The sequence below is a fragment of the Bos indicus x Bos taurus genome, chromosome 14 (genome assembly GCF_003369695.1).
Source record: "Bos indicus x Bos taurus breed Angus x Brahman F1 hybrid chromosome 14, Bos_hybrid_MaternalHap_v2.0, whole genome shotgun sequence".
Taxonomy (NCBI): domain Eukaryota; kingdom Metazoa; phylum Chordata; class Mammalia; order Artiodactyla; family Bovidae; genus Bos; species Bos indicus x Bos taurus.
The window spans coordinates 61,701,884-61,773,972 of record NC_040089.1 but is presented as its reverse complement, the minus strand read 5'-3'; the positions used below and the strand labels follow the sequence as shown (position 1 = coordinate 61,773,972).

The following is a 72,089-nucleotide window of genomic DNA, read 5'->3' as shown; positions in this document are numbered from 1 at the left end:
ACTGTACACTTAGCAACAGTTGATTGTGTTTATTTCCAGACCAGTTTTTGTGCTTGTTCTTCTAACTGCCTAATTCAGTGAAAAAATTATGAAGCCAATGAAATCTGAGCATGAAAAAAACAGTTATAGTGTCTGTGGAAGACACATTAAAGTGAGTCATTTGAAAAATGTGGTCAAATTAGGTGTGGCCAGGAAATCTGTGAAAGTGAGAAAAAATATATTAAGCAACATGAAAAGGGATGGTTTATGTAAGAAAGAAGCAGAACATGTCTCAAAGGAGACCTACTTGAACAAAAGGACTAGGGTTCACATCAAAAAATTAGTCAACAAATGTGTCTTTGAAGGTTTTTATTAAACATTTAAAGTAGGTATATTTAAATTATGATATCCCCACTTTGACCAACTTTTTAGGTTATCTAACTAATCTCTCACCAGTGTTAATAAAAAGAATTTGACTAAATGTGATTCAGAGTATTAGAGATGACATTAATCATTTAGAGCTGCAAAGATTTGGGAAGAAGTTTTAATTTAAAAATGGGACTTAACACTTTGAAATTTATACAGGATTTGGATAGGTGATTGGGGATGAACAGGTGAAGGCTCATGGGATAAAGCAACATACAACTGCAGGGGTAGAAATGAGTAGGAATGGTAATTTCAAGCCATGAAATAGGATCTTGTTACCCTGAGCCTGGATCTCATTCCAGTGGTGTCAGTAACACCTGGGAGCTGGTTGGAAGCTTGGACTCTCAGGCCTGTCCCCAGATCCACTGGGTCTGAATTTTCAATTTAACAAAATCCCCAGGTAATTTATTTGCACAAGCTCTAATACTTTGGCCACCTGATGCAAAAAGCTGACTCACTGGAAAAGACACTGATGCTGAGAAAGACTGAGGGCAGGAGGAAAAGAGAGTGACAGAGGATGAGATGGTTAGATGGCATCACCAACTCAAGGGACATGAGTTTGAGCAAACTCTGGGAGACAGTGAAGGAAGAGAAGCCTGGCATGCTGCAGTCCATGGGGCTGCAAAAAGTGGGGCACAACTTAGCAACTGAATAACAGCAACCTGTGGGAAGGACTATTTTAAAGAGAGCAGGAATCTTTCTAAACTGCACTGAAGAGTAAATATGGGCCACACAAAAAAGAATGGCAACTGAGTTTATTAAGCACCTGCCGTGAGCAAGGTCATGTACCAAGGGCTTTGCAAGCCCTATCTCACTTAATTCTCAAATGTCCCAGTCTTCTAGAGTTGACCTTTATTCTCATAATGGAACAATCTTCTCTGCTCTCTGTGATCCCTCCAGTTGCAGTTGGTGTAAAGAATACATGTGTCTCAAAATCTTCAAATTATTACTTAAAGAATTCAATGTGTAAAATATTTTGACATAATATTTCTTTGTTCTCTTTATTCCCTGGGCTGCAAACTCTAACAAACTGGGATAATCTCAGACGCCTTGATAATTTCAACCAAGTGAGAAAAGAGAAGCAACTCAAAATGACTCTAGTTAGGATAGAGGTGAAAAAATAAATAAAATTACAAGAAATATATAGTTAAGTGAAATTTGGGAATGATAAAACAGATCGAGACAAATCTTGGGGAGTTGGGGGTGGATTCCGGCTACCCCCACAATGCTGCATCCCTCAGCAGTTTATGCCCAAGGAAGCACTGAGACCGTCTTTCCTTTCCTTCCCAGACTGGAAAAGATGAGGTTCTTGCACCTTCTTGCTCCTCCCTGAGGTCGATGCCCTGCCCACACTGAACAGGGTAGAGGGAATATCAGCAGTAACCCAGGCATTAGATGCCCTGGAGAGCCACAGACATGTGCGAGCTTCGCTCATTGGGTTGGTGTCCAGTGGACGTCCCTTTCTGATTAAACTCCGTTCCATAAGAAAAGATTCAGTGGGTCTCCACCAAGCTGTTCTCTTCCTACAATCCAGGGGTGGCAGACAGAGCATCCCTAAACCCGCCCCAGGTACCAAGAAGCAGGCTGAGTCCCAAGGCTCACTGCCACTGGGCTTAACCCCAGGGCTAACCTCACTGTGATGAGGCTGGAGAGGCACAGTGGGGCCAGGAGGGCGGGCTGTGAGGGGCAGTCCATTCCCGCAGACTTTCTCAGTGTGCCCGTTGTATTCCAAAATCAGAAATCTGAGCATGGAAGAAGTGGGTGAGCCTTGGAGAAAGGGAAATGAGGATCCTGTGTCTCTGCAAAGAGCTGGAAGCTAAGAAAAATCAGGCTGCACATATTTACTGACCATGAGTCAATGGGATCTTTCTTTGCCAGCTACCAATAAAGGCTGAAAATGTCTTAAATCCAAGAAAATTTCCTACAAAGCAGGGGATCTTCCCTGCCTTTACTCACTATCACCTGAATCCCTTCAGGGAATATAGTGTGTATCTAATCAGCCTATTTAAAAATACTTTGAAAGTTCTATATAAGGATTAATATATAGTATTGTTTTTACATTATTTAAAAATTTATGAGACATAAAATTAATGTACAGAAATCGGTTGCACTTCTATTCACTAAAAGCAAACTATCAGAAAGAGATATTAAGAAAATAATTCTATTTATAGCTGCATCAAGAAGAATGAAATACCTAGGAATAAATTTCATCAATGAGGTAAATGACCTATACTAGGAAAACTACAAGACACTGATGAAAGAAATTGAAGATGACACAAACGGATAGAAATATATACACACTTATGGACTGAGAGAATTAATATTGTTACGATGACTATACTATCCAAGGCAATCTATAGAGTCAATGCAATTCCTATCAAAATACCAATGGCAATTTTTATAGAACTAGAACAAATAGGTCTAACATTTTTATGGGAACACAAAGCACCCCAAATAGTCAAAAACAAGCTTGAGAAGGAATAAAGCTGAAGGCATAATACTCCCTGATAAAGTTATATTACAAAGCTACAGTAATCAAAACAATATGATATTGCCACAAAAGAGGCACAGATCAATGAACAGCACAGAAAGCCCAGAAACAGACCCACACTTGTATGGTCAATTAATCTATGACAAAGGAGACAAGAATAAACAATGGGGAAAAGATAGTCTTTTCAATAAACGGTGTTGGAAAACTGGATGGTTACATGCAAAAGAGTCAAACTGGACTACTTTCTCACACCACATACAAAAATAAGCTCAGGATGAATTAAAACTTTAAATGGAACACTTGAAACAATAACATTCCTAAAAGTAAACATAGGTGGTATAGTCCTTGACATTTATCTTGGCACTATGTATATGCATTTGGATCTGTTTCCTCAGGCAAAGGAAACAAAAGCAAAACTAAACAAATGGGACTACATCACACTAAAAAGCTCTTGCACGGTGGAGGAAACTATCAAAAAAATGAAAAGGCAGCCTACTGAATGGAAGAAGATATTTGCAAATGATAGATCTGATAAGATACTAATATCCAAAATTTACAAAAGTCTCATAAAAGTCAACATCAACAAAACAAAAACAGTTTAAAAAATGAGCAGAGGGCCTGAATAGATATTTTCCCCATGAAGACATGTAGACAGCCACAGACACACGAAAGGATGTTCAGCATCACTAATCACTGGGGAAACGCAAATCAGAATCATGAAGAGGTATCACCTTACACCTGTCTGAATGGCTATCATCACAAAGAGAACATATAAAGACTTCCCTGGTGGTGCAGTGGATCAAAATCCACCTGCCAATGCAGGAGACATGGTTTCTATCCCTGGCCTGGGAAGATCCCACATGCCTTGCAGCAACTAAGCCCATGCACCACAACTACTGAGCCTGCGCTCTAGAGTCCGTGAGCCACAACTACTGAGCCTATGTGCCCCAACGACGGAAGCCTATGCACCTAGAGCCCATGCTCCACAACAAGAGAAGCCGCCACGATGAGAAGCCCCAGCCCCACAAGGAAGAGTAGCCCCCACTCGCCGCCACTGGAGAAAGCCCATGTGCAGCAAGGAAGACCCAGGGCAGCCAAGAGAACAAAAAAAAGACAACAAATAACAAACACTGTCGAGGACATAGAGAAAAGGGAGTTCTTGTGCACTGTTGGAGGGAAGGTAAATTGGTGCAGTTACTATGGAAAACAGGATGTCAGTCCCTCAAAAACATAATTTGTATTAATTTATGTATTAATTGTATGGCAGAATTACCATTCAATCCAGCCATTTCACTTCTGGGTACTTACTTGAAGAAAACACAAACACTAATATCAAAAAGTTACATGCACTCCAATTTTTGTCACAGCATTATTTACTATAGCCAAGATACAGAAGCAACCTAAGAGTCTATAGATACATGATATATGAATGGATAAATAAGATGTGAGATATATATATGTATATATATCTCATACATGGTGGCTTCCCTGGCAGCTCAGTCGGTAAAGAATCTGCCTGCACGGCAGGAGTCCTGGATTCAATCCCTGGGTCGGGAAAATCCCCTGGAGAAGAAAATGGCAACCCACTCCAGTATTCTTGCCTGGAAAATTCTAGGGGCAGAGGAGCCTTGCGGGCTACAGTCCATGGGGTTGCAAGAGTTGGACAGAACTTAGCAACTAAACCACCACATCATACATATATGGAATATTAGTCATAAGAAATTAGTCTTGCCATTTGCAACAAAATGGATGGATCTAGAGAATATTATACTTAGTGAAATAAATCAGACAGAGAAAGACAAATACTGCATGAGCTCACTTATATGTGGAATCTAAAAAAGCAAAACAAACAAAAAAACCCCAAAGCTAAAATAGACTCACAGATACAGAGGACAAAAGAGTGATTGCTAGAAAGGAAGGGGTTCAGAGGGTGAGTGAAATTGGTGAAAGAGATTAAAGTATAAACCTTCAGCTAAAAAAGAACACCTTCAGCTATGTAATAAATTAAGTCACAGGGATGTAATATACAGCATAAGGAATATGGTCAATAATCTTGTAATAACTTTGCATGGGAACAGATAATTACTAGACTTATGGTGATCAGTTCATAATATATGCAAATATCAGATCATTATGTTATATACCTGAAATTAACACAATATTGTATATCAATTATATTTCAATATTTTAAAATTTACCTAAGTGATATCATAGTATATATATTCTGAAACTTTCTATTCAGTGATTTGATATTATGGTTGGAGATTTGTATTGAGATCTGGTATATTTTATAAATTATATATTTCATCTGTTTTAATTAACTGTACGGTATTGTAACTATTATTATACCACAGTTTATTTATCCTCTTCTGAGGGACATTTAGTTCCAACTTTTGCTATTTCAATTTTTCACTATTAAAATTCTTTTATTTACATCTTTGTGTTTTCTTCTTGAGCACAAGTGGAAATTTCCTCTGAGATTTATGCCTAGACATTTTGCAGTACATCTTAACTTTTTTTCCCTAAAGAGGGAATTCAAATATCTGCCTAGTGCATGGAACAGCTGTTTGGAACAGGTAACTTCATGAATGGCATTTCCCAGGTGGCACGTGGTAAAGATCTGCCTGCCAATGCAGGAGATGCAGGAGACACGGGTTTGATTCCTGGATTGGGAAGATCGCATGCAGAAGGGCATGTGAACCCACTCCAGTATTGTTGCCTGAAAATTTTCATGGAGAGAGGAGCCTGGCGGGCTGCAGCCCATGGCGTCACAGAGAGTCGGACACACTGAGTGACTAAGGGACTGCATGCACTCATTGCGATGCATGCACGCAACCTCATAAAGATAAAAGTGTTTTGTAAATTGCTCACATTGCACAAATATACAGCATTATCTTTCACAACTTAATACACTGGTCTTTGCAATGTGGGTTACTGGAGATCTTATATTTAGAGGACTATCAGCTTTTTTCCAATGATAATATCTTTACCATCAGAGAATGAAAAATGTTAAATTACTTCTAAAATAAAATTGAGGAAATTCCCTGGTGGTTACAACTCTGTGCTCTCATTGCTGGAGGCCGGGTTCGATTCCTTGTTGGGGAACTAAAATCCTTCAAACCTTAATGTGTGGCCAAAAATAAAGAAAACAAAATTGAAACATGAAGATCACACAATACTTTTAAGTCAACAAGGTCTCCAGATATGAACACATATTGTTGGAGGTCAAGTTCTCCGGAAATTGACAGTGAGATGGAATATGGGGTATAAGATATTTACCAGGGCTTGAAATATAAGCAGAGAAGCAGGACTGGACAGAAGGAGTTGAATTGTGATGTAGCGCCACAAAGCCTTCAACTACGTCAAGAGCCTGGACGTGCATATTGCTCATTAGTGACCTGCGACAGAGTGTCAGGGCTGGGTTTTTATTTGCCTGCCTTACTAGGTCACTAGAGAAAGGTGTGAACTCAGGCAAGGTGTCTCTCTGCAGCTGTGGCAACCCTGACAACTAGAAGCTGTTCACTGACACCTCTCCCTGCAGTGAGGTAACGTGTCCAGCCTTTCTCGAAGGGAGGTCCTGGGTTATGCATCGTCGTGTCTACTGTAGTCCACTCCTTGTGCTATGGGATTCATTCTTCAAGGGTATTTTCTCAATAGTGGCCTCTCTTGTTAAGGCGTATTTTTGAGGGATAAATTCTGCCCCCCATCTCTGGTGTGGGTCTCTAGCTACAACTGACTCACATACCTTCCTTCCTTCACTATCTATTCTCGATCTTCCTTTCCCTTGGTCACCACCTCTTCTGGCCTTGGAGTCTTACCCAGTAGCTTGACCCAAACTCTCGTCATTGAGGGGCCTGAGCCCTGCTCACCAATCCCTTCTCAGGCCAGGCTCTTGTACCTGTCCATTTACAGTCGTGATTAGGCAACGGAATGCTAAGATATATTCAAGGAGGTCATCTGAGTTCTACATCTATTTCTCCTGTCCATTGTGTAATAGTAGCCTGCTATGCTCCTTTGTCCATGGGATTCTCCAGGCAAGAATACTGGAGTGGGTTACCGTTTCCTTCTCCAGGGGATCTTCCCGACCCAGGAATCCAACCTGGGTCTCCTGCATTGCAGGCAGATTCTTTACCGATTGAGCTATGAGGGAAGCCTAATAATAGCCTTACCCGCTCCTGATGACCAGGGTCAATTATCTCTTCCAAAATGGTGTCTTCTTGCCTGATAGTACCTGGACACAAGAAACCCAAATTGCCTGGGCAGCATCTGAAGCTTATGATTCAGTGCACTCCTGCTGGGTCCCCTAGAACAAGCAAGTGGTCTTTGGGGCCAAGGGCTTCTAACCCTGCAAAGTTTAGGGCTGTGGGGACGGGAAACACAAAGTCCCCCAGAAGCAGTCATTGAGAATGATAGTAAGTGAGGTCATCTGGACTTATTTATTTTTCCTATTGGGGTCACATAGCCATCTGAAGACTTCGGTTCAAGGTACACATATTTTTCTCTGGATGCCACATCCTCACAGAGAAAACTCTCAGAGTTGACCCTTCAGCCCTGTCTTCAGCAGGCTGTTCCAGGACCATCAGCCTGGCAGTTTCTGGGTAGTATGATCCATGGAATCCAGTCATGGCCCCTTTCCACACCTGCTTTCCTGTTGAGTCAATTTCCTGGTCTGACCCCATACTATATGGGATCTGGTGCTGGTGAGTCATACACTGTAAGTCCTCAGACAGTGGTGCTGGGTGAGACTCTGCAGGAAGGAAAGGAGAGCTTGTACCCAAACATATGGGAGCAAACTGCCCACCTTTCCAAAATGGAAGGGGCCTAATGTGGCAAACTTGCCGTTCAGGGCCAGTTGGTCTCCATGAGGAACAATGTCACATCAGGGGCTGGTGTCAGTCTCTGTTGCAGGCAAATTGGACATTGGATAGTAGCAGCTAGGTCAGTCATGGTAAGAGTTGGAAGAATAGTTAGTTCTGGCTTTGCACAGTTCCAATATACACAAACTTCCTTATCATGACTTGGTTATATCGTGTCAGTCCCCTAACAACGTGGTTCAAATTTCTTATTACAATGTATTATGTGTGTGGTGCTGTCAATTCAGACGTGTCCGACTCTTTGCGGCCTCATGGACTGTAGCATGCCAGACTCCTCTGTCCATGAGATTCTCCAGGCCAGAATACTCAAGCGGATTGCCATTCCCTCCTCCAGGGGATCTTCCTGACTCAGGGATCGAACCCAGGTCTCCTGCATTGCAGGCAGATTCTTTTCTGTCTGAGCCACCAGGGGAACCCATAACAGTGTATTAATCGCACATAACTGCATAGGGTACAAAGCTCCCTGTTAGCTCTTTGGTTTACGAGTCACTATGTAAATTGATGATGTGAGTCATGATCGGTAATCAATCACATCACTTCTTTCAAAGTTGGTCGGTGACTGGTCACAGCATATCTTTGTTCAGCTCACACAACATAGCCAAGCATCTAGTTGTGTTTCCTGTTTCTTTGTGAATAAATCCATGTGACAGTTTATAAGAATGAACACTAGAAAGAGGAATTGGGCAACAAAGATGAAATTGCAGCCAAAAAATCCAAAAAGGGGTAACAAACTGCAAGTGAAATTTGAATGGAATGAAGGTGTAGAGAAAGCAGTTGACTGTGGGAACTTGGACACACTGCCATTTGGAAGACCTTAGATGGGCAGCAGAGGAACTCAGTGAGGACAGAGCTAGTGACGTAACTGAGAAAGTGGTTGTAGATAAAGACGAAGATGTCACAGAGGAGGTGGACCTCCAAAAATCTCATGTTGAAGCAACTCTTGGAAAATTTTCACAGTATCGAAAGCATAAAGGATCATATATTGGAAACTGATCCAGACTTAGTAAGATACGCAATTCTCCATAGAGGCATAGACAAGACACTCTCTCCATATGAAAAATAACGTACCAAGAACACGAGAACTGTCCAAACTATTTTTTGTTAAGTTTATTTAACAAGAATTTTCAGTGTTTCTAATATTTTAAATTGTAGTGTACGAAGCAAATATTAGTTGCCCCGTTGTTCTTCATTTCCCTATAGTAAATCTGTTTTAATATTCCATCTGCAAACTAATTGAAGAACCCCAAAAAGCTAGAGAATAGGCCTAACAGCATCCATTTCATCTAAGACTGAAAAAAGTCATTTATTCATACATTTTTGGAAAAAAGCCATTCTTCTCTATTACTTAAGATGAATACTTACAAAGAGAATAGACGTTTATGTTTCCTTCTTTTGCAGTCTCCTAGTTAAAAAAAAAATCTTGAATGATTTTTTCCTTTCCAGTGTTGTTGGAAAAGCAGAATCATCCAGTAAGCCCTGTTACTAATATATAGTTAAACTGTACAAAATTAAACACATCCCACATGACTGTCAGGAGTTCCTCTGAAAAGCTGAATCATATATACAAGAGCAATCTACCTCCCCCTGCCCAGAAGAATAACAGAAACATGGAGAAGGAGAGGAAGTCTTGCTGCTAGAGACCCAGCAGGAAGGGAGCTTGGAGGCTAGCCACGACCTAGATTCCTAAGGCGCTGAAATAATAAAATGATTTCAGTCAGCCCACAAATGTTTACTTAGCATCTTCAGTGTTGTCTCTAAGGTTGCACACGGTTCCGAGGGGAAGCTGAGGTATCCATATGGAAACAAGACATAGGAAAATCCGAACTCTACCCTGTTTGCTTTAAAAGGCTTCTTCATTTTCAAGATCACCCTGGCAGATGCTGTCAGTGTGGTTCTGAGGGTGCTTCCCCCCAGCAGCCAGACCTTCTCTGCCATTGCTTTACCTGTAGCTCTTAAGAGAACCAACTTTCCCTGGTGATTCCCCACCCCCTGTGCAACCCCCAAGAGAAGCCCTTAATCAATGACTGACAGACATGGGGATACAAATGTTCCCACCTTTTTCCTCTGATGGAACAACGCTGAGCTGTGACCCAGCCCCTCTTCAAATCACCTCTGCTTTGTGTCACTTCCTTACCTGGTCCTCTTTTCTTTCCTGCCCCACTTCCTAACTCTCCTAGTGATTTTTCCTGAGAACACTCCCTAATGCGTCATTTTCCAATGGATATTCCTTGTCTCAGAATCTGCTTCCAGGGAAAGCAAAAATGGAAAACCACCAATTCTGTAATAATAAGAATGATTATCATTATTTATTATTGCTATTATAATCACACGTTTTTGACCACCTTCTGATGGGCGTCAGGGAAACCACAGTTAAAATCTCGGATGCACTACCAACTCGTTTGATTTCAGACATGTTTATTGAGCCTCTCTTATTTAAATTTCCTCCTTTGTAAAACATGCAAAATAACCTCTCTCTCTCTCTCTCTCCAGGATATGAAGTGCCTCTTTTTATATGGGTGTGGGTTGGGGGCCTGATACTCAGAGAAGCGGGGCAGGTCAGTGCTTTGGTGTCTAGTGAGGCTGCAGTCAAACGACCTGCCCACGTGCTTATCACTGATGCCGGAAACCACAGACTGAAAAAAATTATTCCCAAACCTGGCTGATCGGTGGGACCAGAGAAATGGCATTTTTTTGGTATCTCTCATGGAACTAGGGCCTTGAGAGTTTTGTAAGCACCCGTTAACACCTTGGAGAACACAGCTAGGTCAGCTCCCAGACGGGGTGCGGGTTTTGTAAAGGACACAATGAATGAAGAGGAGAAGAAGGCGAAGGGAAGGGAGTGGAACAGGCACAAAATGGAGCATTTAAGCCTGACAGCGAGGAGGAAAGGCAGCCTGGACCCGTGGCTGAAGATGCCAGAGGAGGATGGGATGGGAGCCGGAAGGCCTGGGGCATAATTGAAATAGATGGAGCTGGATGGGGACGCAACACAGAAACACACCCAAGGTAGAGAAGCTTCCTCCGAATTTCCAATCGCTTCCTAACTGCCAGGCAATATGGTCAGAGACTTATGGCTAAAAAATTCACAACACAGCCTGTCTGTGTAGGAAGAGCCTTCCCTGGCCAGCTGCAATGACTAGAATTGCTATGATTAACCAAGTCATTTGATTAAGGCAAGATTTCTTAACCTGAACCCACATTCCAAGGACCTTGAATTCAGGGAGTGCAAGAACTTGGAGGAGGGGAAAATTGAATTTTTATTTTCACTCTCGTCTAACTGAAATTTTAATTTTGAATATAGAGAACAAAACTTAGCACTACCTAAGACTTGGTCACTGATAAAAATCATAGATCTTTTCATATAATATTACAAATGCTGTGACTATTTCAAAACACTGTGTATACTCAACCTACTTTGAAATTAAGAATACTATTAGGACTTCCTTGATGGCACAGTGGATAAGCATTCGCCTGCCAATGAAGGGAACAGAGTTCAATCTCTGGTCTGAGAAGATTCCACATGCTGTGGAGCAACTGAGCCCGTGCACCAAACTATTGAGCCTGTGCTGGAGAGCTCGTGAGCTGGGCTACTGAGGCCCACTCGCCTAGAGCCTGTGCTCCACAGTAAGAGAAGCCACTGCAACGAGAAACCCAGGCAACAAAGGAAGTGTAACCTCCACTCGCCACAACCAGAGAAAGCCCGCGCAAAGCAACCACAACCCAGGACAGCCAAAAATTAAAGGAAAAAAGAACACGGCTAAACCTGCCTCTAGATCTTTTTTTCTAATGTATTAATAAAGAAGAACATGGATGTTTTATATTTCACATTTTAAAGCACAGTTTGAGAACAGTATTTCAATTGGTTTCCTTTTTATTTTATGTTCTTGAAACCATTACTCTGTTCTGAAAGGGGCTTCCCAGGTGGCGCTAGTGGTAAAGAACCTGCCTGCCAATGCAGGAGAACTAAGAGATGCCGGTTCAAACCCTGGGTGGGGAGGATCCCCTGGAAGAGGAAATGGCAACCCATTCCAGCATTCTTGCCTGGAAAATCCCATGGGTAGAGAAGCCTGGCGGGCTACATACAGTCCATGGGGTTGCAAAGAGTCAGACATGACTAAAGTGACTTACCACACTCTTCTGAAGAGGGGTCCATGGAAGGAAAAAAAAAATTAAGGTACTGCAAGTCACAGATAAAAGCCCTCATGAGTGATGGTTATCATTTCAACATTCATCAGATGAGCTTCATTCCCCAGTAAAGAAATGGTACAAGAGAAAAAGTGAATATTGATGAGCAAAAGAGATGAGACAGAGATGCAGCAGAGGACGGAGCTGGGTGTTGGCCCCACATCCGGCTGTCTTCAGCACCCTGGAAGGAAGTTTTAAGAGAAAGCCAGAGGATCTGTTACCACAACAAACAGACAAATGACAACCAGCTTTCTTGCTGCCAAGTCACTTTGAATTGAGGGATGGGTCAGTCAAAATGTGGGTGTTCATTCAAAATACAGATTCTCAAACCTTGAATTGAGCATGGGGATCTGTACTTTTCTTTAAAAAAAAAAAAGTTTTCTTTATTTATTTGACTCTGCTGGGTGTTTGTTGCTGTGTGGACTTTTCCCTAGTTGCAGAGAGCAGGGGCTACACTCTAACTGCAGTGCACGGGCTTCTCATTGTGGTGGCTCCTCTTGTTGCAGAGCATAGGCTCTAGAGCGTTTGGGCTTCAGTAGCTGCTGTGCACAGGCTTAGTTGCCCTGTAGCATGTGGGATCTTCCTGGACTGGGGATCGAACCCATGTCTCCTGCGTTAGCAGGTGGATTCTTTACCACTGAACCAGCAAGGAAGCCCAGATCTGTACTATTTAATAATCATCCCAGGTGATCTGGGGATAAAACATAAGGTGGGGGTCTTGCCTACATAAAAATGTTGGGACAGAAGAAAATGCTGTGACTTTCCAAGAGTAGCTCATCTGTCCTTGTCATACTAACTTATACTGAATTCCTTGAGAAATGGAGATTGCAATCCCTGTGGCTTATAATCCAGCCCCTTGCTGGGGCAGGCAGTGACTGGGGACCAGGGCTCCATCTATAGGAATTTTAAATCCTGTGTCATTCATAAATGTGTGATGCCATATTTTTCAAAGCACCAGGTCACACTTTACTTGGACGAAATGAGCTGTTTTAAGTAGGTCTGAGTTCTAACTACTCTTCTCATCTCAGTGAAATATTTACTTATTAACAGATACTTATGTAAATTGTAACAGATACTTATGTAAATCATACTTATGTCCTAACCTTAGTGTAACTGAATGCAGTTTGGAGATTTTGAGGGAAGTGCTGAGAAATAAATCCACAGCAGGTTTCAAAGAGAGATTTCCATTGCTGATTTCCCAGAGTTGGAATGTAAGGACTGCAATGGATTCAGCTTGAAAGCCATGTATTTAACATTCCTCTGCAGTAACTGTCTCTTAAATTGCATTTTGGTTTAAGAAGCAGCAAAAACAAATACAGCATGAAGGGGGAATTTTGTTATTTATTTTAAAGGGGATGAAAATGAATGAAGAGCTTCTAAGAGCTTTCTCTCTTTAGTCTCCCACATGATTTTGTACCTCTGGTCACATCGGAAAGTTCTTTTTTTTCCTAATGCTGTCTGAGTTCTGCATTTTGGTGCCCAGAACAAGGAAGTGTGGGATATATAAGACACACACATAATAGATACATAAACAACAAGCGGGCTTCCCTGGTGGCTCGGTGAGTGATAAAGTCAGAGCCTGAACCAGGATAGTGGCTATAAGAACAGAAGAAAGGGGCATGTGTGAGAGAAATTATGCAAGAAGACTTGTTAGGACTTGGAGCAAGGTGAAAATCATAAAGAAAATAAAGAGGATCTCAAGGTCTTCATCTTGATAAAATTATGGTATCATTTCCAGAAAAAGAAGATGGTTTACAGATGTGAACTGGTGGTTCTGACTTGGAACACATTGCTTTTGATTAGAGTGAAATATCTAGGTGAAAGTGTCAGTTGCAGTTGCAACATGGGAGGAGTAAATGGCTTAAACTCAGCTGAATGGAAGAAATGGAGAATGGAGTGTTCATTCTTTGGAAAGACCTGTCTTTTGTGGGTAGAGGAGGGAAGGAGCCATTGAAGGAGAGGGAGGACAAGTTGTATGAGAGAGAAGAAAAGTGATGTAATAAGCAAGTGTCAGGTAAGCCGAAAGAGCAGACAGACTGAAGCCAAGGAATGAGGGATGGTCAAAAAGGGAAAGGACAGGACTTCTCTGGCGGTCCAGTGGTTCCTCTGCACTTCCACTGCAAGAGGTGCAGGTTCAATCCCTGGTCAGGGAAGAGTCCACATGCGGCAGGGTGCGGCAGGAGAAAAAAAAAGAAGAGGACAGTGTTGGCCACCAGATATCTGTGGGGTCCACTTTCATTCTCCTTACCTTCCTGCTTCTCAATGGCTCATAAGGAGGTCATGGGGGCTTAGGAGAAAGAGGGTAGCTCTGTGGAGCGAAGACTGTAGGTCTTACACCTGTATTTTTATTCATAAATCTGATCACGGCCAGTGGCACCATCCTGGAATATAGCAAAGTCCACCATTTTGATTTTTCACATCATTGTCAATATCATCGTGAACTGACATTTTCTGAGCATCAGTGAGGATGCTTTGGCTGCAAGTTCAGAAACACATACTCAAACCAGTGTTAACAATAAATTGGAACACTGAGGTAGACAACCAACAACAAATGCATGGTTGATAGGTGGCTCAACAAAGCAAGGACCCAAGTTTTTTCCATTTCTTTTCCCTGCTATACTCAGTGGAAGCTTTTCCCTCAGGGAAGTAACAAGATAACTGTAGCAGTTCCAGCTATCACAGCAGAAGTCCATGTAACTATTTGGAGGAAAAGAGAGACCCCCCCTTTTCTTGTTGCTTTCTTCTAACAGTGAGGAAACCTCACAGAAGCTTCCAGCCAACTTCCTCTCATGCCTCACTGGCCAGAATTAGATCACATACAAATTCACAACACGGTCATTGGTGAGGGAAATGGCATTGCCTTCAGAGGCAGGAGACCCATTTCTCACCATTTCCACTGAAACCGTTGGCTATATGGTTGGGTCCCTAAACAAAACTGCTGCTGCTGCTAAGTTGCTTCAGTTGTGTCTGATTCTATGGGACCCCATAGATGGCAGCCCACCAGGCTCCCCTGTCCCTGGGATTCTCCAGGCAAGAACACTGGAGCGGGTTGCCATTTCCTTCTCCAATGCATGAAAGTGAAAAGTGAAAGTGAAGTCGCTCAGTCGTGTCCGACTCTTAGCGACTCCATGGATTGCAGCCTACCAGGCTCCTCCGTCCATGGGATTTTCCAGGCAAGAGTACTGGAGTGAGGTGCCACTGCCTTCTCCAAACAAAACTGGATTCTGTTAGAAAAGCAAAAGGAGTTGAATGGGGGTTACGTTATCAGCCTCTAGGAGTACATAGTACAGTGTTGGACTCATAGTAGGAACCTAAGCATATTGGTTACATAAAAATTATATAGTAGTACACCTTAAGTCTTAAATGAGTAATAGAGCCAGGCCATAGAGGTTCAGAAGGACTGCTAATGGGTTCTAGTTCAATGATTTAGTAAATACAGTATTGAAAGTGTTAGTTGCTCAGTCTGCCTGACTCTTTGCCACCACATTGTAGCCTGCCAGGATTTTCCAGTTAAGGATATTGGAGTGGCTTGCCATTTCCTTCTTCAGGGGATCTTCCCGACCCAGGGATCAAACTGGGGTCTCCTGGATTGCAGGCAGATTCCTTACCAATTGAGCTAGAGGTTCTATTAAAATGCAGATACTCAGGCCACAGCACCCAGAATTCATATTCAATGTTTTTCATGGGTCTCAGTTATTTGAATTTTCCACAAGAATCTTAGGAATTTCCAGGACAAGCTCTATTTGTGTTAGGCAGAGTAGCTCTAAGGGTGTGGTTGAGGTAGGTAGGTAAAGTTAAAAAAAAAAATTAATGAATCATCAAATTAAACTAGCAGTTTATTTTCTGATATTGTAAGGTGGTTGCTAGGATCCACAGTTCTTATCAAAGAGTCATATGTACAAAGGGAACTTATGCAACATTTCCCTTCTGGGCCTAAAATTGACTGATGAGGAAAAGGTGAATTATGTCTTAGCAATTAAACAGTGTTTCCAAGTTTGAAGATACCTGTTTACTTTAGAGTATAATCACAAAGAATTATCAGAGTGCATATTAATAATGAATGGAAAACATTGGGTCATGTTTATCCCTCCCCAATCCCAATTTTTCCACCCTAAATTTCTTTATAATTTATCATACCCAGCAAACTTATAGGTCCTGGGAGAGACTATTCTTTCCTCCTTGATTGAAAAATTTATGTTTATGGAAATAAAATATTCGTTGCTCTTATTTAACTGTCTAAAGTGAAGAAATGGAGTCTAAATTTCAACCAACAGCTTCACTCATGCTTGCTTGCATGTTGTCAATGCCATTTTCATTTATATCCCATTAATATTTATCCCTCTCTTTTAATTCACCCTCTTACTTCTGAGGTGTAGTCACTCCCTTTGCTTGGGGTGTACATGTTACATATTTTTTTTTCTTAAAGAATGCACTGGTATTGACACACCATTTTGGATTGGATATTTGTAAAGCTAGTTGGAAAATGTATATAATGATCATAATCATTACAAAATTTATATGTAGCAAGTCTAATTTCAAAATCAGGTTAGGAACTTGATTTTTTTTTTTTTCCGGGATCATGAAGGTAGTGGAATCAGGAAAGAAAAACAAAGATTTGAAATGCCATGGTGGATTTGGTGGTATCATATAAACGGGATTTGATTTTTTTTAGTATTTTTTTTTAACCGGTAAGATCACCTCATATCCCTTCATACAGTATTAGCTATATCTATGTGCTCTGTAAATAAATCGATGCATTGGGTGTATTACTAATGTCAGGGATTGTTTTGATGCAATCTGGTATTTAGTGATATTTTAACTTTTTTTTCTTTTGATACTTTAACTTTTGAAGGTGAAAAGTTTTACAAGTTTTAAGTGTTTGTGTGGGTAGAAAATAGGTTATGATCATTCACTTGCTTCTTAAGACCCAGCTTGTGTTCAGCTTCTTCTTAAAGAGGGTTTTTAATGTGGACCATTTTAAAAGTCTTTATTGAATTTGTTACAATATTGCTTCTGTTGTTTATGTTCTGGTTTTTTGGCTACTGCCGCTTATGGGATCTTAGCTCTTAGATCCCTGACCAGGGATTTGAACTCTCAACCCCTGAAGTGGAAGGGGGAATCTTAACCACTGGACCATCAGTGAAGTCACATGTGCAGCTTCTGAGGCAGGTGTTTTCTGGAGTTTCAGGGCTCTGTTCTCATCTATGAGACCAACAAGCAGGGGGCAGATGGGAGGCCTTCCAGCTCCCCATGCTGAGATTCATGACCGCCACCCTGTGCCTGACTGGTAACTGTTCCAGTAACTTGGCTGCAACCTTTTTGAGATTCAGTCCCCTTGTTTATGATCCAATTCTATTCATAAATAATAATGATCATTATAGCTAGCAGTTTGTGGAAAGTCACTGGATGCCAGGGACTTGCTTAAATGCATTATCTCATTTAATTCTCCTAATAAGCCCATTGAGGGGTATATAGATGAGAACACCCAGAATCATACACAATAGCGAGTGGTAGACCCAGGTCCAACGTACTCGTTACATGGAGTCCCTGCCTGATATCCAGTCCCTCTAAGACTGTACTTCACAATCCTTCTCTTTGTCCAACTCATGCTTACCCCTCACAGTCACAAAGCTTTCAAGGTCCCCAAGAGGAGCAGTTACACCAAGAATGTTTTGTCAGATGTTAATTCATATTAAAAGCATTGTGCCTCCCCACCCCAACAAAGTGATAATATGATATTAATTGTACTTTTCAAAGCCATCCCCAGCCTGCTTGAGGTTTTCTACTTTGGGATTCAGGCCTTATATCACACACGCCTTTGGGAGCTGTACAACTCAGAAACTGAAAACCTACTGCTGAACTTAAGACCAAGAGCCAAGATATCTAAGCAGTCTAAATATCCATTGACAGAGGAATGTATAAAGAAGACGTGATTCTATTTATACAATGGAATATTACTCAGCCATAAAAAAGAATGAAATCATGCCACTTGGAGTAACATGGATGGACCTAGAGATTATCATACTAAGTGAAGTGTGAAGTAAGCCAGACAGAGAATGACAAATATCATATGACCTCACTTATATGTGGAATCCAAAAAAAAAAAAAAAGACACAAATGAACTTACATACAATGCATCAATAGACCCACATACACAGGAAAAAAGCTTATGGTCACCAAACAGAAAAGGGAGAGGGGAGATAAATTAGAATTATGGGATTAACATATACACACTACTATACATAAAATGGCAATGGCACCCCACTCCAGTACTCTTGCCTGGAAAATCCCATGGACAGAGGAGCCTGGTGGGCTGCAGTCCATGGGGTCGCTAGGAGTCGGACACGACTGAGCGACTTCACTTTCACTTTTCACTTTCATGCATTGGAGAAGGAAATGGCAACCCGCTCCAGTGCTCTTGCCTGGAGAATCCCAGGGACGGCGGAGCCTGGTGGGCTGCCGTCTATGGGGTCGCACAGAGTCGGACACGACTGAAGCGACTTAGCAGCAGCAGCAGCATACATAAAATAAATAACTGACAAGGACCTACTATTTAGGAAGGGGACAATCCTCAAATTTTGTAATAATGTATAACGGAAAAGAATCTGAAAAAATATATACATATGTATAACTGAATCACTTTGCCATACACCTGAAACTAACACAACGCTGTAAATCAACTCTATTTCAGTAAAAATGAACACTAAAAATTACAAAAAAAAAAAAAAGCCAGGGTGCTTTTGGACTCACGGGCCCCACTGGGTGGCTCCTGGATTGCCTGTCTCTGTGCTCTGCTGAGACGGCTTGCTGTGCATTAAGCCCCCCTGATGTGCCCTCCTGACCACAGGGCAGCACTACCTGAGGGCTCTCCCTGCCTCCTCCGGACACCAGGTTCTATCAATTGGCCTACCCTCTCCTCGCACCTCAGCTCCTACCCGTTCAATTCTCCCAGCAGTCTGTTTTCTCTCCCGTTTACCCTTAGAATTGATTTACTTCTCTGGGCCTGTAGAGTATCTTCCATTTTCCTTCAATTAATAGACAAAGACTGACTGATCTGACCACATTCTCTGCAGATACCAGCCTGACCTCTGACCGCATATGTATCTCACACAATTGTTCGAATAAATCACTAGCCCATCTTAGTTCAGCTCAACATATATTTATCAAACAGGAAGCTGTTCCACATATTCGAGGAGTTGAGTTGGTGGAGGGCAGAGGGGGTTGTCAAAAACGTGAGGGGTTTGGGATTTCACCCTGGTTTGCAAGCTAACAAGGTAGCCTGCCATATTTTCATGGATGCTGACTTAAGACACAAATCTCTTAGGTCAGTGAAAAAGGACTTTATTACTCCCCACACAGCAAGTGGCATGAGCATACTCATATGTACATCAGTTCCCCTGCCTCAGTTCCTACAGGATGGATGTGGACAGACAGAGCTGGATGCCTGAACACACAGAGGGTTCCATCACAGAGAGGATCCTGGACTTAGAGAACCCATATCTCTCAGACTAGACAGCACGAAAGCTTACCTAGACAAATGTACCAGGGAAGATCCTCTGGAGAAGGAAATGGCAACCCACTCCAGTATTCTTGCCTGGGAAATCCCATGGACAGAGGAGCCTGCCAGGATACACATGGGGTTGCAAGAGTCGGACACGACTGAGCAACTAAACCACCAATAACAGTAAAAGATGATGAGTGAAAATTGAATGTGGGGTTTATAGGAATTCTCTGCTATCTTTACCACCTTTCTGTCAATCTAAAACTATTCTAAAATAAATTGTTTACTTTGCCTTTGCTCTGGAGGGTGGGGGTACTATTAATATCTCTACTTTCTGACATTGTTTGTTATACAAACACTCTTGAAAAGAGAATCCAGACAAACAGCAGAAATGTGAGGAATCCATGAAGCACCGTCTTTCAGCAATACCCACCCATTGTTTCTACACCATCTTGGTTTCTGGTGAATTTTTCCCATAAATAGCCACTCCACTGGCTGCTCTGATTAACTGACAGAGACTGGGCAAAAAATCTATTCAATTTGTCTCATACAGCATCTTATTACGGTTACTGTGATCAGGAATTTAGCATCATGAGGAGGCCTTCCTGTAGAATATACCTCAGTTATAACCTCCAGGGTCTTAGAATCAACCCATTGAACAAATCCCCCAAACTACCAGGGCCTTAGTTAAGAAAAGTCGTGGGGCTCTCTCCTTAAGTTTCTCTATTTATCTCTCCCCTTGGCCCAAGGTGTTAATATAAGCATGGCAGGATTTATTAGCAAGCCTAGAAGCAATCCTATAGACTCTGCCATGGCACAAGAGGAAGAGGTTTAAAGCAATTCTACCGTCTATAATATCCCTGACCAGTAATCTGAGTTAGGGACAAATTTTGTACTGTTTTTTTCTAATTGGATGACTTCCACTGGAGGAATAATTGGCCACAGATTGTGCATAAATAATGAGTCAGTTATCCCTTTGGGAAGCTCTTCCAGGTAATCAAAGGAAGCTTCATTGAGGGCCCTCAGTTATTTGAGGGCTATGTGATCTACTAGTGGTATTTCCTTAAATACTTGAAGGTCTCTTGTAATCGCCTTTAAGGTGCAAGTCACCATGTTTCGGGGAGGAAGCCAAGATAATGCTTGGTTTCCATGCAAGCGATAGTCCTGGGAATGCACACGGTGGCACTGGAAAGACAGGGTGGCTTACTATTGGCGGCGCCCCTCAGGTCAGACCTCCACTGTTCCAAGGACACAGGTTGGCAGTGTCACCAACACGGCCTCTCCACCAGCTGTTAAATCTTGGCCTTCTCAGATTGCTTTGAATAATCAGGTCTGGCCTTTGTTTATGGAGGAACTGCCTGATTGCAGTCAGACTAAACTCTGCTGTCTGTCCAGGTCACCAGGCGGGTGGCATTTTTTTCACCCCAAGGAATGACTGAGCAATGGCTGTGGAATGGGGTTGGGGAAGACATCTAGAGGTGTGGACAGGGATTTTGTGTGGGAGGTGTAGGAGTTGGGACATCCCTTGCTATTTCAGATAGATGTTTTGGATAAGTTAAGGCAAATGGGGGTCAAACTTCAAACTGTGTTCAGAGCCATCTGGCAGGGGATGGCAGACCCAGCCAGCAGTGATTTAAATCACCGTGCTTCCAAGAGTTTAGCAGAACCATGTTAAGATGTTTTCATTCTGAAAGAAGGCTCCGGGGACAATTCCAAAGGACAAAGGTCCTTAGGGTTCTTGCTCCCCGACCCTGGATGACCTGCTGAGGTCTAAGGTGTTATCTGCAAAGGTGGTAGGTTGCTGTTCTCCTTTCGTCATCACATACACTGTGTGTCCCATTCCAGTAGCTGTACCTTTGCCTCTCCCCAGTCATTCCCTCCTCTTACCCAGACTTTTCATCTCTGAGTCAGGCACGAGAGAGAAGGCATTTTATAAACTTATTACAGTGACTTGATGATGTTCCCACTTTGGCCCGTGAGCCACTGCAGAGAGAGTTGATAAGCAGTGTACTGAACCAAATGGTCACTATCCGTATGCTCTCTATCATTGTTGTTTGACAGGCTATGGAAACTTCTGCCTATCCTGGACAAATATTAGTGCCAGTTATTACAAGGGGTGGACCTGAGGCTAAGTGCCAGAAAAGTAGGAAGAGAATACTATAGCAACCATGACCGCATTTGGAATCTTTGAGATGACATGGCCTGCAACCACTTCTCAAGTTTTCCTCATTTACAGGCAATTACAATTCAATCCCTGGTGGCTCAGACAGTAAAGAATCTTCCTGCAATGCAGGAGACCTAGGTTAGATCCCTGGGTCAGAAAGATCCCCCTGGAGGAGAGCATGGCAAATCACTCTAGTATTCTTGCCTGGAGAATCCCACGGACAGGGGAGCCTTGTGAATAACAGTCCATGGGGCTGCAAAGAGTCAGGCACGACTGAGTGACTAACACAGGCAATTAAGCAGTAGATCATTTATTGCTCAGCAGACCATACAATCTAGCCTACAACTGATTCCTGGAAACTGTACAATTGGGTTTACCATCAATTTCTATGGACTTCTTGCAAATTCCATTAATTGACCTATGCGATGCTCATCCTTTGTTTTCCAAAAAACTCTATCTTTGATATATCCCATCCTTGTCACCAACACTATCAAGAACTGGGAAAGGTTTGAGATTTTACCGAACAAGTTAGCCTGGCCTGTCACAATTTCATGGATGCTGGTAGTGGACACAAAACCCCTGGGTCAGAGACAGAGGATTTTTTTTTAAGTCTTATTTATTTATCTATTGACATATAGTTGATTTAAAATGCTGTGTTGGTTTCAGGTATACAACAAACTGATCCACTTATATATATATGCATATACATATATCCTTACATATATATATGCACATGTATATATTTTCAGATTCTTCCTCTTAAAGGTTATTACAAAATATCGAGTATATTTCCCTATGCTATAGAATAGGTCTTTGTCAGTTATATATTTTATGTATTGTAACATATATATATTAATCTGAATCTTCTAAAATTTATCCCTTACCCCCTCCCCCTTTGGTAACTATGTTTGTTTTTATGTCAGTGTATCTATTTGTTTTATATGTAAGTTCACTTGTTTTTTTTTTAGAATTCCACATATGAGCAACATAATATATTTGTCTTTGTCTAACTTATTTCATTTAGTATGGTAATCTCTAGGTCCATCCATGTGGCTGCAAACGGCATTATTTCATTCTTTTTTATGCCTAAGTAATATTCCACTGAGTATATGTACCACATGATCTTTATCCATTCACCTGTCAATGGACATTAAGTTGCTTCCACGTCATGACTATTGTAAATAGTGCCCCTATGGACATTAGGGTGCTTGTATCTTTCCAAATTATGTTTGTTTTTTTTTTTTCCACTCCAGGAGTGGAACTGCAGGAACATATATTGTTTGTCAAGAAATTGGGACTCTGAGAACATCCCGGGTCTAGTACTAGGGTTCTCTGCCTCAGAACTACTGACATTTTGGATCAGATGACTCTTTGTTGTGGGGCTGTCCTAGACATTGCATGATGTCTAGCAGCATCTATGACTTTTGCCCTGATTTCACTAGATACCAGTAGCATGTCATTCCCCACAGGCTGTGACAGACAAAAACATCTCCAGACATGGCCAAACATCCCCCACTGGTCTAGTGTATCTTATTATTATTCTTGGCTATGCTCTGCAGCTTGTGGGGGGATCTTAGTTCCCTGACCAGGGATTGAACACAGGCCCTCATCAGTGAGAGCACAGAGTCCTAACCACTGGACCACCAGGGAATGCCTTAGCATATCCTATTTATTAACCCTGAGCATTCAACTCTAAAAATTCCAGATGTTATCAAATAATTTTCAATGCTCTACCTTCAGAGTAGGCTTAGTTCAACTACATCTTTAATGTTGATGATGAAAACAGATATGATGATGTAATGAACATATTTTACATAAATATTTTCCTATCTGTTCCCATTATTTCCATCCTTATATGGATGAAAATAGAATGAGCATTTTTAAGGCTTCTCATCTATATTGTCAAATTGCTGACCATAAAAACTGTACCAGTTTACAGAACCACTAGCAGTATAAGAGATTCTGTCTTATCATATTCTCACCAGCATTGGCTATTATGTATATATTCATATCTTTGCTAATGTAAGTTATTATTCACATTTACTTTTATATATTATTTATTTTGATAAATATTTCTATGTATGTTATCTTACTTATATCTTTGAGCACTAGTAAGAGTGTGCATTTCCCCATATGTTTTATTTCAGCCAGTGGTATTTCCTTTTATGTCAATTTTTTGTGCTTTTTGTTCATTTCCCAGTTAGGGTCTTATTATTGTTCTTATTAATTTGTCTGTGCACTTTACATAATATAAACTGGATACCATAAATTTTTACCAAAGAAAAAAACAGTTCATGAAAGCATTTGAGTTCATTAAAGGTATGAGCAGATGGCAATAGATTTACATTACAGCAATTAAAGTGATCTCAAATGGGGTCCTAAGCAGACCTATTTCACAAGTTCTTTATCATGTCGCTTTCTTTCTTCTCTGCTCCCTATGCCTTATGCATTCCTTGCGTGCCTTCACCTGCTCCTCTGGTTTCTCTTCCTTTCCAATTGAGATTGGAAACTAGTTTAGACATGGCTTTTTTTGTCTCCATGCACCCAAGTTCAGCTTATCTTCAACTCTGTTAGTTTATCTAAGTATTTTCCTAAACAAGGACACTTCCTTTTTTAAGAGGAATATAAGTGCCACCTTTCAAGATATTACAGTTGTTGTTGTTCAGTCACTTAGTCATATCCAACTCTTTGGAACCCCATAGACTCCAGCATGCCAGGCTTCCCTGTCCTTCATCATCTCCCAGAGCTTGCTCAAACCCATGTTCATTGAGTTGGTGATTCCATACAACCATCTTCTCCTCTGTCATCCCCTTCTCCTCCTGACTTCAGTTCAATTCAGTTCAGTCGCTTGGTCGCGTCCAACTCTTTGTGACCCAATGGACTGCAGCATCCCAGGCCTCCCTATCCATCACCAACTCCCAGAGTTCACTCAAACTCATGTCCATTGAGTCGGTGATGCCATCCAACTACCTCATCCTTTGTTGCCCCCTTCTCCTCCTGCCATCAGTCTTTCCCAGGATCAGGGTCTTTTATGATGAGTTAGTTCTTCACATCAGGTGGCCAAAGTACTGGAGCTTCAGCTTCAGCATCAGTCCTTCCAATGAATATTCAGGATTGATTTTCTTTAGGATTGAATGGTTTGATCTCCCTGCAGTCCAAGGAACTCTCAAGAGTCTTCTCCAACACCACAGTTCAAAAACATCAGTTCCTTGGTGCTCAGCCTTCTTTATGGTCCAACTCTCACATTCCTTCATGACTACTGGAAAAACCATAGCTTTGACTATACTGACCTTTGTCGGCAAAGTAATGTCTCTGCTTTTTAATACGCTGTCTAGGTTGGTCATAGCTTTTCTTCCTAGGAGCAAGTGTCTTTTAATTTCATGGCTGCACTCACCACCTGCAGTGATTTTGGAGTCAAAGAAAATAAAGTCTGTCACTGTTTCCACTGTTTCCCCATCTATTTGCCATGAAGTGATAAGACCAGATGCCATGATCTTAGTTTTCTGAATGTTGAGTTTTAAGCCAGCTTTTTCACTCTCTTGTGAAAAATTATTTTGATTCCTATTGTGCGATTAATTTCAGATACTTTCCCCACTTAGTTTCATTGAAACATTTATCTTTTTCCCTTGAAAAAATTATGAGGAAAAAATAAATTTTCTCTATGCATTTTTTTCAGTGCTTTAAGCTTAAAAGGTGCTTTAGGTACGTGGAAATGCAGGAAAACGTGTGTCATGCCTGCTATATATACTTAGATACCTATGATGCTCCTATGCACAGTAAGGAAAAGCAAGCGTCCCCACTCTTTGTAAACACATTCCCTTTCTATCAGAAGCCATTAGAAAGCAAGCATGCCCTGCTTATTTTAAACATGTTTGCTAGATTTTTTAATGAGATATGCTAGGTCTGATGATAAATGGAGCTCACATTTATTGAACAATGCTTTATACTGCCTCTCAAGTATAACATGATGCTTAAAACACTGCAAAGTGTCCAGACGTCAGAAATAGATGCACTTGAGTTTAAAAATTAAGAAACAGGCATGAGAATTCTGCCTCAGGGCCACACACAAGCATAAAGAAACCAAAAGGTTTCAAACGCAGACCCTAATTTTCACTGCCCAAAGCAGCTGTCACTAGTCTCACTGTTGGGTATTTAAGTTTTAATTAATGAAAGTGAAATAAATTTTAAAACTCAGTTCTTCAGTCACAATAGCCACATCTCAAGTGCTCAAGAGCCACTTCAGTCTGGTGGACACAATATGGAAAGCACAGATTAACATTTTCACCACCAAAGAAAGTTGTATTGCACAGACAGAGCTAACAAAACACGGCCTTTGGGCACATGCTATGATAAATCCCTTGGAATTTCTGACGAGTTTCCAAAGCTGTGTTACAGAACCAGTTGTTGGAATTGCCTGAACAGCATCCAAAATTAGTGAAAAGCATTAGGCTGAAGATAGGTTGGTTGGTTGGTTGGTTACTTTTTATTCAGATGTATTACTAAGGCTCTAAGAAATTCTGTGGTGAATTTCTGCATGGACACAACAGCCTGTAAAGGCATAAAATAGGTCAGAAAACCTGGGTCCTATATAATACATAGTAATAACAGCAACCCTTCACAAGGCACTTCCTATGTGCCAGGCACTACACTGCATTTAAGCCTTACAACACCCCTATCACGTATATATTATTGCCACCAGTTTACGGGTGAAGAAGCTGAAATTCACAGGCCTGGGGTCACCCAGCTAGTCAGCAGCAGAGCCACGACTGAAAACCAGATATGTCTATTCCCTTGTCCTATAAAGCTCTGTGATCTCTAGCTCTTCACCTTCCCTAATATAAAAATACTGAATTAAAAAATAAAAAAGTTTTTGATTTTTTATGCATAGAGAAGATTTGCTTTTTCCTCATAATTTCTTCAAGGGAAAAAGATAAAATGTCTCAATGAAACTAAGTGGGGAAAGTATTTGAAACTAATCACACAATAGGAATCAAAATCAAAAACTGAATTAAAAAGTTCTCTAACATTTCACGTGAAGATGGGCTCGATAAAGGACAGAAATGGTATAGACCTAACAGAAGCAGAAGATATTAAGAAGAGGTGGCAAGAATACACAGAAGAACTGTACAAAAAAGATCTTCATGACCCAGATAACCATGATGGTGTGATCACTCACCTAGAGCCAGACATCCTGGAATGTGAAGTCAAGTGGGCCTTAGAAAGTATCACTACGAACAAAGCTAGTGGAGGTGATGCAATTCCAGTGGAGCTATTTCAAATCCTGAAAGATGATGCTGTGAAAGTGCTGCACTCAATATGTCAGCAAATTTGGAAAACTCAGCAGTGGCCACAGGACTGGAAAAGGTCAGTTTTCATTCCAATCCCAAAGAAAGGCAATGCCAAAGAATGCTCAAACTACTGCACAATTGCACTTATCTCACACGCTAGTAAAGTAACGCTCAAAATTCTCCAAGCCAGGCTTCAGCAGTACATGAACCATGAACTTCCTGATGTTCAAGCTGGTTTTAGAAAAGGCAGAGGAACCAGAGATCAAATTGCCAACATCCACTGGATCATCAAAAAAGCAAGCAAGTTCCAGAAAAACATCTATTTCTGCTTTATTGACTATGCCAAAGCCTTTGACTGTGTGGATCACAATAAACCGTGGAAAATTCTTCAAGAGATGGGAATACCAGACCACCTGACCTGCCTCTTAAGAAATCTGTATGCAGGTCAGGAAGCAACAGTTAGAACCGGACATGAAACAACAGACTGGTTCCAAATAGGAAAAGGAGTGTGTCAAGACCGTATATTGTCACCCTGCTTTTTTAACTTATATGCAGAGTACATCATGAGAAACGCTGGGCTGGAAGAAGCACAAGCTGGAATCGAGATTGCCTGGAGAAATATCAATAACCTCAGATATGCAGATGACACCACCCTTATGGCAGAAACTGAAGAGGAACTAAAAAGCCTCTTGATGAAATTGAAAGAGGAGAATGAAAAAGTTGGCTTAAAGCTCAGCATTCAGAAAACTAAGGTCATGGCATCTGGTCCCATCACTTCATGGGAAATAGATGGGGAAACAGTGGAAACAGTGTCAGACTTTATTTTGGGGGGCTCCAAAATCACTGCAGATGGTGATTGCAGCCATGAAATTAAAAAACGCTTGCTCCTTGGAAGGAAAGTTATGACCAACCTAGATAGCATATTCAAAAGGAGAGACATTACTTTGCCAACAAAGGTCCGTCTAGTCAAGGCTGTAGTTTTTCCAGTGATCATGTATGGATGTTAAAGTTGGACTGTGAAGAAGGCTGAGCGCTGAAGAATTGATGCTTTTGAACTGTGGTGTTGGAGAACTCTTGAGAGTCCCTTGGACTGCAAAGAGATCCAACCAGTCCATTCTAAAGGAGATCAGTTCTGGGTGTTCTTTGGAAGGACTGATGCTAAAGCTGAAACTCCAGTACTTTGGCCACCTCATGAGAAGAGTTGACTCATTGGAAAAGACTCTGATGCTAGGAGGGATTGGGGGCAGGAGAAGGGGACGACAGAGGATGAGATGGCTGGATAGCATCACCGACTCGATGGATATGAATTTGGGTGAACTCCGGGAGTTGGTGATGGACAAGGAGGCCTGGCGTGCTGCAATTTCTGCGGTCGCAGAGTCGGACACGACTGAGCGACTGAACTGAACGTTTCTAAACTATGTTCTGAACCAGAATAATACCACCTACCTTCCCAAGCTAATGAAATATGAAATATCAGGAGAGCGGTTTGCTATCTTTTTCTCCCAGAGGACATGATTTCTCCTGTCCGTGCCTCTGCCCTGTAACCTTGTTTGGTTTTCATTTTTATCTACTGTGGTTCCAACTATCCGATGTTTATCACAGGCCTCATAGACGCCCGAACAAGATTACAAGCTTTCTCCTGCAAGGAGTGATTCACGTCGGTAGACAATCCTAAGATAATGAGCACAATGACGAGCGTATAGTAAATGCTCCAAGGACATTTATGGAATTAACTCGAAGTGGACTGGAAGGAAAAGGTGAATCAGAGGCTGAAGGGAACTCTTAAGGATATTACTCAGAAAACCGGGCTGTCCGAAGAAAATCCTGAGTGGAGAAGTCTGAAGGCAAATTCCAAGCCGCAGAAACATGAAAATAAGTGGGGTAACCTTAAGGATGGCAGCGATGAAATTCACAGGTGGCGGGCGGAACTCCAGACGCAGAAACCCCACCCTCCCCGGAAGAGCTCTGCCCGCTCAGACTTCTGGCTCTCCCCCGCTCCCCGGGGAGCCTCCCAGCCCCGCCCCTCTTCCGTGGGCTCGGCCGCGGCGGCTGCGCAGTGGCGCGCGCGTAGGCGGAGCGGCGCACGTAGGCGGGGCGGAGCGCGCCGCGGTCAGCTGACCGTCCCGGCTGGCACGTGACTTGCTCCGTAGGCGCCGTGGTCGAGGAAGCCGTGAGGCCGGAGCTTAGGTCGGGGAGGGGATGGAGCGCTGAGCCGTTAACGCCTGCCAGGCTGTCCGCTTCTCTGCCTGTTACTGCCGGCACGTCCTCGTTTGACACTTCCCTGGGTCAGTGAGCGATGGCTACCTCCCCTCGGAAACCCCGGCCGGGCCGAAGCTCGCGCTGTGGTCGCGGCTTGGGAAGGATGGGGGTGCGCGCGGGGGCCGAGGCTGTGGCGTTGGAGCCGCCGGCTGGGCGGCCGTGTCCAGTTTCTCGGCGCGAGTTTGTCGCCGCCGTGGGCCTGGGTTCTGTCTCTAAGGGGAATGGAAGGAGGGGAAAAGAGAAAGGGCCCTAGGGGCTGTTCTGTGGCAGAGGCAGACATAAACACTGCGGGTCTGAGGCGTTTCTCCTTGGGTTGGGGTAAGGGTCACAGCGAATCCTAGCTCCGGGGGACGAAAGGTAACAGAGTGGCCCAGATGAGGATACGGGGTGGTGTGTGTGAGGTCACAGCGAGCGGGACAACCTCCCCTGGGCGTACGTGCTTGCGAGTAAGGTGATGGCAGTTTAGAGGGTCTAGGAGACCCTCACCGAGGACGCAGGGTCCCTGTGACAGGGGAAAAAACGGGATTCCAGAGAACTCAGTGTTTTTTTTTTTGTTGTTGTTGTTGTTTAATTAGAATGGGGGAAGAGTAGGCAAGAAACTCTGAAAAGGAACTGGAGGAGAGAGTCACACCGGCAAATTGAATCACCTGAGAAACGCAGGAGCAAAGGGGAGAAAAGATTAGATTGTGTTTGCATCCCTCACTGAGGGTTATTGTAAATACCCGCCCCCCCCCCGCCCCCCCCCCCCGCCCCCCAAACAGCCCTGAAGTACACAGATGTTGGATCATTTGGGGGTTGGGGAGACTCCTTTGTGAAGGAGTTGTGAACTGTTTTGGCCTTCTGAACTTATCCTTTGGTACTGTCAACTACTCCCGAATACCTTTTATTGAACAACAGTCACAGGAATTACGTTTTTTTTTTTTTTTTTTTTTAATTATTGTTTTTTATTGCGCTGGGTCTTCCTTGCTGTGAGCCGGCTTTCTCTAGTTGCCGCGGGGGGATACTCTCTAGCTGTGGTGTGCAGGTTTCTCGAGTTGTGTGCTTTTTTGTGAAGCACAGACTCTAGCGGGCTGGCTCAGTAGTTGTGGTTTAGTTGTCCTGAGGCATGTGGGATCTTCCTGGCCGGGGATCGAACCCATGTCCCCTGCGTTGCGAGGCAGATCCTTCACCACTGGGCCGCCCCGGAAGCCCCTTTCTTGTTTATTTTGTTCTCACAGGTCTTTGAGAGGAAGTAGATGAAAGTGCCATTCATCGTATAGACCGGGACCTATCTAGATAGACTCTTGGACCTAGAAACAGATCAAATGATGTGTTTTAAGTCTAGCATAACTTCTACTGTCTTCTGACTGCCAATTACCTGCCCAGTACTTAACCACAATCTCTCTAGAGAGAAGGGTGAGTTTCTCCTAGTGCATTCTTACCTTTGATTCAGCACTTTCGGTGAAACTTGAGTAGGACAGCTTCAAAGGGATTCTGCAGCGGTGGTCAGTGCTTTAAAAACCGTTTTTTAGTTAGTTTGGGTGAAGCTGTTCAGTTCACAGTTCAGGTGGAGGAGATAATAAGCAGCAGGGTGGGCAAAAGGTGCTCAGCTTGTCAATCACGGTTCTCTGGCAACCAGCACGTCTCAAATGGTGCCGAAAGAGGGAACCTCGGGTTTATGTCTCAGAACTCCCGGATCTTTTTCTCTTTTGGTGTATCTTTCAGGGACTAGGTAAAATCTAAAGAAACAGTACTCGGGATCTGACTAAATGCCGCGAGCTAGATGGTTCGTGTATAGAACTGGGCAGTAAATGATCACTTTTATTTTTTGATGTCAGTCTTCGGAGCCTTATTTACGTTAGTTCTCTCTACCTAAAAAGAAACATTTGGGCCTCAAAAGTCTTGATTCCCTGATTATTTCCACAACTTTGGAAATAATTGCATTGGCCAAAGAGCAAAGCTGGAATGCCAAAATAAACCTTTGCCAAAGGGTCTTCTTCTGGTCCACAGTCCCTAAGTGATCAGTCTTCCTTTTGAGCTTGAGTCTGCTTAGGGGTAACTACAGTTTGCACCAAATGTGTGTGTGTGTACTCAGTCCTTCAGTCGTGTCTGACTGTTTGTGACCCCATGGAAATACATACCTCTTAGTTGAATTTTGTTCTTGTACCTATTCTGATCTGTCTGCCAGAGTAAACCTTTTTCACTCTTTGGCTGTGCAACTTTATACCTTTTCATTTACAATCTAATTCATGTTCAGCTCACATTTCACTGATATTTTAAAGACACAGTAAACCATTAGCATGGTGCTCTTGGAAAGACAGCTCAAGCGGTGAAACCAGGCAATCTAAATTCTCTTCACCAGGCAATCTAAATTTTCCTTTCGACATGAGTGATCCTTGGAACTAGAAAATTCAAACTCTGATCTTGATAATGAAGCAAATTTCTGTTCCACAGGTGTAGCAAATCTGCTGTATATTTATTGAGTTCCAAGAGGAGTCCTTAGGGCGGTGGAGGAGAGGTGCTTTGGTTCCATCATAGACCAGAAGATACAACCTTAGCTCTGTATTTGAAAATAAGATGCTAGACAAATGTAAAAATGGTATTTTATAGAAAGAGGATGATGTATCTTTTAAGATACTTTATGCAAACTATCCATGAATAGGAAGTTATTTGTAAATAAAGGTGGTTAATAGGTGGATTGACTTAACCATGACAGTTTTTTGTTGTTGTTGTTAATGGGCTAGCCTATAGTTTAGTGTTTCTTCATGGGTGCTGTTGGCATTGTGGACAGAACTGCCTCTTGTTTGGCCACCAGCCGCTAAATGATGGTAGTGACCCCCACATTGGGACAACCTAAAATGATCCCAGACATTTCGAAACTCCTGAAGGAGAGAGGTACCATTTGGTTGTGCAGCACCCTTTGCGATGGCATCCTTTATCTGTTGAACATATACCTGAGTGCTTCTTAGTGACAGGCCCTCTACTATATGTTGGGGGCATAGAGGTTAAGAGTAGTGTTTTAGTAAACTTGCATGTAAAATGTATGTAGTCACTAACTCTGTGACCTTGGGCAAGACTTCATTAACTGCCCTCTCATCTGCAAATAGGGGTGGTGATACCATCTTCCTTGAAGGAATCAAGTATAAAATTGCTTAGCATATTGAGTACTGATCTAACATAGCACATATTTAATAAGTGGTTGTCATTACCAGGAAACAGGATCTCAAGCTTACTTGAGTGATGAAACTTGTTTCAAGTCTTTGGCTTGTTGAATTTCAGGCTAGAATACATCGTCTTAGAGATATTAACACCTTCTGGTGAGAAACGTGGTGTTGTGATTCAGTCACTATTATCAGATACCAACCTGAAAGAGAAGGGAAGTAACATTTTGGGAGACAATGAGTGTAGAGTCAGGGAGTTTCCTGGCATGGAAGGAATTGTTTGCTCCCTGGGTCAGTGTTGAGTTGCCTGTGGCAGAGAGGAAGTGTCTGGGCGCTCCGAAGGTTCTGGTGATTCCTTTCAGTAATGGTACAGTGATCTCCTTGCCTGTCTGTGGATTCAACTTGCTTTAGCAGAAATTGCAAGAGATTTTTTTTTAAACATTGTGTTATGTGTTATTATCTTTCTGGCCTGTTTCTGTTTTTATGATGGCATCTATGCCTAAGTAGGAGAAGGTAATGGCACCCCACTCCAGTACTCTTGCCTGGAAAATCCCATGGACAGAGGAGCCTGGTAGGCTGCAGTCCACAGGGTCGCTAAGAGTTGAACATGACTGAGCGATTTCACTTTCACTTTTCACTTTCATGCATTGGAGAAGGAAATGGCAACCCACTCCAGTGTTCTTGCCTTGAGAATCCCAGGGACCAGGGAGTCTCGTGGGCTGCTGTCTATGGGGTCGCACAGAGTTGGACTCGACTGAAGCAGCTTAGCATTAACATGCCTAAGTAAGGCTTGGCTTTTCCAAATGTACTTCTAGCCAGATACAAAGATGTAAAAAAGATGGCTGTTTATAAAATACATCTACTAAAAGTCTTTCACATTTCAGTATATTTATGGCATGAAGTTCAGGTAATCCTTAATGTGATTATAGGCCATCTATAAGTGCTGTTTCAGTTGAAGACAAGAGAACACAAAAGTTAAGATTGATTTAAAGAAGCTGTGTATCCTAACAATTTCAAACTTACATATAAATCACCAAAGTCTCCCTGGAGAGGTAGAATTCCTTGTTGTTATTGGAAGCTTTTATTTAAACAAATTTTATTGTGAGTAAGCCCCTCCAACAATCCCAGTTAAGATATTTCCTTGTTGAAGGATAGAATTTAGCATTCAGAATTATTCATTCATGCAGAAGTTACCATTCAGGTAATTATTCTTACCTTTTATTTGTGTGGTATTAAAATTTCCGGGGAAGGATTAGCAGCCTTTTAAGAAGGATGGATTGGGGCTGTTTTACACTGTGATCAGTTCTGTTCGACGCTGATGTGTCACAGTTGGAAGGCTGTGTGATACTTCGTGATATCTGAGGTATTCCTCCTTGTGCAGGTTGAAATAAGCCACTTTAGTGAACAGCTTGGTATTTTCAAGGACTGTAAAAGAATGTTTTTTTTTTGCATGTAGACCCCCATCAGTCTTCACTGTGAAATTTAAATTTACTGTGAAAGGTGGTTGCATTTCAGAGACTGAGGTGTTGGTTTCTTGAAAGCAGTTAAATATTGGAGCACTTACTGGGATGCCCTATTTTCTGTGGTTGCCCCTGTCTTTGGTCAGGCTCTTACTTTCATCCACAGAAGAAGTGCTAGTAGCTGTTTGAGTTTATTATCTTCACCTCTTGTATTATCATGATAGTTGTTATTTACTCTTCTTTTGGAGTAGGGGATTTTGGGGATTCTGTGGGATTTTAGCGCTCTTGAATCCATGACCCCTGCACTGGAAGCACAGGCGTAACCACTGGACTGTCAGGCAAGTCCCTGCTTTACTCTTTTTATTTCGCATCCTAATCACTTGTGATTGGAAAATAATCCACTGCCTTTAAATTCTTAGAAGTGGGTGATACAGTAATGAAATAAACAGGTTCTGAGCTTTGAACCAGGATTTCCTTTCTTCTTTCCTTCCCTCCATTTTGAAAAAGACTTGTTCCTGTTTAAAAAAAAAAAAAAGCATACTTATTGCAGTCAGACAGAAGTGTTTAAGAAATGTGACTAGTGTTTCTCTTGTGCCTCCAGTGTATTCTGCTCGATTTTTTTAATCTCATCATGTGCCTTGTTTTCTTTCTGCTCCTCCTTGGAGGAGTGTATGGCAACCCACTCTAGTATTCATGCCTGGAGAATCCATGGACAGAGGAGCCTGGTGGGCCACAGTCCACAGCGTCACAAAAAGTTGGACACAACTGAAGCAACTTAACACGCACAGCCTCCCATTACCTAAAGCAATTTTTTTTTAAATTAAAAAAAAAAAAATTTGTGGCACCCTAGCTCCCAAGAGATCGAACCCCTGTCCCTGCATTGGAAGGTGGAGTCTTAACCACTGGACCTCCAGGGGAAGTCCCTAGAGTAGTCTTTTTAGCCCTGGAAAAAATTTTCAAGAAGTTTTGGGAGTGAATCAGGACTCTACACTGTGGTCACAAACCCACCTATTTATATATATGGCATTTAAAAATCCTCTGTATTCTGTCCTTCACAAATGAAATAAAATTGTGTGTTTCTTGAGCAAAGCAATAGTTTACCCAGATTTTGTTTTGTTCTGTACTTGATTTCATATGTCATTTTGCTTTTCACTTATTTTTTAAGTTCATAAGCCGCCATTGAAAGCATGCGAAAAGTGGGTTGATACATTTAAAGTTTCTACATTCCATAGAACAAAAATCATTCCTGCATTATGGACCTGACAGTACTGTGTGATTCTTGTTTGTGATGATGTGACATGTAGCCATCTTATTAAGGAACGGTTGCCATTTCATGTAACATTTACTGTATAATTCACTAAATAATCATGGAAATGCTTGTTCTACTACAGTGGTTCTAAAACCTGACTCATCATCTGATTCACTTGAAGGATTTAACAAGAAAATAAAAGGGTCCTGGGTCCTACCCAGTATAGATTGATGGAATATAGAAGCAAAAAAGGATCCTGGATGTGGGAATCCAATCCTCTCATTTTGCAAATGAAGACATTTATGCAGACGACGACATGCAGAACTGGGATTAGATTCCACGTCTTCATATTCTCAGTGCAGTGCCCTGGTGGTTACATTGCGTTTCCTTTGGAAACTGGCGTTTGGATTCTTTATGGCTGCAGTTCCCAGTGAGATAAAAAGACCTTGATCTCATGCTTCAGGCACAGGTACATTCCAGCAAAAGAATGACTAGAGAGCTTTAAACTAGACAGTTGGCAGAGCTCATGGTGCTGAAGGGCTTATGAATACCTTATGAATCCCTGGGGCATCCGGAGGAATCCCAGGAAAATCAGATCTTAACTGGTAGGGCTAAGTTAGCCCCAGAGTAAAGATTTAGACCTAACCTAACAAAGTATTGGGCTGGCCAAAATTTTCTTTTGGGTTTTTCCTTAAGATTTTACAAGAAAACCCAAAAGAATTTTTTGGCCAGCCCATTGCCAGCCTTGAATGAAACATGCTAAAGCTTAAGTAACTTAAGACTGTCAGAACAAAGCACAACATATTTTTATTAATATTTATTTTTTCAGTCGCACCAAGTGTCTTGCAGATCTTAGTTCCCTGATTAGGGATTGAACCTGGGCCCTCAGCAGTGAGAGCAGAGTCCCAACCACTGGACCACCTGGGGATCCCGCCTTTAAAAAAAAAAAAAAAAGCTTTTTTAAAGCATCAGATCAGATCAGATCAGTTGCTCAGTCGTGTCCGACTCTTTGCGACCCCACCTCGCTGTCCATCACCAACTCCCAGAGTTCACTCAGACTCATGTCCATCGAGTCAGTGATGCCATCCAGCTATCTCATACTCTGTCGTTCCCTTCTCCTCCTGCCCCCAGTCCCTCCCAGCATCAGAGTCTTTTCCAATGAGTCAGCTCTTCGCATGAGGTGGCCAAAGCACTGGACTTTAAGCTTTAGCATCATTCTTTCCAAAGAAATCCCAGGGCTGATCTCCTTCAGAATGGACTGGTTGGATCTCCTTGCAGTCCAAGGGACTCTCAAGAGTCTTCTCCAATACCACAGTTCAAAAGCATCAATTCTTTGGCGCTCAGCAACTCTCACATCCATACATGACCACAGGAAAAACCATAGCCTTGACTAGATGAACCTTTGTTGGCAAAGTAATGTCTCTACCTTTGAATATGCTATCTAGGTTGGTCATAACTTTCCTTCCAAGGAGTAAGCGTCTTTTAATTTCATGGCTGCAGTCACCATCTGCAGTGATTTTGGAGCCCAGAAAAATAAAGTCTGACACTGTTTCCACTGTTTCCCTATCTATTTCCCATGAAGTGATGGGACCGGATGCCATGATCTTCGTTTTCTGAATGTTGGGTTTTAAGCCAACTTTTTCACTCTCCGCTTTCACTTTCGTCAAGAGGCTTTTGAGTTCCTCTTCACTTTCTGCCATAAGGGTGGTGTCATCTGCATATCTGAGGTGATTGATATTTCTCCTGGTAGTCTTGATTCCAGCTTGTGTTTCTTCCAGTCCAGCGTTTCTCATGATGTACTCTGGGTATAAGTTAAATAAACAGGGTGACAATATACAGCCTTGACGAACTCCTTTTCCTATTTGGAACCAGTCTGTTGTTCCATGTCCAGTTCTAACTGTTGCTTCCTGACCTGCGTACAAATTTCTCAAGAGGCAGGTCAGGTGGTCTGGTATTCCCATCTCTTTCAGAATTTCCCACAGTTTATTGTGATCCACACAGTCAAAGGCTTTGGCATAGTCAATAAAGCAGAAATAGATGTTTTTCTGGAACTCTCTTGCTTTTTCCATGATCCAGCAGATGTTGGCAATTTGATCTCTGGTTCCTCTGCCCTTTCTAAAACCAGCTTGAACATCAGGAAGTTCACGGTTCACATATTGCTGAAGCCTGGCTTGGAGAATTTTGAGCATTACTTTACCAGCGTGTGAGATGAGTGCAATTGTGCGGTAGTCTGAGCATTCTTTGGCATTGCCTTTCTTTGGAATTGGAATGAAAACTGACCTTTTCCAGTCCTGTGGCCACTGCTGAGTTTTCCAAATTTGCTGGCATATTGAGTGCAGCACTTTCACAGCATCATCTTTCAGGATTTGAAATAGCTCCCCTGGAATTCCATCACCTCCACTAGCTTTGTTCGTAGTGATGCTTTCTAAGGCCCACTTGACTTCACATTCCAGGATGTCTGGCTCTAGGTCAGGGATCACATCATCGTGATCATCTGGGTCGTGAAGATCTTTTTTGTACAGTTCTGTGTGTTCTTGCCACCTCTTCTTAATATCTTCTGCTTCTGTAAGGTCCATACCATTTCTGTCCTTTATCGAGCCCATCTTTGCATGAAATGTTCCTTTGGTATCTCTGATTTTCTTGAAGAGATCCCTAGTCTTTCCCATTCTGTGTTTTTCCTCTATTTCTTTGCATTGATTGCTGAAGAAGGCTTTATCTTTTCTTGATATTCTTTGGAACTCTGCATTCAGATGTTTATATCTTTCCTTTTCTCTTTTGCTTTTCACTTCTCTTCTTTTCACAGCTATTTGTAAGGCCTCCCCAGACAGCCATTTTGCTTTTTTACATTTCTTTTCCATGGGAATGGTCTTGATCCCTGTCTCCTGTACAATGTCACCAACCTTATTCCATAATTCATCAGGCACCCTATCTATCAGATCTAGGCCCTTCAATCTATTTCTCACTTCCACTGTATAATCATAAGGGATCTGATTTAGGTCATACCTGAATGGTCTAGTGGTTTTCCCTACTTTCTTCAATTTCAGTCTGAATTTGGCAATAAGGAGTTCATGGTCTGAGCCACAGTCAGCTCCTGGTCTTGTTTTTGCTGATTGTATAGAGCTTCTCCATCTTTGGCTGCAAAGAATATAATCAGTCTGATTTTGGTGTTGACCATCTGGTGATGTCCATGTGTAGAGTCTTCTCTTGTGTTGTTGGAAGAGGGTGTTTGTTATGACCAGTGCATTTTCTTGGCAAAACTCTATTAGTCTTTGCCCTGCTTCATTCCGTATTCCAAGGCCAAATTTGCCTGTTACTCCAGGTGTTTCTTGACTTCCTACTTTTGCATTCCAGTCCCCTATAATGAAAAGGACATCTTTTTTGGGTGTTAATTCTAAAAGGTCTTGTAGGTCTTCATAGAACCATTCAATTTCAGCTTCTTCAGCGTTACTGCTTGGGGCATAGACTTGGATTACTGTGATACTGAATGGTTTGCCTTGGAAACGAACAGAGATCATTCTGTCGTTTTTGAGATTGCATCCAAGTACTGCATTTCGGACTCTTTTGTTGACCATGATGGCCACTCCATTTCTTCTGAGGGATTCCTGCCCGCAGTAGTAGATATAATGGTCATCTGAGTTAAATTCACCCATTCCAGTCCATTTCAGTTCGCTGATTCCTAGAATGTCGACATTCAGTCTTGCCATCTTTGTTTGACCACTTCCAATTTGCCTTGATTCATGGACCAGGTTCCTATGCAATATTGCTCTTTACAGCATCGGACCTTGCTTCTATCACCAGTCACATCCACAGCTGGGTACTGTTTTTGCTTTGGTTCCCTCCCTTCATTCTTTCTGGAGTTATTTCTCCACTGATCTCCAGTAGAATATTGGGCACCTACTGACCTGGGGAGTTCCTCTTTCAGTATCCTATCATTTTGCCTTTTCATACTGTTTTAAAGCATAACATTCTTTTAAATTTTTTAAAAATAGGTTTTATTGGAGTAGAGTTGCTTTACAGTTGTGTTAGCTTCTGCTGTATAGCAGTGAACCTGCTATATGTTTACATATATTAAAACACAACATTCTTAACACAAAATCAAGTGATCAACAGTTTAATGTTGTGAATTACAGATATGCTCAGGGATTTAATAGAAAACATGAAAATAATGAAGAAAGAAGTTTTAAAAGACAGAACTTACAAGGCTGAAAAATATGAAAAATTCACTTCTTGAGATAAATAGCAGATAACTGTAAAGAAAAAGTTAACCAACAAGAAGATATAGCAAGAAAGTTTCTAAACTGAAGTGTAGAGAGAGAAACAGTTGAAAAAAAAAAAAAGAATGGAAGCTCAGTGACTTGTGGGACAGTGTCAGGTGGTTTAATACACATGCCATATCTGTCTCAGGAAAGGGAAAGAAGAACCAATTTTGAAGAAAATGAATTTTGTCCTGAATTGTTGAAAACTCTAAACACAGGTTCAAGAATTTCTCTGAACTACAAGCAGGATAAATCCTTGTGACCCTGGGGTAAACGAATCATAGAAAAAGTTGATAAACTGGACATCAGAATTGAAAACTTCTGCTCAAGAGCACCATTAAGGAAAGGCAAGGCACAGAATACATGTTTTATACACACACACATCTCAAAGAAATTGCACCAAGATCATACAAAAAACTAACTCGGTAAGGTCAATGCAATTAAAAAAAAATGGACACAGTATTTGAATAGAAACTTCACAAAGAAGATATACAGCTGGCTGATGAGGTGAAAAGATCCCGAACTGTAGCCATCGTGGAAGTGAGAGCTACAGCCCACTGGAATAGCTCAAAGGAGGCTGATAGCACTAAGTGTTAGTGGACCTGCGAGACAACTGGGACTGTGTATCTTGCTAATGGAATGCAAAGTACTTCATCTACTTTGGGAAAGTTTGATGACTTCTTATAAGGTTAAATATAGGTTAGTCATTTGACTCAGAAATTCTAGATGTTTATCCAAGATAAATGTATATGTATTTTCACAAAGGCTTTGAAAAGGAATGTTCTTTGTTGTTAGTGGCCCCAAACCATAGTACATTCATGTAATGGAACACTAAGAAGTAAACCGGAATGAATCGCACACAGGATATGGGCGATCAAAGCCGTGCTAAGCAAAGGAAGCCAGATACAAAAGAGAATGCAGTGTGGGCTTCATTTACACAGGAATTCTAGGTCAGGCCCAATGAGCCTAGAGTGCGGCAAAAAACAGATTAGCATCTGCCCAAGGTCTGCAGTGGGGCTGGGACTGACTGACCCTGTCTGTGAGGGAAGGGTTTGGGAAGACAGAAATGTTCTTAACCTTGGTTTTGGTGGTGGTTACACAGGTGTGTGTGTATGTGTCAAAAACTCATCCAGCTGTGCTCTTGTGGGTACATTTTACTGTATATAAATGATACTTCAGTGAAATTGATTTTTCTTTTAATGTAAAGGAAGTAAAGGGGACCTAACCAATTAATAAGCAAGGTACTTGATTCTCTTGTTTCATCTTCACTGTTAGGTATTCATTCAGAAATATTCAACACGTAGTTTTTGAGGTTTTGCATACCAGCTTCTGTGCCAGGTACTAAGAATACACTTGTAGCAAAAACTATCATGCTTTCCACCTCCTCTAATGTGCAGTTTATTTGGCAGAAAGATATCAATAAAAATGTCTCTCAAGGAAATACTGAAAAGGTGCTATGAGAGCATATAACACATTCATGCTTAGCATATAAGCACGTGATACATGACACTCGTGTGATATGTGACATGATAATGCACTATAATATATATCATAATTTATGAGGCATTTTTTGTGCCTTGGTTTCTTCTTTTATAAGTACTGTCCATCCAGTATGCTAAATGAGCTAATCCATATAAACTGTTTTAACTGGGGCTGGTAGGTAGGAAGTGCGCAAGAAGTATTGGCTGCTATCTTGATGACATTTGACAATTACGGTTGTCCAGTGTTGCAGGGACTAGGTGTGCTAAGGGAACACGGAAGTAGGACCAGGTTTGGGGGAAGGGATTAGGAGTCTGACTAGAAATGTGTTTTTGGTTTTGTTTTTTGAGATATTCAGGTGAAAAAGTCTTGTAGTCGAGACTTGTTGGGTACAGCTCTGGATGCACAGAGGAGCCTAGGCTGGAGCTAACAGTTCGGGAATGTTCAGCATCTAAACTGGAATCACCTTGAGTATAAAAAAGACCACCCAGAGAGCAGCCAAATACACACACGTAACAGAGGGACTTCAACCTTGATCTGAGTTTTGAGGAATGCCTTTTAAATCATTTTCTCTTTTGTTTAACGTGATTTGCCTATGTTAATGCCTGACTTCCATATACAAGATGAAACAAAGGGAAATAATTAGGCATAAAAACCAGTGAGTTGAAGCAGTCAACAGAGGTAGAAGTGTCCAGACTTTTTGGACAGGTTTGACTCTGTTTCTGTGCAGCTCAGAGAGAAAGAGAAATGTGTTTTGTAACATGAATTTCATTTTTTTACCATCCCTTCCCCCTCGCACACACACACAGACACACACACATGTTCATCTGCAGAGATTAGTTTATTGGAACTGAGCTTAAATTGTACTTAAATTTCAAAGAGAAAAATTTTTATGTGACTTGTCTAAGTGACCAGATAACAGTGGGCATTGTTTAAAAAATAAAGAATTTGTTTAAAAACAGGGATTTTGCGGAAGACTTCCTGATACTTTTCTCATGAGCAGTTCTTATATTTATCCTTAGATACTTCAGTAGCTTGTCTTTCCCATCAGGTTCCTCTTGTATAGTTAGTTCGCTTTGACCAGAGGACAGAAGAAATGAGGCCATTGCTTTGCCTAAAGTACCTAGAGGTTCTTTCTCAGTCTCTCTTTTTTATATTTCTGTATTCACAACTTAAAATAACGAAAGACAAAGGCTTAGTTACTTGCAGCTTTATCAATTTTTAATGTCTATGTTACTCTAAGGTTGTTTTCTGAAAGACTCTAAGTTAAAAAAAAGTTTAAAAACATTTAAATATTTTTCTTGGCTTTTATTTTTTTTCCTCCAATCAGATTTTTTGATTGGAGTCATTGGTATATTTCATTTTATCATAAAACAAGCATTTATAAAGTCCCTGATGTTGACAGGAATTGTATATGCTGGGCTTTCAGGGCATTAGAAAAGAAGACATGATTTTGGTCCTTCAGGATTTCCCAGTCAGGTGGAGAGGAAAAAATGTTATGAAAAAAATGAAGCAGGATAGTGTGATAACTGCATTACAGTGGCATTGATAAGATAGTAAGTAAACAAGATATTTCCTACTTGGGATACTGAGAGTAGCCTTTGAAGGCCAGAGGGGACTCTAGTTCTATTTAGAAATAACATGACATTTCATTCAACTCTAGTGAAAACTCAGTAAGTCGGGCAGATGTTTATTTATAAATGAGAAAATGTGGTCCTCTTTCTTATTTCTTGAAATCGTTTGAAAACCTGTTGGCTGAAAAAGATTTTCTAGAACTCTGAGTGGTATGATAGTGACATCTACTGTAATAGCTCCTATTGTTGACAATCTTTGAAGAAACTGCAGTTTAGATAATTTAACAGTGTCATAAGCAGGACTGATGATCCCATCACCTGCCATTTTTCAAGGAGAGGAGGTTTAAAAATGTCATCAAAGACTGCTTTTCTGGCCAGGCTGAGTGCTTTGTCTGGGCCTGCCGTCACTACAAAAGCTCTGTTTAGTTTGTTGGCCATTTGAGAGAGAGTAGTTCTTAGTGCAGCTTTTTTTTTTTTTCCCCAGTAATGTTGGAAAAATCATCTTAGAGTAGGATTCTTGAAAGATTGATTTAGTACCGGCATCTGTATTTTTATCAGTCTGATCGCTCTGAGAATGTTTTTTAATCTGTAAATGGAAAGGATCATATGTATCTTATAGAGGTGTTAGGAAGATTAATTGAGATGACAATGTATAAGACATTTAGAATATGGTAGATGCTCTTGAAATGGAAGTTAGGAAAAAACAAGTATGTAGAATGACATCTATGATCACCTTCAATTGTGTACTGACTAGGTAGGGTTAATTACAGTGGGCTTCTATAATTAGGAAAGTCCATTGTAATTAACTCTCATGCTTTACATTTTAAAGGAAATGTAAATTTGCAGAGTTCTTTCACATTCATTATTTGATTTATTATCAGGACAACTCTGTAAGACAGTTAATCTTCTAAGACTCCAAATTTCAGGAAAGGTTTCAAAACAAGTTGTGGTAGTAAAAAGTTTATGTTGGTTATACTGAAAGCATATTAAAGTAGAAATAATGATACTGTTATATTGAGTTCTTTTATAGTTTGTGTTTTCGTGCTTACCTACTTATATTCCCAAGTTTGACTTTGGGCTTTGTTTTTCTGTGTGTGTGTGTGTGTGTGTGTGTGTGTGTGTGTGTAGAGAGAGACATAGAGAGAGAGAGAGAGAAAAGAGGAAGGAGGGGAAAAGGGAGGAGAGAGGTTGGGGAAGAGGATTGTGTGCTTAATGGAACTCTGGAAAGTGAGAACCACGGCCTCTTACTCAGATCCAATAGTGTTGTATGTTATGCACCCCTCCCAGGCATATTTTAAATAAAAGACTGATTTACAAGGCTGATTGGCAGTATTTTTTTGTGTGTGCAAATTTGTAAGTGGTTGATGACCATTAAGTATATGTTAGGGATTGAGATTAGTTTGACTAGGGATTAGAATTTGGCTGACCTTGTAGGATTTGCCAAACCAGATGTGGCAAATTTATTTGGTGGCTACTGTTGAAGTGCATTGATTCAGTTCTTTTTCAAAGGTCAGAGTTATGTATAGCTTTTCACTTCCTATTTAGGTTTTTTATTTTAAAAATTTAAGATAAACCCATTAATTGGTGACTCTCCAACTTCTTTGGGGGATTGAAACTGTTGGGGGCTGACATTTTTGGTAGTCTCCCTTCTTGACTAGCTCCCATTTTAGGATGTTGGGTCATTTTTAGAAAATTGTGTACTTCATGTATTAGGTCTTTATCATCACTTTTTCCTAGTATTGTATGTAAATAAATCACCGTTTCCCATTTATATGGACTTATATCCAGGTAAATAAATTTGAGTTTGTTCAGGATTGTATACCACTGTTGAATCAGTTTTGCAACAGGCTGTGCTTATCACTCTGAAATAATTTAGAAACAAGTGGTAGTAAATGTATTTTTACTTAGTTTTGTTTTACCTTTCAGAGTCTTAATTTTGGAAGATACATCTGGTAAACAACATGACTGAGTTCTGGCTTATATCGGCTCCTGGGGAGAAAACGTGTCAGCAAACATGGGAGAAATTGCATGCGGCAACTACAAAAAACAATAACCTTGCAGTTTCTTCAAAGTTCAACATTCCTGACTTAAAGGTAAACCTGCGCTGTGCAGAGGAGTTCATTGTGAGGGAAAGGACAGCTGTCTCTGCTTACCTTTTGGTCGAAATGAGATACCCAGGTTCTTTTGAGAGAAAATTCTATGGATTGGCATAATTTACAACTTACCTTGTTCTTTCTAATTTTCAGATTTTAGATAACAAGGAAATTGAGATTTTTTTGAAGAAAACTACTAAAACAAAGTAACATATTCCCCTAAACTTTTGTGCTTTTTTAAATTATGATTTAAATTTTAATGAGAAATCTTACGAAAATACTTGATGTGTTACTTTCACAGGGAAGATTTTTAGAAGTGAGAAATCTTAGTAATATGTATTCTTAAATATCACAGTGAATATGTTTTTCTGTTATTCATGTAATACTCACTGATATTGTAACTGTTCTACCATTGCATCTCTTTAAATTATTCTTGGTAAATCTAGTTATTTAATGTAGTTTATCTATTTAATGTTTATTAAACATCAGTAACCTAGCAGCCTCTAAGTGAAGCAGACTGCCAGTAATCAGTTGACTGAACTTTTGTAATGGATGAAAAGATCATGATATTCGACAGTTGTACACAGCACTCATTTAAGAAATAAAGTCCTTTGATACACTCCTGTAGACTATGGACATTTCTTCTAAAACTTGCTTGTTTATACATACTTGGTTTTGTGTACCAATTAAATTACAGAGAATTCTCTGGTGGTCCAGTGGTTAGGACTCCATGCTTCCACTGCAGGGGACGCAGATCAATCCGGGGTCTGGGAAATAAGTTCCTGCATGCCCTGTGGCATGGCTAGTAATAATAAAGATTTCTTTAAAAAAAGGACCAAAAAACCCAAATGGAACTAAAGATGCACAGCCCTGGATCCGTGTTTAAAAGCTGCTAATGTAAACCACAACTTCAAATGAACCCTCCCACTGGGCAGGACAAGTAGAGGCACGGGCCTGCTCTTGTGGAATCTTCACATCTAAATGGTGCTCCTCATAAATTAGAGGATTATTTTGTACATATAAATAGCTTTGAAATGTCTTGCATTTTTTAACCACACTTGCATATTATGAAATAAAATATGGAGAACTTAAGATCTGCAGGCCTTTCAAATCAAGATGCTGTACTACCTTGTTTTTTTAAAAAAGGAGAAATCTAATAAAATGTTGTATTTCCCTTCTAGGTTGGCACACTTGATGTCCTGGTTGGTTTGTCAGATGAACTGGCTAAACTGGATGCATTTGTAGAAGGGTAACGTATTTATTTATATGAACAGGCTAGAGCAGAATGAGAGTGCTATTATCAGGCTCCCTGGGATTGGGTTTATTATTATATGTATACATACTCTGCTTATTGGAATGAAGTTAGAGATCAGTCAACTTTAGTGCCTTTTCATCTCCCTTCTGTTATCATAAACATCCTGTTCCCATTAGCAGTTATCCCCTACCCCCACTACCCACTAATCTGCGTTCTGACACTATAGATTTGCTTTTTGTGGACATTTCGTATAAATGGAATCGGAAAATACGTGGTCTCTTGTGACTGGCTTCTTTGCCTTATAGTGTTAGTCACTCAGTTGTGTCTGACTTTCTGCAACCCCATGGACTATAGCCTGCCAGGCTCCTCTGTCCATGGGAATTCCCAGACAAGAATACTGGAGCGGGTTGCCATTCCTTTCTCCAGGGGATCTTCTGAACCCAGGGATCACACCTTGGTCTCCTGCATTGCAGGCAGATTCTTTACCATCTGAGCTTCCAGGGAAGCCCTTCTTTGCCTTAGTGTAATGTTTTCAAGGTTGTTGTAGCATGTTGTACGTCCATGTTGTAGCATGTATCAACATTTAATTTCTTTTTATTACCAAATAATATTACATTGTGCAGATAGACTTTTATTAATCCATTCATCAGTTGATGGACATTAAGGTTGTTTCCACATTTTGGCTAATATGAATAAATGCTGCTATGAATATTTGTGTGTAAGTATTTGTATGTTCATATGTTTTCATTTCTTTTGGGTACGTACCAAGGAGTGGAATTGCTGGGGCATACGGTAACTGTATTTTCAACATTTTGAGGACCTGTCTGATTGTTTTTCAGAGTTGGCTGCACTCTGTTACAGTCTCACCAGCAGTGTATGAAGCTTGTGATTTCTCCACATTCTTGATGGACACTCATTAAGATCCATCTTTTTGATTATAGCAATCCTAATGGATATTAAAGAGTATTTCACTGTGTTTTTGATTTGCATTTCCCTAATGGCTAATAATGTGTTAAGCATCTTTCCATTTGTTTGTTGGCCATTTATGTTTCTTCTTTGGAGAAATGTCCGTTTGGATCCTTCACCTGTTTTTTAATTGACTTACCGTTCTTTTGATTATTGACTTGTAAGAGTTTTTTATATAGTCTGGATGCAACTCTCTTATCAGATAGGACTTGCAGATATTTTTTCCCATTCTCTGGTTTTTCTTCACTTTCTAGGTGGTGTCCTTTGAGGTACAAGATACTTAATTTTGCTGTCCAGTTTATCTTTTTTGTGGCTTATGTTCTTGTCCTTGTATCTAAGAAACCATTGCCTAATCCAAGATCACAGTTTTGTGTCTATATTTTCTTCTAAGAGTTTTCTAGTTTTAGCTGTTATATTTAGGTCGTTTTAATGGGAAATAGATGGGGAAACAGTGGAAACAGTGTCAGACTTTATTTTTTGGGGCTCCAAAATCACTGCAGATGGTGACTATAGCCATGAAATTAAAAGACGCTTACTCTGGAAGGAAAGTTACGACCATCGTAGACAGCATATTCAAAAGCAGAGACATTACTTTGCCAACAAAGGTCTGTCTAGTCAAGGCTATGGTTTTTCCAGAGATCATGTATGGATGTGAGAGTTGGTCTGTGAAGAAAACTGAGTGCCGAAGAATTGATGCTTTTGAACTGTGGTGTTGGAGAAGACTCTTGAGAGTCCCTTGGAGTGCAAGGAGATCCAACCAGTCCATTCTAAAGGAGATCAGTCCTGGGTGTTCTTTGGAAGGAATGATGCTAAAGCTGAAACTCCAGTACTTTGGCCACCTCACGTGAAGAGCTGACTCATTGGAAAAGACTCTGATGCTGGGAGGGATTGGGGGCAGGAGGAGAAGGGGACGACAGAGGATGAGATGGCTGGATGGCATCGCCAGCTCCATGGACGTGAGTTTGAGTGAACTCCAGGAGTTGGTGATGGACAGGGAGGCCTAGCGTGTTGCAATTCATGGGGTCACAAAGAGTCGGACACGACTGAGCGACTGAACTGAACTGAATTCATTTTGAGTTACTTATTGTATATGGTGTGAGGTAGAAGTCCATCTTCATTCTTTTGACTGAGTATCCAGTTGTCCTAATGCCATTTGTTGAAAAGACTATTCTGTCTCTGCAGTGAATTGTCCTGACACTCTTGCAAAAATCAGTCGAACATAAATGTAAGAGTTATTAACATTTCTGAACTCCCTTTTGTGTTCCATATTCCTGTCCTGATGCCAGTCCCACATTGCCCTCTTGACTGTAGCTTTGTAGTTAGTTTTAAAATCAGAAAGTGTGAGTTCTCCAAGTTTATTTAGTCTTTTCAGGATTGTTTTGGTTATTCTGGTTCCTTTCATTTCTATTTGGATTTTAGGAACACTGTGTCAAATTTCTGCAAAAAGTCAGCTGGAATTTCAGTGGGGATTGTGTAGAATCTGTAAATAATTTCAGGAGTGTTGCCACCCTAGCATATTAAATCTTTGGTTGGTGAACATGGGATGTTCTGCCATTTGTTGGAAGATTTATTTAGTGATGCTTTTGTGTTCAAAATTCAGTTACATTGAAAGATTTTTCTAGATTACAGGTTTAGTTACTTAGGAAATTCAGTTTCTGTGTATTTTAGCTGAAGGTGGGTATGGGATCCTTAATAACTTTCTGTATCTTGATTAATTGACAGAATCAGTCTATAATCAAATCATTTGAGTCTTGAGATACAGAGCTTTTAATACTTAGGGCTTAGGTAAATAGGTATAATTAGTTAAAAAAAAAAAAAAGAATTTTGGTGAATCTTAAGAAGTGTGTATCTGATTGACGCTTTAAAGGAACAGGCTTGAATAGAGGGGAACTTATTCTCTAAATCTGTACAGAAGGGTCTTCCCTTCTGTGTTGTTAGACTTTTCTGAATTGGTAGAACCTCAAATGCACTGGCTCTGGTAATAGAGGCTGAGATGTTTCAGAGAGATCTTTGTACATAACAACGTGTGCTAAGGAAATAAATAGACCTGAAGAGGTCCTAGGCTTCCCAAGTAGCACTGGTGGTGAAGAACACACCTGTGAATGCAGGAGATCTAAGAGACGCGAGTTTGAGCCCTGGGTGGGAAAGATCCCCTGGAGGAGCGTGTGGCAACCCACTCCAGTATTCTTACCTGGAAAATCTCCATGGACAGAGGAACCTGCAGGCTGTGGTCAATAGAGTCGCATAGAGTTAGACACGACTGCAGTAACTTAGCACGTATACATGCAAAGATGTATTCCTGAGGTGAAAGGCCAGTTAAGAACCAGTTTTACAGTCGAATTAGGCAAGAAATAATGAAAACCTCAAGTAAGAGGAGGCATTGGGCAATAAAAATGGAAAAGAGGATGAAAGCAGAGAGTAACAGATTTGCTTTTAAAGGGTTAATAATTCCTTGCATCTGTATAGAGCAAATGTGAAAGTAATTATTGATGATACTCTCAAAAAACTGACCAATGGTAAGAATTGTCTCTTGGTCTCTTAATGTAAGTTTTTAATTAATAAAAGAGTTTGAGGAAACTTTTTGTGGTTGCCACCTTGAGGTGATTGTCTTTTCTGCTGTCCCACCTACCTCATTACAATGTTAAGTCATGACAAAGAAAGACACTGGGAAGGGAGGCTCCTGAAAATATAATTATCAACACTTATTTGGAGCCTTATTCATCACCTCGATAGCTTTCTAGATTTTTCTTTAAATCATCAGCAGGATGTCTTGAATATAGTATAAGATTGGCGCACAAATTTTAGGAAAGTAAGTGTCACACAGATGCAGTTCTTACGCACTGTTATGCACTGTTGTTATCTTGCACTGTTATGCATTCGTGTCCTTATCAGTCTCCCTGAAAGATCTGAGGAATTTTAAAAATCATATGGTTCTTAGACTTTGGTAGAATTGACAGATTCTAGCTTATAGTGTTAGTTTTTTAAGTCTGAACATTGTGGTGGAGTAAATTATAGTTTGTACTTTTTCAGTGGTCTAACCGTTAGAACTGTTTTTTTTTTTTTAAGGTGACCATATGTCATAGATACTCTTGTAGAGATGCAGAGGGAGATTTTGAATTTCTCAGTTCTGTAATGTTAAGTTGATAAATTTGATATCAGGCAATTTTACACTCTGAACTATTTTCTGTGGTAAACCTGCATTTTTTTTTTTAAAGTATAGTTGATTTGCAGTGTTGTGATCATGCCCATTTTTGAATGTTCATAGCACATGGTTCTGTTTACAAGATGCTCCTCAAGTTATATGGGAATAATGGTTCATCTTTGAAGGAATGGGTGGATTTTGGAGATAATAGCCAAGTGTATGTACAGATCCCAGGTTTAAGCATGTTGAGGACTTACAGTTTACATCATTTTTTTCTGAATTTGTTGCACTTTCTTAGAATTGAGGTCATTCAGCTTAGGTTTGTCATTCACATTTTGTCCTTCTGTCGCCTTTTCCTGGCCCTTCTTGGTTCATGTTGCAGGAGTTTCTTAATTTGTCTTCCAGTTTACACTCCCTGCCATTAAACACAAAAGTCATACAAGAAATTGGCCCAAGTCCTGACCGTGTCACCCGTCTTCCTGCTGACTGCCATCAGAGGTGATCCCCATGCAGTCTGACCCCAGCCTGCCTTCCTAGCCCAACCTCCCTCTCTCCCCAGCATGACACTCCAGACTGTCTGGACCCCTCCTCATTCATTGCTTTTCTTTCTCTCCAGATCTTGACTCATACGATGCCCTGTGGCAAGAATATACATTCTTCATGCCTAATCAGCCTTTCAAAAAAAACCATTCCTGTCCTTCACTGCCCTGCTCTTGATCCATTATGCTTTTTTGATTACAGTCACTGGAAATGAAATCTTTTTCCTTTATGCATCTCTGTAACCTGATCATCTCAGTTGGCACTCACCACAGATTTTTACGACCAACCTAGACAGCATATTAGAAAGCAGAGACATTACTTTGTCAACAAAGGTCCGTCTAGTCAAGGCTGTGGTTTTTCCAGTAGTCATGTATGGATGTGAGAGTTGGACTGTGAAGAAAGCTGACTGCTGAAGAATTAATGCTTTTGAACTGTGGTGTTGGAGAAGACTCTTGAGAGTCCCTTGGACTGCAAGGAGATCCAACCAGTCCATCCTAAAGGAGATCAGTCCTGAGTGTTCATTGGAAGGACTGATGTTGAAGCTGAAACTTCAATACTTGGGATACACAGTTGCTGATGGGAAGAGCTGACTCATTGGAAAAGACCCTGATGCTGGGAGGGATTGGGGGCAGGAGGAGAAGGGGATGACAGAGGATGAGATGGTTGGATGGCATCACTGACTCAATGGACATGGGTTTGGGTGGACTCTGGGAGTTGGTGATGGACAGGGAGGCCTGGCGTGCTGCGGTTCATGGGGTAGCAAAGAGTCAGACATGACTGAGCGACTGAACTGAGCTGAACTTATATATCCCACCCATGGCCCATAGGTGGACAAGGAATGGTGGGGGGTGAGGGGGTGAAGAACACAGAACACAAGAATCAGGGTGACAGGTTTCTGTCACTGCTCTGCCAGGAACTGGTTTTGTGACTTCTGGAACTAAATCACTTCCTGTCTTTATACTTGGGTGTGTTTATAAAGTAAAGGGGTTGACAAGGTGATACACAGTTGCTTCAGTAGTTTGGCACCATGATTTGTTTCCTCTTTAGCACTGAGCAGGAGGTCCCGTGGACAGAGGAGCCTGGCGGCCTATAGTTCTTGGGATCACAAAAGAGTCAGACATGATTTAGCAACTAAACAACAACAAAACAAATCTCAAATAGTAGATGCTCGTCAGTAGGTAATGAATACATAATGTAGGACTGCACTGTTGCTTGTGTTCTGTTGCCTGTCGGATCCCTTTTGTCCTGAGGGGAAGTATGCATCTGATGAGTGCAAGCTCCTGCTTCCCACTGTGTTCTTGCAGGGTGGTGAGGTCTGTTGCACACTCTTTCAGCTTACCCTCGCCAACTTTCCACTACTTTCTTTCCAGACTTGATAAACGTATTGCAGGTGGTCTCCTTAAAACTACAGTTACTGAGTTGAGTTTTACATATAATAAAATCTTGGTTCAGTTTGTCCTTAACATTATTTTGGAAGTTAGGACCCATTGTTTAACATTATTATACAGATAGTGTAATGGAAACAGAGTCAAATTCATGTGTTCATGTAACATGTTCATTGTGTAGCATGGAATTTAGGTTGTTTTCCTGAAAGTGACCACTGATTTTTTTTTTTCTCCTAAGGGTGGTTAAGAAAGTGGCTCAATATATGGCTGACGTATTGGAGGACAGTAAAGATAAAGTTCAGGAGAACCTGTTGGCCAATGGAGGTAAGCTAATGTTTCATGATTTGATATTGACTTCAATAAAGTGAAAGACATAAAAAAGATATAGATAAGGGTATTAAATGCCGTAGAAAGCCATTAAAATAGAATGATTATTAACAATTTGGTTATACTGCCAGTTACATTCTGTCCTCTGAAACACAACCTCTCATAAGACAGTCGTACATTATATATATTATAGTTTTTTTTTTTTTAATATGGATCCTTCCGAAAGCAGTATCATAAAGATTTACCTTAGTTCTTTCCAGGATCTACCTGTCAGTTCCACTTAAAAGTGTGTTTCTGAGTTAGGTGTCTCAGCATTGTTCCAGGTGAATACTTGCAGTTTTCTCTAGCTTTTTGTATTTAATTGCATCCAACTACAGAAGCTTTAGAATGAAAATTATTAATCTTATTGCAGAGTAATGCCTCTTCCCCTCAAATTTCATATGGCATTTCTTTAGTACTTATAGAATAGTCTACTACTGACCTGTCTGTAGCTAGAAGCTAATAATTACATAAAGTTTGTTCTGTGTAATAATAGCTTTATAAAGATGGTTTCAACCACATCATTGTCCTTTGTCCTTGCACTTGTTGTTTTCTCCTGAAATATCAGTTTAGCATGTGTTTCATTTTCAATTCAGTTCAGTCGCTCAGTCATATCCAACTCTTTGCGACCCCATGGACTTGCAGCACGCCAGGACTCCCTGTCCATCATCGACTTTGAGTTTACTCAAACTCATGTCCATTGAGTCGGTGATGCCATTCAACCATCTCATCCTCTGTCATCCCCTTCTCCTCCTGGCTTCAATCTTTCCCGGCATCAGGGTCTTTTTCAGTGAATCAGTTCTTCGCATCAGGTGGTCAAAGTATTGGAGTTTCAGCTTCAGCATCAGTCCTTTCAGTGAATATTCAGTACTGATTTCCTTTAGGATTGACTGGTTGGATCTTTACTGATATGTCATTAAAATAAGAAACAATCCTTTCCTCTCTTTCTGTCCTGTATAGCCTACTGTGCTACTGTGGTAGGTCACTATAATAAATTAACATTTGTTAGGTAGAGCCCTGGGTTATCATAGGATGGTGAGCCACAGTTCAACGAATGACCACAGGGGAAAGAGAAATAGAGAAGTTTATTACTCACAGGTCCTGGAGGGAGGGGAGCAATGCAGGGAAGTTAGGGCGGGGTGCAGACAGGAAGAACAGTAGGACCTGGAGCACATGCCTTTATTAGAGTCCATGGGTGGAGTGATTTGGGATTCCCAAGCCAAGTCCTGATTGGTTAATTCAAACTAAAAAGGGGAATTTTGATTAACTTGAAGAGCCCTATGCATGCTCAGTCGTGTCCGACTCTGCAACCCTATGGACTACAGTCTGCTAGGCTCCTCTGTCCATGGGATTCTCCAGGCAAGAATGCTGGAGTGAGCTGCCATTTCCTGCCCCAGGGGGTCTTATCTAAAGGGTCCACTAGCAGGGGAGGCCCTGGGCAGCAGGGGAGAGTGCTTATCACCGATTGGTATCGGAAATCGAACCAGGAACTGAGCTTACGTGTACTGTGATTGCAGGCTTGTTATCTAGGGCTGTTAGCCAGGAGGGCTATTATCTAGTGTGATTTCTAGGCTCCTGCTGGCTACTTGGCCATGTAAAATGCATGTGAAGGCAGTAGTATGGAGGTTTGGCTAAACTCTCAGTGGTCACTGTATTTTAAATTCAGTGTTTCTCTAATTTCGTTTCTTTCCGTTGCAAATTGTAGATGTTCAGTAAGTACTTAATCAATTTAAAATAATTAGTAATTTATTTTTGCTCTCTGTTAAAATAGCAACCCTGACCTGCTTACTGTTTCTGTTAATGTGTGGCTGGGGCAGAAGGACAGGAGTTAGATGTGTTAACTTAGGTGCCTTCACTGATCTCTAAGTACTTGATGAAGTAGGGAAGTCAGTCTTCTTGGTAGAATAGGGGGGTGACCATCTAGGGAACATTGCATCCAAAACTGCTTTTGAAAATACCAGATATGTTGCTGACTTGCTGGTATTCTGTCGGGAGAAGTTGAGGAGAGAAGATATTTTGATATGAATTACTTTCACCAGTTAACTATAATTGACATTTGATTTCCCTGACCTTGATCCCATCAGGCTTGAGGGATAAAGTCATCTTGACTACTAGACTTCCAGGGAATTAGTTGTTGAGTTTCTCTTTGGCTTTGCATTTTTTATTCTTTTCATTTGAAAGTGAAAAGGTCCACGTTTTGAATATTACTGAAATACAGACTCCTAGAAACAGTCATCACATGGTTTTAACAGACAAGTTCATTTTCAATTTGTTTGGGTAAGTTGCAAAGAAATAACATACTTTTGTCAAATTCTTATTGAGGAGACACTTTGCAGTAGTTTCTCAATCTCTGTGTCTCTCTCACCTTCCCATGTATCATGGGTATGTGCATATTTCATTTATTAAGTCATCAAGTTAGAAGGAGCATTTTAATATATATATTAAATTTTGAGTAAGGAGAAGAGAATTCAGTCAGATTACAGGTAAAAATTTTGATTAATCCATGTTACCTAATACAGTCCCACATTTATTTAACCTTCACAAGTGATGATATCTTTACTGATTTTCTTAATGCCCATTTTGGCATTACTGTATAACAAACTATAAAAAACTCTATTGCTTCTCCTCAGTAATTAATTTCTTCCCTTATTTCAGTTGACTTGGTTACTTATATAACAAGGTTTCAGTGGGACATGGCTAAATATCCAATCAAGCAGTCCCTGAAAAATATTTCTGAAATAATTGCCAAGGTAAGATAAAAAAATGACACAGGTAGGACACATTGATTTATAGTGATTCTATTTATTTTATAAGTATTTAGCTATTAAGTACTCTAATTTAGGTTTTGACAAGGCAACTTAATTATATGTGACATTCTGCAACTTTACTTAAAAAAGAAAGTTGTCGGAAGAGGATAACACTTTCACATGCACATTATCCATGTGTGTGGTTTGTTTTTTTAAGTGGTTAAGTTAAAGGTTACATCAACAGTGTTTGACTAAGAAAAGTAACTTTAAAATTACAAATTTTAAGCATAACTGAGATCACATAGAATTATAAATTGGAATTGATTAGAGATTTACAAATCATTCAGATATATGATAATGGTCACTTGAGTATGTTTATGTACAGTACTGATTCAGATTAAACTTTTTGGGTTCTCTGACGCCTTCTGACATTCAGTATTGATTCCTTACCCAGAAAAATTGCCTGTGTTCTCATACTGCGTGATTTTATGAACAGTTTCAGCGAGTCCACAGGTGTTGAAAGTCCATCCATGAACTCACTAAACTAAGAGTTCCTTTTCTGTTGCAAAGTCCTTGAGCTTGAGAGAAAAATGTAAAACTGAAACTGTAATGAGGCAATAGACAAGGACCTATTCACTGTTTGACAACATATCTGTGACCTGGCTGGATGAACAGTACAGTTTAAATCATTCGGACAGACTTCCTTAGCTTCCACTGACTTTATTTGTACATTGTGCTCTGTGGTTAAATGTAAATAAATAGTCTATCAAGGATTTTAACTCAGGGTCAAATAATTTAATGAAAATGAGTAGTCAGATAATATAAAATGGTGTTCTTATTATGACTGAGCATTATTTTCTTTTAATCCTTATCAAGGATTTAGTCATCTTTTTCCTGATACTATTATAGATGAGGAAACAGGCTCAGAGAGGTGACGTGATTTACCCCAGCGTGCCACATGGCTGATAATGGTAGAGCTAAGTTGAAATTAGTTCTTCAAGTGTTAAATCTACTGCTTTGTGTCTTCTCCTTAAATTGTTAGTAGTTTTAATCATATTTTTGAAAAATTAGCTTGTGTAACATTTATAAATAAGTTGAAGCAAAATGTTAACTTCATTGCAAAAATGTTTTGTGTAAGAATGGTGGTGTTATAAACAGCAAAACTCTGTATGATTTCGTTCCTTTGGAAATTAACTCTTTAGACTTGTGTATTAAAACCTTCCAATTAGTCATGTCTTTAATCAATGATCTAGATTTCATTTACATGGTTTAAGAATATAGTAACAATAATAAAAATACATGTAGATAAAACATTATCTTTAGTAGAAAAGATTATATGAAAATTCCCATAGTTATTAAAAATGAAGTAGGTTATTTTTTTAATGACCTTTAAAAATAATGCCTTTAAAATAATAGAATATTATTACATCAGGAACTGGTGGTGGGTTTGTTTTTTAAAGTTTCAGCACAACTACTTTAATTGTATTAGTAGAGGCAGATTTAGGAAGATTCTCCCTATTTCTCTTCTTTCTTCTGTAAAGGGTGTCACTCAGATTGACAATGACCTGAAATCTCGAGCATCCGCATACAACAACCTGAAAGGGAATCTTCAGAATTTGGAACGAAAGAACGCGTAAGCATGTCAACTATATGTGAATAATTTAGAATTGGAGAAGCGCTGTGGCACAGGAGTCTCCAACCTCTGAAATCTAATGCCTGATAATGTGAGCTGGAGCTGATGTAGTAATACTAGAAATAAAGTGCACAATAAATGTAACAGGCTGAATCACCCTGAGCCACCCGGCCCCGCCTCCCTGGTCCATGGGAAGTGGTCTTCCATGAAACTGGTCCCCAGTGCCGAAAATGTCGAGGACCGCTGTGTAGCGTATGTTGCGGATAAACTGTTGCTGGGGGTTTTAGTAAGTTCCAGTGTGTGCCGTTTCTGTAGTCAGGTGGTATTTTTTCACTTCATGGAGAAAAACTCATTATTTCAGGCTAGTCAAAACAGATGTGAGGCTGATTTATTATGCTCGTTTCATACATAATACTTCTGAGCTGGGTCCTGGTTTATCCTTTATCCATCTGATTTTTCACTGTAAAAATTATCTAAAGTTAATTGTTTTAAATTAAATCATAATTTAATTACATAGCAATTATCTGCTGCTTAAAAGAATTATATAGAAAAATCCTTTTTTATGTAATTCTCATTCTTTAATTTATCTGTTTTCCAGTGTTTCCATTTTTATCTGTTTTTATGTTTCAATTTTTTATGTTAGGTTTTCTTAAAATAGAATACTCTTCTTATGGTTGATCTCACTGTAGTATGACTACTACAGGTGTAGCCTTAAGCACTTAACTCTTCAAGGTATACATTCGTATCCCAGAGGCAGAACTGAGTCGTCCTGTCAGGGGTGCAAACAGGGCAAGTCATTTTCAGTGTGAATCTACTGGGAGACCAAGTGAAGACTTGCATTCAAAGAGTTGATTGTTGGGTTAACTAACCAAAATTGATACCCAAGGAGAGGGAGGAAAATCAAAGGTTGTGCTTAGATGATACGATTGCATAATTATGGTGAGGTAGACTTTAATTGATGCCTAATGAATAACACTTTCCCAGTTAAGACATTATATATATATAATCAAGAGAAGAACTGAGTTATAATAATTAAAACAAACACAAAGGGAGACACTAGAGGCAAATTCTGATAAAATTTTGACATTTCTTTGGGTTTAGATATGGGAAATATTCAGCTAAATTTTGGCTTCTTGATACATCAAATAAAAAATGTTAACTCAGGCTAATCTCTCTTGAGATGTATGTGTAGTATATGTAACTATACTTAGCCTGCTGTATCTTTACTTGTGTTATGGAACCACATAATTATCAGCCTAATGATCTTTTTCTTATTCCTCAGAGGGAGTTTGCTAACTCGAAGTCTAGCAGAAATTGTGAAGAAGGATGACTTTGTTCTTGACTCAGAGTATCTCGTCACGTTACTGGTCGTAGTTCCCAAGTATGTCTTTTCATTACAAAAGGTTTTTACTTATTAAAATACAAGAAAAATGTTAGTGCCTGATACTGTAATTTGAAGTTTTCCACAAAACCCGAGTGTGAATGGAATATCACCTTGTCATTTGTTCTGTCAACCAACATATACTCATATGGCACATACAGTGGAATTTAGTTCGTAACCTGGTAATAGAGATGTCAGTTATAAACTGAGATTCTAAATCAAGTTCAACTTAGTAGAGTTGACCATTAAAAAATTAAATAATGCTAAACTATTGGATTTTTAAAAAAATACTGTTTTTAGATATTTCAAAATAGGAAGTTCTTTGTTTTTCTGAAAAATCTTTATGATTGATTAGGATAAATTAACCCCTTTAAGAAGTAAAGGATTGGATTAGATCAAAGGTTAACATATCTTTTATATAAAAGGCCGAATAGTATTTTACCCTTTGCAGGCCATATGGTTTGTGATACAGCTACTCAACTCTGCCACGTCAGCTTTGTGGTTGTAGCTAAAAGCAGCCATCCCCACTGTGTGCATGAAGTGATATGTCTGGTGTCAGTAAAACTTTATTTACAAAAACAGGTACAGGTTATGGCCATAGTTTAGGTTGGATAATTCTTTGAAATCTCCTCTAGATTAGGCCTTCTGTATTAATTAACATTTGGGCATAGTTAATCTTGATAAAATGAAATCTTTTGAAGGTTAGAATTCTGTATGTGTGGGTGGGTGGCGGAAAATCCTGTTAATGGTTTCATTTCTGACCTGCACTGAAATCTTACCATCAGGAAATCATTGGGGGATCCAAACTGGCGTGGGAGATTTGGGGACTCTTGTCAGCATTATTCATAAAGTCTTATTTTGCTGTGCTCTCCATTTTTATCTGGCTAGGAAACTGGGAATATAGGAAAATGATGCCTCCTGGAAAGGGGCGGGAAAGCACCTCCATTTAATTTACAGTGGCGACAGTATCATCTGATTTTTGCCTTTCCCCGCTTACTGCAGAATAAGAAAATACTGATTATTTCTGAAAAATGTCTGTGTATGTGTGTTTTTATACTATGCATGGAAATAACCGTTGTCCAGAGAAAAGATTTGTCTTATGCAACCTTTGTTTAAAATTTGTGTTTAAGACAAGAAATTTTCATAGTTTTCTGTACACTGTACTGGAAACCTAGGGTCAGACCTAGGGTACCTTGTATAGTGGCTTATTTATTATCCTGGCTACAATACTATCGATACAGTTCTTTATTTTATATTGCCACACCCACGAAAGCCAGTGGTCTCTAGAGAAGGAAGGAAGGCTGTTGCACAATGCTCTGTGGCAGCTTGGTTTACTGTCGCTTTGTTGACTCAGTGCTTCCTGGTACCCTGTGCTTCAGTAAACGTGCCTTCTCCCAGCGCTTCTGAATGGCCACTGAATAAAAGTGTTAGTGATTTCAACATGGCTTCTCTCTCTCTCTCTTTCTCTCATTTCTCTCTCTCTTACTTCCTTATTTGCTTTCTTCTTTTCTTTTTAGTGAGGTAATATAAATTAACCCTAAAGTTTGAAAATAATTTCAAATCTCCATTTTGCTTTGCTTCTTTTCCAAACTGAGTTCTAGGGTGTGCCTCTTTTGCAGTAGTTACTAGATGTAAGAGATGGTGCGTTATGTTTCCTCCTTCACCATTCAATGTATTTGAATTCATTCTCTGTAGGAAACTTGATTTTTCTTTTGTTAGATAGATTTGAGATATATTTACTATATATATATAGTTGAATTATATATATATATAGTTTGTCACATAATTTTTTCTCTTTCTGGGTCTGGCAGGAAGTAGGACTTGTTTTTCTCTTCTGGTAACTTAATTGTACCTTTTCTGCAGGTTAAACCACAACGACTGGATTAAGCAGTATGAGACACTAGCTGAAATGGTAGTTCCAAGGTCTAGCAAGTAAGTAGTAGCCTTACAGCCTGCTCTCGCCCAGAATTCCTTTGTAGTCTGGGTGTTGGATTAGGAAATATCTTTATCTTTTCTTTGTGGTAAATTTTATAGTTTTGGAACCATCTTTTTCACCTAATAAATGAATTATATTAACTCTAGTTATTATAATTTTAGACTTGGAAGGGCCTTTGCACAGTCTCACCAACCCACTCATGTTGATAGATGTGGAAGTTTGAGGCCACAGAGCTGAAGTGGTTTGCTCAGAGTCACATATCTCATACGTGGCATAGCTGTAACCAAAACCCAGGTCTCCTGTGTGGTACTTTTTCTGCTGTACAACCTTCTCAAGATCCTTCTTTCAGTACTTATCTCATACCTACTGTGTGTCTCTAATTCCCCATTTATCTTGTCAAGGAAGTATACCAAAATGGCTACTAGGCTACTGTGTTGGTCTGCAGATATTTACTATCACTTTCCAGTGAGCATAGATTCTACCTAGCCTGTACTTTCCTTTGGGAAAAAAAAAAATTATTAAGCATTTTTGAACTTACAGGTTAATATTCATTGTCTAATTTGATATTTACAACACTTCTGTGAAGTAGTTTGGGCAGTTGTTACACTTTTTCTCATAGATGAAGTAAAAAATGCACAAGAGTTAAGTTGTGGCCTAAAGCATATGGCCATAAAAGTGTCAAATGGCAAAGTTAGGACTAAAAATTGAGGTCTTTTCACTGCAAGTTGTGCGCTCATGGCATTATAACATGTCATCTTTTCCTGTATTCTGCCTTTCCACATGAGATACTTGCCAAGAAAATATAAGTACAGTGTGTATGCTCCCCGAAGAATTCTTTTGTGTGTATATTCCTCAAGAGGTGTCAGCAGGATGAAAGGAAAGTCTGGGAGGTAGTAGAGAAGTGGTGGTAGTAAGGCCAGGCCGATGAAGTATTTTCTTTTCCAGTTTCATTGTGTCATATGGGAGGTAGCTTAGTATAATGGAAAGAGTCCTGGACCCAGGAATCTTGAGTTCTTTTGCTGGTTCTGCTACCAACTTGCTGTGTGACCTAGGGTAAGTCTTTTAACTTCTCTGGGCCTCATTTTCTTTGTAAAATGAGCATCACACCTTTGCTGTACACATTATGAGGTCCTTTTAAGACTCGATGAGATATATGAAGTTGGAGTTCTCTGTTAGCTCAGTGGTAAAGAATCCGCCTGCCAGTGTGGGAGACATGGGTTCAATCCCTGGTCTGGGAGGATCCCACATGCCATGGAGCAGCTGAGCCTGTCGCCACAACTACGAGCTCACACTTTGCAACTAGTGAAGCCTACATTCCTAGAGCTGGTGCTCTGCAGCAAGAGAAGCCATCTCAGTGAGAAGCCAGAGCACCACAATGAGAAGTAGCCCCCGTTTGCCGCAACTGGAGAAAAGCCCTCGCACCAGTGAAGACCTAGCACAGCCAAAAAAAAATAGACAAATAATTTTGAGAAGATATGTAAAGTAGAAGGTAATATGAATCTTGCAGTTTCATAAATGTTGACTTCTTTTTTTGAGAACAAAACCACAAACCTGTACTCATTGTGAATTTTTTTCCCATTTTTGGGGAGTGCTTTCCATTCACACTGGCCCTTCACATGGTAAACTGAAGATTGAGGTTGTGTCTTGATACTGGTTTTCCTCTGAAGCTGTTTATCCGGACGGATGACACGTTCTTAAACCTTGTTCTTTGGAGCCCATTAAAGCCACAGAGATTGGCTTGACATTTGGGGGTGGGGGAGGAGGAGAGAGAGGACGCAGTGCGCATGACATGCCCTCCTGGGCTGTGGAGAGCTGAGCCCAGGGGAGTGGCATGTGAGCCCAGGTTTACTCAGGAAGACGGACTTCAGAAATATTCCTTCAGAGATTTACATCTTTTGAAAATCACTTTAGTAGTTTAAAGGAAAAAGTTTCAGATGCTGCCAGTTGAGTATAGGCGATACCTATCTTCTGAATGACCCCCAAGTGTCCACTGACCGCCTGAGTGCCTCCAGCTCTTCCTCACTCAGTGAAAACATCTGTTCATCTGCTTAGCAGTTCTAAAGACTGATTTCAGATCACCTCCTTGAAAAGGCATTTGAGTCATTAAGAACAGGGCAGTAGCTCGGCCAGCCCTGAAGAGGATGGTTAGTTTATGTGAGGCAGACACATCTTAGTGAGTCAGTCTGAAATGCTATACACGGTTTAGGAAAGAGCTCTATGAGCTAATGCTGGATGTTTTGCTTATCCTAATAAGTAACATTTTTGAGTAATTACTATGTGCTAGTCATTATTCTAAGTGCCTTATTTTAAAGTGAATTTTAGGTAGCAACGTTGTCACTTGTTGCTCTTTGGCACAATACTTGAGTGATTACTCTTGGAAGCAGTGAAGATGAAAGTGGACTTTTGAGGGAGAATAGATTGAAAAAGACCATCTTCAAACTTAAATAATTTCACTTAAACACAAAATCTAGCTATTTGCAAAATGTTCATAAATCTTGAAAGATTGGACCATGTGAAATGCTGCCGTCATTGGGTGGCTGAGTGCAAAGACGTGTATACATGCCGCATCAGAGTTCACACAGCCAAAGAAGTGGAAGCCAGACTATTGTTCTGCTTCTTTCTGTTGGAAAAACTGTTCAAAAAGAGGTGCTTTTCACATATACTTTCACAATTACCGCTTAGCTGTTTGTCTCTACTTTTGCCTGTTCAGATAAACTAGTTGGGTCAGATCATTGGTTGACTTGGCCTTTTCTCTGTTGTGGGAAGCAGCACCACACACTTGGTGGTGCTTCACAGAAGCTTTTTTGTTCAGGGAGCTGGAGTTCTAGATGAAGCAGAGGATGCTAGCAAGGAGGACCTAGAAAAAGATGACACTAGCCATTGTGCAGAGAAAAGTTTCATCTGTGCTTTGGAGCCGGGTTAGCAAAGATAATTCATGAAGAAAAGCAGGAAAGATGCTTCAGCAGTGAAATGGGTCAGTTGATTGGAGCAGAGCAGATGGCAGAACTGAGCCTTGGGAGAGAGGTAAGAAGAGAACAGAAGAGCTTGTAAGCTCCAGAAGCACTGCCACACATGTGGGTGACTGAAAATGCCATGAGACAGCTGAAAAGCACTGACTCTTAGTTTCGTCTTGGCTTGGTTACACGGGTGAGAATGTACTGTTACTGCTTGTACACAACAGTAGAATTGAATGCAGAGAGTTTGGAGACTCAGACCTGTAGCTCACAAACAGTTATCCCCACTTGACTTCTGCCTCCGTTTTTAAATCAAGTTCTGCCTACTTGGTAGCTGCCTTGCTTTGGATTTGATGGGCACTGGGTAAAAGAACTAAGTGTAATAGTCTCGAGAGGGCACAAATTAAAAGGGGAGGGCCAGGCCTCTGGGGGCAGGGCCGGAAAGAAGAGGAGAGAATTCAGATTGCAAAAGAGAAGAGGGTGTTTAGCCGGGAAGCAGGGAGAGTCTGGAAAACAAGCAGCTGCTGGACAGTTTGTCCTTGGCTGGCCTGCTGCTGATACAGATGGAAAATCATGGTCTTAGGGTTTGGAAGCTTTCCTTGAGTTAATGCTTAATTTTGTTGGTGAGGAAGAAATGTACGAGGGGCCTGTTAAGACACTGTAAGTAAAAACATAAAGACTGAGTGTCCTCAGCATTTGAGGCAGTACAGCTGAAAAGCACTGAGGGGTTCAGGAAGGGCTGCCATACCTTTCTGTTTGTTCTTCCTCCTCCCTGTTTCTGAATTCTGCCCTCAATATGAATGTGAGCAATAAATATAAAGCTTTAAATGGACTTTGTCTTTCTTTCTCTAGTGTTCTCTCAGAGGACCAAGACAGTTACCTATGTAATGTCACCTTGTTTAGGAAGGCAGTTGATGACTTCAGACACAAAGCCAGGGAAAACAAGTAAGATTATTATTTTAAAAGTTTTTTAAATTTGTTAGATTATCTATACTTCCTGTGGACAATTTTGGTTTTCTTTTTTTTCCTAATTTAGATTCATCGTCCGTGACTTCCAGTATAATGAAGAGGAGATGAAAGCAGACAAAGAAGAAATGAACAGGCTTTCTACTGACAAGAAAAAGCAATTTGTAGGTATTTTTAATATTTAATATAATCAGTGTTAAGCAGAAGAAAAACTGGTACTGCTTTTCTTTAAAAGAAAAAACTTTTCTGATTTTGATTTTAGTTATTTTTTTCTATTAAATAGTCAAAATGAGTTTTCTCTAAGCAAGCTGAGATCTGTGAATTGTTATCTTAAAATGTATATTTTAAAATTAATCCCTCTAAGTCTGTATCAAAAGTTAATTTTAAATACAGTGTTTTGATTAATGCTCCTATAGTGAGGGGTCATTTTAGTTAAGTAATTATTCTCTCTTTTCAGTAGGAAATTTCATTTTCTTGAGGCAGAATTTTTTTTTTTAATGCTGTAGTCTTTTACTGAAGGAATTTGTACGTAAACCATTGGTGAGTTAGTATGTTCTAGGCACGGTGGAGAACAGGGATGGAATTGTGAGTGAAAGATAGTGTGGACTTGCCATCCTCAAGTAAAGGATTTTTGTGAAGATTAAAGAGTGTATGGAAGGGGAAACATGAAGAGTGAACACGTGTTTCTCTTACAATGCAAGGGGAAACGAAAGCACATTCCATTTACAACTATTTCCAAGTGCTTTATAAACCCTAACATCTCAGTTGGAAGAAAACTAACCCTAATGAAGTAATGTCAAATAAAAGCAGCTGGTTGGGGGGGAGATCCAGTACCCTAAAAGAACAGATATTTTAACCAAAGACTTTCACTTTGTTGTGTTGTTATCCTTTTTGTGTAAATTGATGGCTATATCCAAATGAGCCTAGTAATATTACCCAAATAACTGTTAGCTGAACTGATCGTGTGTGTCTTTTGAGTATGGAGAAATGGTAATAAGTTGTTTGAAGTTTGTTTCTTTAAAGAAGTGTTTTTATTTAGTACTAGGAATAATACTGAATAGTTTAATAAGTTCATAAAGAATTTATGCTGTCAATACATAATAGAATCATTAAGAAATTAGAACATAATGAGCAGGTTTTAGGGATCTAAGTCAACCCCCTGATTTTACAGATGAGAAAACTAATACTTAGAAATATTAAATGACTTACTACATAACTATTTTTTCTGTTTCCAAGGAAGTTGTTTGTAATTAAATTCTATTTTGAACGTATTAAATGTTTAACAGTATTGGATAGTAAATTTAGATTTTTATACTTTGGTTTTCAAATCTATAGGACACTTGTATATTCTGTATCATTTTAAATGACTTCACTATAGTATATGCCTTTTTAAGAATTCCCTGGCAGTCCTGGTGGTTAGTACTATGCACTTTCACTACAGGGACCATGAGTTTGATCCCTGATCAGGGAACTAAGATTTGCAAGCTGCACAGCATGGCCGCAAAAAAGAAAAATACACACACACACATACATGCACACATACATGCCTTTTCTGTGTAGTGAATAGAGTCAATGGATATTTGTATTTACTGAGGTTACACAGTAGTAGCTAACCTTTTCATCTAATGTAAGGTAAAGTATGCAAGATATGAGAATAATGAAACATTTTTAAAGTGAATTACAATGTGATTGGGGGTTCCCTGGTAGCACAGATGGTAGAGAATCTGCCTGCACTGCAGGAGACCTGGGTTCGATCCCTGGGTTGGGAAGATTCCCTGGAGAAGGGAATAGCTACCTACTCTAGTATTCTTGCCTAGAGAATCCGCATGGACAAAGGACCCTGGCGGGCTGCAGTCTGTGGGGTCGCAAAGAGTTGGACATGACTGAGTGACTAAGCACACAGACACATAATGTGACTGAATTCTCCTTAAGATTCTCACTGGATAGTCACTGCTTTAAAAATACTTGATTTATCTGATTTCTAACTGCCATTTTGAAGACCAAATTTGTGGTGATTCTTTTCTTTCTTTCTATAGGGACCACTGGTACGGTGGCTGAAAGTGAATTTCAGTGAGGCGTTTATTGCATGGATTCATGTGAAAGCTCTGAGGGTTTTTGTTGAGTCTGTTTTGAGGTAAAGAAAGCTCATTGAGAAACTTGGAACTAAAGAATGTGTAGATCCCTTGGCATTGCACCTCTTTATTGAAATGCAGTCTGCTAATAGGAAATTGATTTGGGGAAACCAAAGGGCTACTCATGAGGGAGAGATTGTCAGTATCATACTGCTTATGACGTGCATGTTGGTCTTGCCCTTGATACCGAGTTTAGAAAAAGATCATGCTGCTGTGCTCTGGTTCTTTCCATATTCTGTGCTTAAGTTAAACGTAGGTTATGAATATTAGTGTTTGTTTAAAAGACCTATCACAGATTTTACATGTAGTTTGATACACAGTAACCTTATTTGAAGTCCTCGTTTCATAGTAGCCTAAAATATTTTATTACTTTGAGATACTTAAAATGTCAACCATCTTGTGATGCTTTGTACACGTTGCTCATATTAGAAATAGTTCAAAATACTTATCTGCCATCATGCTATTTGTAAATTTCTTTGAATTTCCGTAGTAGATGGGTAATCTCATGCTTTTTTTCCCCCATATTCTTTATTATCATAAAGGAATCAATAGTTGACTCTCCATATTCTTGGGTTCCAAATCCATGGACTCAACCAACTGTGGATTGAAAATATTTGAACAAGAAATTCCAGAAAGTTCCAAAAAACAAAACTTCAATTTCCTGGGCACTAGCGATGATTTACATAGCGTTTGCATTTTATTTACAACGAATTACATAGCATTTACATTGTATTATAAGTAACCTAGAAATGATTTAAAGTATATGGGAGGATATATGTAGATTATATGCAAATCTTACACCATTTTATTTAAGAGACTTGAACACCCTTGGGTTTTGGTGTTCACAGAGGTCCTGGAGCCAGTTCCCTGCAGATACTTAGAGGCCTGTACTGTTGACATATTATCACTGTCTGCTGAGGGTGGGCATAAATTACCTTAAAAATTGAAGACTAATTAAAAGTAATTCCTAGTGGACAGTTGGCTCTCATTTTAAAGATTTCTAATGGACAGTGAGGACCAGAGAAGGTGTGAGTTTCTGAACTTGTAAAGGTGGTTATTAAAATGAGGCACCCTCTCCCCATTAACAGTGATTAAAGAAGAGTATGAGAATACTTGCTTTTAAGCAGAAAATCTCTGCATATGTTTGCTTGTGTTACATCCTGTATGTCTGCTTCCTTATAAGGTATGGCTTGCCAGTGAACTTCCAAGCAATGCTCCTTCAACCCAATAAGAAAACAATGAAGAAACTGAGAGAAGTATTATATGAATTGTATAAACATCTAGACAGCAGCGCAGCAGCTATTATTGATGTAAGTATTTATTAACCTGGTAAAATAGGAACTGGATGAATTTCAGAAAAAAATTATTGGAAGAAGATGTTATGTAATTGCTTTAAGATTCTCAATTTGTTAGTAAATAATTTACCTTGCTTACTCCATTTTATAGTAGTTGCTCCTTGGTATTTCTAAGAGCCAGTCATTGTCTTGCTGTAGATCTGATGTTTATAGCTGCAGAGAGACCACACAAGCAATGATACTAGTTGTTTACAAGAATTACAGATTGCAGAGAGGAAGAAAATAAGTCATTACTGTAACTTTATCTGGTAGAAGTAGCAGAGTCAATAGATGGGCATTTTTAAAGAGAATTATCATTTCTCTAAAATGGTGTATGTTTATATCTTTTTTAAAACAGAAATGTATGAACATTTATGCATGCAAAAGCATACAACAATGTGTTCTTTTTGTTGTTGCTGTTTAAAATTGTAGCAGGCTTTTATATTTTTTGTTTCAAATAGCTTGCTGATATTTTTCCTCTAGTTTAGAATGGCAGTATTTCACATGTGCATTAGTTAGAACCCGTAGGAGAAAAATCAAGGTTTTTTTAATGGAAGAAAAGGCAGGAAATGACTCCAAATTTTCATGGAATTGTTGATAATATGTAAAGTCCAACTGATGCAGAATTTTATACCAGTAAATTCTTATAACATGCATACGTAGTAAGTGGTATCAGTAAAAATCACAGTTGGTTTATTTTTATCCATCATTTTATAAGCCTTGTATCTCATAAACTCAATACCCCAAGCCTGAGACTAAAAAAGTAATTTTATACAGTATGCATAGAAAAGGACGGTGGAGTCACGGTTAAACCCACACAGCCATTGAGGGCAGAGTACTTGAATCTGGCATTACTACTCACTTGCTCTGTTTCCCAGGGCAGGTCAGCCTTTCTGAGATTGTTTCCTTATTGCAAAATGGAGTTAACAATGTCAAACTCAGATTAAATTAGGAAAAATGTATAAACTTAGCCCAGTTCATTAAGAAGGTACAGGCATACCTCATTTCATTGTGCTTCATTTTATTGAACTTTGCAAAACTGCATTTTTTTACAAATTGAAGGTTTGTGGCAACCATGTATTGTCAGATGATGGTTCTCAGTTTTTAACAATCAAGTATTTTTAAATTAAGATTGGGTACTTGTTTATTAAGACAAAAGGCCATTGCACACTTAGTAGACTATAGTAAGTGTAAACATACCATTAATACGCAATGGGAAACCAAAAAATTCCTGTGACTTGGCTTATGGTAACTCTTGCTTAATTGCGGTGGTCTGGATCAGAATCTGCTATCTCCAAGGTAGGCCTGTGAATGGTAATATTCTTTTTCTTTTTTCATTTCTCTAAGTACTTAGTTGAATAATCATCTGACTTTTCCGTAGGCTCCTATGGATATTCCAGGCTTAAACCTGAGTCAACAGGAATACTACCCCTATGTGTACTATAAGATCGATTGCAACTTGCTGGAATTCAAGTAAAATGAGCCCTCCAGACGGCCCTGTCCTCGTGTCGTGTCGGTGTTTGCTAACAGACATAGGCTGCCGTGGGGCTGTACTTGTAACTCTCTTTCACCCCTTGCTTGCTTCTTACCTCCTCTCCTAGGCGCCTTCTCCGCTAGAGGTCCATTTCGCAACATTTTCTTTTTAAAAGGAAACTACATGTCTTGTTTCTTTTTATTGATCAGGTCTGTAAATGTGTACTGAAAAAAAAAATCAGAGTTTATTTATGAACTGAATGGTTTATTTAAAAAGGTCTTTCCTCATCCATATTGTGGTATGCATTAATTCCATTTGTTACTATTGTGACAAAAGCCTTGTTTACAAGGGAATGGTGTAAACAGTTATGCCATTTTGTTCACTGTATTTAGTAGACATAATTGTTTAATAGTTACTGAATCGTGATGTAAAGAAATGTGACAATATTCAGGTATGTGCTTTCTGAATGTTTCAAATTACAATCTCTGAGCACTGTTGACACCCACAGGAGAGAATAAAATTACCTGTGCAAAGGTGGGTTGTGGTGTGTGTAACTTCCAAGAATACAGTTCAGTGAGAGCTTAATAAATGGTGTCATGGCTGACTCGCTGTGCCACTTCAGGATTGTGCTATATATACCAAGAGGTGACCATCGTGGCTGACATGCATGATGATTCACGTGTGCCAAAGCTGGGTCAGAGCACCAATTGGAAGATTATTTTTGAACATGTGATGGGTATTTATATTTGCACACTAGACTTTGGGGTACCTCAAGTAGGAAGTAGGGTCAGTTTTGAATAAAGTTTAGTAGAACTCTGCTGCTTTAGTCGTCTGTTTTGTCTTAAGTCCTTATTTTATGTTTGTTTTTTAAGATTGTTAATTTTGCCCTCATCTTGACATCTGTGTTATTTTTGATACAGTTTGAAAAGAGGCATGGCTAGCCTTATAGATCTCTGGAATAAGACAGGGTAATGTCCTGAGTGAGCTTTTGAAATCAGGTTTTGTGGCAGTGTTCCCTTTATCATGGCCTCACAGGCTTGTAAATGAAAGAGGTTTTTACATTTTAAGGGCATTTCTAAACTATCATATTCCACCTAGAAAATTAGCCTCCTAAATCCATTTGGTTTCAAAATTGTATATTGTTAAGTCAGAAGTAATGGTTAACTTCAAACAAATCCAGACTTCTATAAAGTAAAACATGAGGCCACCCCTCCAGCCCCCTCAATTTCTTCTTTGCAAGGAAGTTTTTACATCGTTTTTCTGGTTTTCTCCTATATCTCTATAACATACATTGTCCACACAGTTTATTTTTAAATAAAAATAGGATCATACCACACATACTCTCACTCACTCTTCTGGTTACCTAGTGTTCGTTGTTTGGTCACTCAGTCGTGTCCGACTCTTCAGAGCCTAAGATTTCTGACCACTTGGCTCTTTCTCTTCCTCCCATGCCCCCAGTCTCTAGTAGGCGCTGAATGACTGAGGCAAGCACATTCCATAATCTCTTTTCAAGATAGACAGTGATGTGGAAAAGGCATGGAGTGTGGGTCATCAGATAATGAGCTGTGTTACTCTTTGGCCCAGACATTTGGATGATGTGCCCAGGTGTTCCGTGCTAGTTATTCGGCCTGGAAGATTTTCCTACTTGCTGGAGTCGCCCTTAAGCAGACACTGTGTGTTCTGGGTGGAGCTTTCTGAATGAGCATGTATCAAGTAGTACCTTTAAAGTAATATTGTGTATGTAACAGATACTCAGCAGATGTGAACTGTTCTTTGCTCTCACTTTAAATAGCCCCAAATGTTGGAAATTAACATGTACACAAGGTTAAAATGGCTTCCCGGGTGGCGCTAGGGGTACAGAACCCATCTGCCAACGCAGGAGATACTAACTCGGGTTCTGTCCCTGGGTTAGGAAGATCTGGAGGAGGGCATGGCAGCCCACTCCAGTGTTCACGCCTGGAGAATCCCATGCACAGAGGAGCCTGGCGGGCTGCGGTCCATAGGGTCGCAGAGCGCTGGACACAACTGAAACGACTTAGCACGCACACACAAGGTTAAACGTGGTATACACAAATACTGTGGAATAGCTTATAGTGAAAACCGTGCTGGCCTTTAGAAGAAATGTGGTTATTGTTTCCTGTTAACATTAGTAAAGGATGGTTTGTCCTAGAAAGTCTGTAACAGTATTCCAGAGGAAATTTGTTGAAAACTGCTCTAATTCAGTTCTTGTCTCTAAATTGAAGTCTACCCATTTCAGTATTGTAAAGTTTTTTATGGTCTTTATTTTGCTAGCATGGATAGCTTTATTTTAATATATGAATGTAATTCTGGCCTTTTTAAAAAGGAAATACAACACATCAGAACTATTTTATTTACTGGCAGATTAACCCATAGAATATTCTTAGATCCGAGTCCAGTGACTTGTGAGAGGAAAAAGGAAACAGAATAAAACCATGGAAGTGATTAGCAGTAGAGAATACCCCCCGGGATTGTTTAGCTAGATTAAAAAAATGAAACTGAGGGGAAATAGGACAACAACCTTCATGCAAGAACGGTCAAAATAACAAGAAGAAGAAAGTTTACAACAAAGCAGAAGGCAGGCAGCACACACAAGCGACATTTCCTAACAGTTGCTCAGAATTGATTATGTCCACAGTGGTTCTTTACCTGCAGAATTTAATAAAAATGCAAATTCATTGCTAAATTCTCTAGAGCTGTGGCTAACAGTCTAAGGAGTACGTCTGAGGAATTGCCTACAAGCACACAAGAGGCTCAGATGCTAGTGTCAGCCAATTGCAATCTGAGACTGCTTTTTAAAGATTCATCTTCTGAACCCCTCCACCCAGAGGGGGTTGTTGACTTTAAAATTTGTGAGCTTCTTAAGGTCTCATTCAGATAGTGATTCTTCTCTATTTCACACAGACCACACTTAATAGGATCATCATGGATAAGTCAGCTTTTCCTACCTGTCAGCCAGACCAGCATTCTACATCTACATGGATCAGGAGAAGCAGAAAGCTCTGCCTTGGCCAAAACTGACCAGCATCGGTGTCCATTGCCCTTGCAAGGCCACAGAGTATCAAGCTGAAATTTGCAAAAATCATCTAAAATGATCAAAGTCCCATTTTTAGTCTTTTAATGGAAAATCCACTGTGGGTATGGTTTATCACTACTTATAAAGTGTAAAAGTACAGCTATAACAGAGTTTCAAAGAATGGTTTCTATAAACAACAAAAAAAAAATGATATCAAAAGTGAAAAATAAATTGGATACAGCAAAAATTTTTGTTGATGTTTGCCCAAAAGTGGAGTAAACAGTATGTACAACACTGCCTTAAACCTGACAGTGGTAGTTTTCTTTTTTTAGCTAGAGGATAAACAAACCAGAATGTCAGACCTAAAAAGCAGTTCTCATGGGTCTATTTCCTAGGTATGTAGATGACCTCGTTGAATAGTTCTGT

The 72,089-nt window shown here is 40.1% G+C and overlaps 1 protein-coding gene across 1 annotated transcript; it reads left to right on the top strand.

Annotated features, from left to right (window-relative positions):
- Positions 1-28,975: 28,975 nt before the first annotated feature.
- On the top strand, positions 28,976-69,447 carry ATP6V1C1 (ATPase H+ transporting V1 subunit C1). The gene is made up of 13 exons (XM_027561398.1): positions 28,976-29,193; positions 44,252-44,418; positions 45,600-45,667; positions 51,945-52,030; positions 54,728-54,822; positions 56,361-56,452; positions 57,735-57,833; positions 59,697-59,765; positions 63,576-63,668; positions 63,760-63,853; positions 65,726-65,823; positions 67,005-67,131; positions 68,537-69,447. The coding sequence occupies exons 2-13, from the start codon at positions 44,287-44,289 to the stop codon at positions 68,630-68,632; spliced, it is 1,149 nt and encodes a 382-aa protein (XP_027417199.1). The 5' UTR covers positions 28,976-29,193; positions 44,252-44,286; the 3' UTR covers positions 68,633-69,447.
- Positions 69,448-72,089: the final 2,642 nt, after the last annotated feature.

Bases quoted from the DNA above. Each gene is read 5' to 3' on its own strand.
- ATP6V1C1 (XM_027561398.1), top strand. From the start codon at position 44,287: ATGACTGAGTTCTGGCTTATATCGGCTCCTGGGGAGAAAACGTGTCAG. The intron at 57,834-59,696 runs GTATGTCTTTTC...CCTTTTCTGCAG, and splicing joins TTACTGGTCGTAGTTCCCAA to GTTAAACCACAACGACTGGA. The intron at 65,824-67,004 runs GTAAAGAAAGCT...CTTCCTTATAAG, and splicing joins TTTGTTGAGTCTGTTTTGAG to GTATGGCTTGCCAGTGAACT.